The sequence below is a fragment of the Calliphora vicina genome, chromosome 5 (genome assembly GCF_958450345.1).
Source record: "Calliphora vicina chromosome 5, idCalVici1.1, whole genome shotgun sequence".
Taxonomy (NCBI): domain Eukaryota; kingdom Metazoa; phylum Arthropoda; class Insecta; order Diptera; family Calliphoridae; genus Calliphora; species Calliphora vicina.
In genome coordinates this window covers 59,671,632-59,743,720 of record NC_088784.1, presented here as the reverse complement: position 1 = coordinate 59,743,720, position 72,089 = coordinate 59,671,632, and the positions used below count along the sequence as shown (strand labels likewise).

Genomic DNA, 72,089 nt, shown 5'->3' with positions numbered 1-72,089 from the left:
AGATATATGCAAAATTTCACTATTTGGTGCAACTCGTTAACTTAACTTAATGAATATTACATTAAAAAAAAATTGGAAATTAACCCTGTATATGTATGTTAATTTGTTTCCTAAATTTCTTGTTCAAGTGGCCTGAGAGACGTTAATGGTCTGGCGAAATTTTAATAACTTTAACATTTTTTAACCAAATTTTGTCATTTATATCTCATTACAACGATAATTACGTACACATTTCGATTCTTTTCTGTAAATAATTGTAGATGTATTTATTTAGCAGCAAAATTTTTACAAAATCTGAAAAATTTGCATTTTTTCCGAATTTTGGCGATAATACAGTTTTTGGGTCATTTTGACCCAAAGGTGATACAGCGTTAATTTCCAACATTTTTTTTAATGTAATATTCATTAATATAAATAAGTCTACAGTTAACGAGTTTCACCTATTTACACCTTATAAATAGTAAAATTTTGCATATATCTAAACTTTGACCTCGATGCGCGCCCAGAAATCGTTGTCCGATTTGGCTCAAATTTTCAAAACTTAATTTTTAGGCCTAGTGTCACAATATTCCACCCGGAACTCTTCAAAATTTTAACAACAATTTTTTTCCATACAACTGATCATTACACAGGGCAACAAAATCGAACAAATTTTAGAAGCTTTTTAAACCACTACACAATTTTGATGTATTGTGGCTCCAGTAGTACAAATATGGTCCAAATTATAAATTCTATGGAGCGCTTTTTTTTCCAAAAAAATTTTAAATGAAATATTGAATTTTTTTAAACATTTCTTCACATAATTAATGATAACTCAAAAAGCGTTGAGCTGATATTATAAAAGTAAACTTAGAAATATTTAAATTTACATAATCTTTAATCCGTTTATATGTTGTGTTTTAATCGGCTCTGTAGTTTTAGAGTTATAATAACAAATTGAAGCAAAAATATATTTTTTACGTGAAAATAGCAAATTTTTTTGTTTTAAAAAACTCTTGAAAAATCGAAAACGGCAGAAATTGTTCAGGTTTATTACTTTATAGCAAAGCCACATATGTATAATAGCAACAAAATGAGATACCGATCATAAAAATCAATTGGTTCCTTTCGAATTCACAATTAAATGAATTCGCCCATTTTAACAAAATTGTATGTGCGTAAAGCGTGTACTTTGATTGGAAATAAAATCTCAACTTTTCTAAGTTTATTTCAATAACATCTGACTAAACCTTTTTGAGTTATTATTAATTATGTGGAGAAACATAGAGACTAGACATAGAGCGGAAACTCTGCTGTCAAAGACCTAACTCAGTTGTCAGAAACCTAAGTGGTGAGAATGTATTAGTAGAAAAAACTATGTGAAAACAAAAACAACACTCGTATGTGTGATTATTTTGACTAATTTTTTTGTTTGAGTTTTTTTCTAGTTTCCGCTCTATGTTTCTCTATGTGGAGAAATGTCTAACAAAATTTATAATTTTACTTAAAATTTTAAAAAAAAATCTATCCATTAGGTAGCCATGATGCATCAAATATAGTGGTTAGTCAAGCCTTTTTTGCTGTTGACCTTGATCGAATTACCACAATCGAGATCATGTAAATTTTATTATAATTTTATTATTTGAGATTTTGAAATACGATATTGAGCAGGAAATCCAATACACTTTTTTTAAACTTTCGTTATTGAAATTCTTTTTCGAATGCTCATTCGATCATGTGTGTGGTAATTCGGCCTCAATTCACTATAATTCAGATATTGTACGTAGAGAATTTGTTAATCAAATGAAAGCCTTTTCTAACTTATATGAATGTCCAATGTGATATTCCAAAATCTTGAATTTTATATACATTACAAGAGAGGCTTAGAATAATATAATTGGGAACATATATTAACCACTCCTTAATTCGCTGATAGAATCCAATTAAAAATTTGTTTAATCTACATCAAATTTGCAAATTCAGTTAATTCCTTTAGTAATCTGCTAAATACGTATTCAAATACAACAAAATTCTTACATTTGTACAGCATGACGTTTAAAAATATTCAACTTAAATTTTAGATGAATTTAAGCACAACAAATAGTAAATTCATTTGAAAGCTCACACACATTCAGTTTACTGTTGTACTTACAAATACATATACAATTTAAATAGTTATTACCCTGCTGTTTTAAAGGAGTTTTTGTCATTTCTCCAATGACATTTTTAAAATAGTATTGTAATTGTATCCTTACTTTATCAAACGACTGTTGTTACTAGTTACTTTTCTAATACAAAATATAATAATTTGAGATTAATGTAAAGTTTTTCATAACGAAAATAAATAAAAAACACAAGACAACTGAATTTAAAGTCATCTTTAACTTAGTAGTAAGCGATATTATATATACATTTCAGAAACCATAAATCGTAATAGCCTCCATCAACTTTAAATTATATTTTTAGAAATCAGAGTATTTCTCTCAAGTGCTGAATTCCTGTTCTAAAAATAAGAAACGTCGGGAAAAAACTGTAATAAAAATATGTCTTTTTATTAACACAAAAGAAGTTTAAGAAAACTCAAACAATAAAAAAAAAACTAAAAAGTTCTGTCTTTCAAAAGAAATGTAATACAATTAGAAATTAAACTGCAATTACTTTTAAATAAATAGCGAATACTAGTGCATCTTCGTGTTAAATTCGTCAGTCTAATGCTTTGCATGTAGTTCGATAAGTACTTGGTGGCTAATGAAATCGTTTATGCAATCCGTGCACTGCAGGAATTGATTGGAATTGTACAATTTGCATTTGTATATGTGCAAATGTATGTGGCTGAATTTTGTTTGTATTTGTGCGCATTACCATTAACTTCACACTGTGGACTTTATTATATTTATTTCTTTTATCTTTTATTTCACTTTAATAATTTCTTCTGCTTTAAATTTCTTTTGCTCGTTTCAACCAAAGAATGTTTTAAATTATATATTATTTTGAACTATAGACTACTTTTAAGAATAGATTGTGATGAATAATCTTTATAATTTTTTTTTAAATTTGTCGCAATAACACTGACATTTTAAGATTATTCATTATTATTGAAACGAGAAATAATGTATGAGTATCATAAATAATTTTTTCATCAAATTTAATCCTTTAGGAGAATTCAGAAATGTATATTTAAAATCAATTAAACGAAATGCTTTTCACACCCGAACACTGTGGTTCCAAATCAAAATCTAGGTGGACAAAATTATAAAAATCGGTATCTTCAGAATTTGGAAAAACGAAGTTTTTTCGGAAGCTCACAATCGGCTCTCCTCTAATACATTTGAGTTTTTCAATTGGACATTTCGTTTTCTCGACAAAAGTGCCAGAAATTTAAACAATTTCAATCATATTTTCGTTAATTTTTTTAAATATTTTACTGCTTTACTAAATTACATACACACAGTTACTAAAGTATACGTACGATTTACTTTTTGGGCCTTTTTTTAAAGGTCTATATATTTAAAAATACAAGGCCTGGCTCATTCATTCACTCACTCACTCATTCACTGACTCATCAGTCATGAGTGAGTGAGTGAATGAATGAGACAGGCCTTGTATTTTTAAATATATATTTTTTTAAAAAAAGTCCCAAAAAGTAAATCGTACGTAAAATTTAGTAACTGTGTGTATATCTCAATAGTTTTACCATATTGAAATTCATACTTCAAAATATAGATAAACATTGATATAGGCTTTTATTAAGTGTGTATCTTATATTTATAGACATCTCTATTTGCCTGTTATAGTCCTTTAAACTTTGGTCTCAAATATACTGATATTTTTTTTTCTAAGAATATTATATAGCTTGCCAAAAAAAAGACCGTCGAAGCCCATCCAACGACTATATACAGCATTTAAAGAAACTTCTGTGGAATGTCTTTGTAAAACAAGCACCCGCCGAAATACTTTTTTTTTATTTTTATGGAATGGAATTTTTAGAAATATTTTTTTTTATTATTGATTTTTATATATCAAGACCCTACTGTAACTTGAAATATAGTAAATACAGATCTTTTTAAAAATTTAGTTTCAGAAACACATGAAAACGTTACAGACCCTACTGTAACTTGAAAAAAGTTTATATTGACCTTTTAAACATTTTTGTTTTTGGAATCGGAGACAGCAATTCTATATAAAAAGAGCGCCAAATAATTGTGTCCACCTAGATTTTGTTTTGGAACCACAGTGCCGAAGTGGTAAAATTAGGACGGACTACATTTGTCTTAGACAGACAGAATTCTGAATTCTATTATATTGATGCACCAAGTACCATTATTATATTAATGCGTATACTTGTTACAATTATTACAAATTAATCATACGCATACATGATCAATTATAAAATTATATTATAACTACAGTATTCAAAAACCGAAAAAATAAACCGGTTTTCCGGGTTATTTCTGTTTTAAAAACAGCCTGGTTTCGAATATTTGATTGGATCTATGGTACATAAATGCCTATATCCATACAAAATTCAGCAAAAATAAATTCCATGTAAAAATAAATCAAAAAACTATATTTTTCTGGACCGGTCAATATTCGATAAAAGCTGCCATATGAAGTCCACTTCCTAAAATTACTTTAATGCCCTTAAAGACAATAGCCATTAAAATACATATATGAGAGTATCCATAATCGACTTTTCTTCATTAATTTTCTTATATTTGAATTAAATTAATAATGTCTACTCACTTATACATATAATTTTATAAGTGCGTATGAATAGCAAAAAAGTTATTCATTGCTGATCTCTGATACACACACAAATATTTTAAAATCAAAAACGTTTATGAATATTTCATATTTTATCAAAATTAAAAGAAAATTTCTATTTTAATGACCAGATTTTTTGACATGCGCCTGCTATACTTGGAATCAATCGTCAAAGAAATTTCAACGGCGGAAACAAGGAAATCCAGTTCCAGGTTTCCACCATTTATTTTCCACCTACGCACAGTGGCGCCCGTAGAACAAGTGAGGTTGCAAAAATCAAAAATTACATGTGCCCCTAAAAAATATTGAATAAACCTCTTTTACACTAAATTGTCCAGAAGATATAGCCCTTCAAAGTTGACTGATTTTCAGTTTTTTTTAAAAAACAGACCATTTTTAGGTAATTTGGTCCGCTTTTAGATACAATATATGTAACGGATCGTCATTATTTTTGATTTTGTTAATAGATATATTTATTAAGAATAGAATAAACAAAAATTGTTCTGTTTGCTTTGTATTTGTCCAGGTAAATCGATATTTACCAACTATGCATTTTTTCAATATTTCTCAACTTTGAAGGAAAATAAAAAAAAATATCAATTTCTATATTTGCCATATTTTCAAAATAAGTTCTTCGATTATTCCTTTACCTAATGCAAAAATTCCCAGCTGCCCGTCATTGCCCCATTTTTAGCTAGAGGTAAAATTTTGAAAAAAGACATGCTTCCAAAAATGACGTATGACCGTGAAAAAACCAACCAAAAATTTTTTTTACAAAAAAAATGTTAATCTTTTCTGGAATAACTTTAAATCATAAAAGCCTTTAAAAAGAAACATAAAAAATTTTAAAAAATATTTTATTTTACTTCCCATAAAATAGATTTTTTCACAAATTTCAACTTTGCTAACCCATAAAGGTATTTATAGACGGCAATACTGAGTATTAACACTTATCAAATTTAAAATATTATTAAAATCAGTCGGTATTTCAAAAAATCGTTTCGAAAAAACATTTATTGTTTACACGATAGTATTACAAAGAAAGAAATATAAATATTTCTTTGTTGGTTGATATTTTTCTGAAAATTTTATTTTTATTTTATATTTTCTTGACATTTTTATTTGCCTTATTTGTTTTTAAAAATACATACCCGATACATATTAAAATAAAAAGTTTTTGAATTTGTTTAGACGATGAAATTGTATTATGATACTTGAGTTTTTGACAAATATTAATACTCAGTATTGCCGTCTATAAATACCTTAAGTAGGCACCTGAAAAGCCTAGAACCATTTTCAAACACTCATTTCATAGGCTGATAAATTATCTATCATATGCTTTTTAATTTTTTTGATTATCTCATTTGGTTCAAAACTTATGATTTTTGCAACGAAAAAACTCAAATGGCACTACTGTGCGACGAATTATGTCGTATTAGTCAAAGTTCGTGGCCCAACATCATTCCAAGATTTGCGAACTATAAATGGTGAATTGTGTGATACGTAGAGAAGTGTGCCAACGCTTCCGATTGTTAGTAAATGATACTCATTGTGAATACACCCTCGGAGATCCTGTGCTTTCATCAAATACGAACATTGTTATCGATAATTATCTCAACATGCTTCCCATCCAAACCAACTGATTTGTGGAGCAAATACAAAGATGCCATATGTGATGAAACAAACGTTCCACTGTCGAATCGACAACAAAAATATGCGTACGATACTCTTATGAAAGGTGGTATTGGAAACATTTTTTCATCACGTTGAATTGGCAACTATACGTTTACAGAATGATATTGCACTTGCTTCAACAGGAATTTCGTTGTTGGAAGGCTATCGAACTGCTCATTATGCACTCAAATTGCCCTTAAATATTCAAATCAATGAAAATCCAACATGCAACATTTCCAAGAACAGTGCGATGGCCAAAGTGATTGTTTGGAATGAGTGTGTAAAATAATGGATAAAAAGTCTTTGGGGGCATTAGACAAAACGTTGCAAGATTTACGAAACATTCAAAGCCGGTTTTGTGGTGCCATAATTCTGTAAGTAGGTGATTTTCGGCAAAAAAAATGCCAGTGATTTCACGGTCAACGCCAGCCGATAAACTTAATGCATGTTTGAAGTCGTCCGCTTTGAGCAAACACGTCAAGAAACTCAAATTGACTGTTAACATGCTTGACGAGCTGTAGAACGATCAATCTAGAGAAGTATTTTCTAAACAATTGCTAGACATTGGTAACGGCAAAATCCCGGTTGAAAGTTCACCGAATCAAAATCCGAACTCATCCAAACATTGCACAAAATTACAATTGGTTGAGAATTGGACATGTCATTCGAATTTAAACGCTTGCAGTTTCCGGTACGGCTTGCATTCGCAATGACAATTAATCATAAATAATTGCAATGAACAAAATTATGATATCACAGCAAAGCAATTGAAAAAAGTATTTCTTTATTTTAATTGGTTACCTAAACATCGATTATTTAATCAAAATGTAAATAAAACACCATAAGATTCATTGCAGATATTTTAAAATCAAATGTAACTCAAACATTTAGATGTCCCCGATTGCAGTATTTTGTTCGAATCGTTTTCCTGTTAAAAATTCGATCCTAATTCCATTTTTGTATATTTTGTATACAATTTTAAATAAAATCAATTAAAAATACGGCATGAATAAGTTCTAAATACGTAAGTATGACTTTTTTACTCTATGACTGTTGAGTGTATTTCCAAAATTTGTATGTATATACTCTGAAGCCTTATAGTTAGCGAATTAAATAAACCGACGTCCGCATGTAATTTTAAATTATCATTCGAAAAACCCCAAATAAATAAAACAAGTCGAGATATAAAAGAAAAAGTATAAAAAAACTTTTCGCAATTTTTTGGTGAAAAATATAGCGTTCTAACTTATTTTGTAGTTTCGCCAGTTTTTAATTCCCGTGATTTCCGAATAAAAATACAGGGAATCGGGTAGTGAAAAATAGTAAAAATTCCCGGGACATTTGTCATTGTCACGCTTACGTGATGGTCTTACCAACTTCGTTTTCGAATAAGTATGAATCAATGAAATACAATTACTTGCAATGAGTAATTGAGCAATAAGACATTATAATTACATATTATTTTAATTGATTTTTTTCAATTACAAGTAATTGTAATTTGCAAAAATATACATTGCAATTACCTGTAATTGTTATTGAAATATACATATCAACAAGAATTAAATAATTGAGAAAAAGTAGTAATAATAAGACTCAAAAGTACTTATTAATTAATAAAAAGCAATAAATTCATGTACAATTCTATAATATTTATGAACATGTTCTTATACTGAATGAAAAAACACTGCACAACACCAAAACAAATTACAAGGTCCGACCAATAAATTTTGATAGAGGAGACAAAAAAAGACACGTGTATCGGCGTTTTGAAAGTTTACATCTGAATTTCATTTGAGGGAGGGTTAAAGTTTCTCAACTCTGGCACATTCTTATTGTAAATCCGCATAAGAAACCATGTGACTCATACATTTTAGGTATAAAATGTGTTCAGCAAGTTTATGTAAAATGTTACGGAGAACATTTTTGTAGAATAAGTTAACCCTCTAAATCCTCAAGGCATGGGTCTTTTTTGTCCTTCTTTTAAAAAAGAGCAAAAAACACCATTAAGAGGTTAAAATGTTCCGCAAAAATATTACTCGTGAAATTTTACTATAAGTCCCTGAATACACCAAAACGGAAAATTCAACCAGAAAGTCAGAAATAAGACATAACAAAAGAGAGCCTATGGTTAATTTTGCATTTATTAAGAATTTTATTTTAAAATACCCCACAAATTTAGCATGAAAAAAAATATTTCAAATTTAACCAAAATAAAATTTTACCTTCAATAGTAAATTGGGATAGGAAGTATTCATTAATTACATTTTTTTGAGCTCTATGGAATTCCTCTTCATTGTCATACAATGTCCAGCATATTTCAGCGATTCGGACCTTGTAATTTTGGAAAAAAATTTGATTTTGTTGTATAGTGTAATAAATATTATATTTATTAAAGAGTTTATTCTAATTATGAATTAATTTTTTCTGCATTTAATTTCGTAAAAATTCAATATTTTCTTTTACTATGAAACAGTTCATTGAAATTTGTTAGTCAGTAATTTTGGTTCATATAGACAGTTTTTTTCTCTCGTACAGCTGAAGTTAAAGTTGTTTTATGTCGAGTAATTTTTACGAAAAAAAAAGAATATCAATATTCTTTCCATAATACGCTTAAAAAGTACTCAAATTTAAATATATTTTTTTTGCAAATTTTTTTTATACAAATATTCAAAACTGGATTCTTAAATCCCCAGGAATTGTAAATATTTATTAGGAAAAGTACATTAGTTCAAATAATTCTAGAATGCATTTTTAAAGTCAGTACATGTTCAGTTTAACTTCTTAGGAATACTTCGATCACTAGTTCTCTCACCAGTGATTTGATTTGAATTGTCACGGTTTTAACTAGTTGCATTATTGTTTGGTCGGTTCAATTATTGAATTAACATAAGAAGACTTATATTTAGAAATAAAAACGCTTGATAATAGATTTTTGTATTCATTGAGGTAAAAAATTTCATTTTTATAAGATGATTCGTTTCCCAAATATTGACTCCGAAATTCTGGTGGATTCGTCCAACATTTTTATTTAATTTTGATATTTAAAAAATGGTATAATTAATATATATTAAAGTGTCCCTTACAATTAAATTTTTTCAAATGTTGAAACGGTACCCGCTGAAAACTTTCGTAATGACCTAAAATATCATCAAAAAAATTTTTGCTTGTTCTAAGAAGGGCAACCCGTGCCGACTTTCGATTTAGTTTTGAGGTGCATTTAAAAGGGGGAAAAATTAATTTTTTTTCAAATTTTTAAAATGTTTGCCATTAAATAATTACTTTTGCAATTTAATTTAAAAGAATCGAAATGTTTACATAATAAAATTTATTCTTACATAAAATATATCCATATTTAATTGTATATGAGTTTTTATCCTCATAGGATACAGTTAACCTATTCGAATTTTTAAAAATTTTGTTAAACAAATTTCAGAATTTTTTGATCATCACATCGAGAGTTATTGACAACATAATAGGGAATAAAAATGTAAAAAAAGTATGTCAATACCTCCTATAGTTTTTCCGTACCTGCGATATAATTTTTGGGATTTTCGAGAAAAACTAATTTTTTTGGCCATATTTTGGCGAATGAGCCAAAATATTATAGTTCAGGTAATTTAAAATATAGTCTGAAAGTTTTCCTACAATCGGAAAACGTTAACCCTTAAATCGTGAAGTTCAAAGGTAAAATTTTTCAATATTTGGAATTTCTAATGGAAAGATAGCGAAATAATATATATTTTTGGGCCGATTTTGATAAAACTTAAGAAAAATATAAAATGAACCTCTAATATACATACATATATTTGATTCAAATATTTTGAAATATACATAAATAAAACAGTTTTTAAACCAGCTCCACTCAGACTTTTCAGAACTAATAAGTGATATACAGAACTATTCTAGAGCCAATGTATCTTTAGTGCCAAAGAAATGGTGTTGTGTTCTAAAGAACGTGTTTTAGAAATAATTGCGACATCACACAGTGGGATATCTGAAAAAAAGTGGAAATAAATCTGTAACTTCTAAACGAATTGCCCGATTTTAATAAAATTTCCCGTGGCCATAGAGGAAGTGTTGATAAGTTTAAGTATTGGATTTGGGCTTATAACACCAAGGGGGTGCCACAGTGGGGCACCTCGGGTATATCAAAAATTAAAAATGATGTCAAATTTTTGTTTGCGATCCGATTTGAAAGATTTTTATATATATGGAATCTACTAGACGAGATCTACAAAAAACATTGCTTTAGCCATATATTATAGTTTACGAGTTATTCGCATTTGAAAAGTAAAATTTTATTTTATTTACCTACCTTGGTCTGGTTTTTTGCTAATAACGGATCCAATTCTTTCCCGATTTTCTTGAAAAAGTTTTTGAATTAACAAGGCATGTATTAATAATAGTATGAAAGAATTGTTTAAAAACATCTACTGAGTCAAAAGTTATGTGCATTCAAACTTAAAAAAAATAAAAAAGTCGTTTTTTCGTTTTATGTGCATTCAAACATAAAAAAAATAAAAAAGTACTTACATTAATTTTAAATTATACAGAAAATAAGAAAAAGATAAATAGTGTATTTATATTTTTCTGAAAGACAACATTTCGTGAAATATTATAGAAGCAAAATAATATCAAAATTTGTATTATTACGTGGTCCAGAGCCTTCCGATGTAGACCTATTTTTTATATAAATTTTAACTTTAGACAACACTTTCTCAAACCACAGCTGCTTTAAAAAAATTAAGACCTGTTTTGTATGTCCCAATATGTTCTTCAATATTGTGCAAAGGGATTTCATAGCCCCAAGCTTGGTGCCTTCAATAAATCAAAAAATCTAAAAAATCCCCATTTTGGGATTTTTGGAAAGTTTTTTGGGAATTGTGGGATTGTCATTAATAATTCACAAATATCTTTTTCACTTTTGGATTTGGATCTATATAAGTGTAAAATTTCATTAAAAACGATTCATAAACAAAACTTTTATTGAATTTTAAAAATTAAAATTTTCCAAAAAAATCAGCTATAATATTTTATTCCCATATTTTTGAAAAAAGTCTTCTATAATTATTTTAATTCTAAACAATTTTGTAAATTTTTGAAAAGAGGACATAATTTCCTACACGCTGATATATAATATGTTTATCTTTTCTTTTCCCGTAGTCTAATTAATGGATTTCAAATCAACAACAAACTGAAAATTTATAGAATCTTGCCGCATGCTGTTCTTCAACAATCCGAAATTGTTCGTATAACATTCGTTTTAGAACTAATTACACTGTAAGTACAATTTCAATTTTTGAAATGACACATCACAGATTTCTCAGACTTTTCCTTAAAATTTAAAAATGCAATAACTTCTGATTTTGAGCTGATATTTTAAAACGAACAAACATAAAGTTTGGGGCATTTATAGCCACCAGGAGCCGAACACGTTGGACACAACATGAATGTGAGCGAAACTTGTATAATTATAATTTAAATTATAAAAAAAATATCAAAAGGGAATCAAATTGGAGATTGGGCTTCAAACACACAATTAGAAACTGCGCTTTAAGCTACATTCCAATATAATTACTATAGAGGCATGTTCTCGTTGTGCCCATCACCGATGTAGCTGAGGCATTTCAAAAAATTTTCGTTTAATTAATGCCGTATAACATTAACATAATTAACCACCCATATTCAAAAATATTTGAAATAAAAAACATGAAATTTATATATTTTTTTTTTTGTTAAAGTTCATTTGGTTTCGTTTTATTTTGAAAACAACATTATTTTCTTTCTCTCCTTTTCTTTTCTCCTTTCATCCAATATGTTGAAATTGAGTTTCTTCAGTTATATTAAATATTATATTAAACTTATACAATAATATTTAGGCTAAATAACAAACATAAATTACAAAAATAATTCATAATTTTGTATTTACTTATGTATCGGTATACTTATTATACAAATTAAAAATTAATAATGAAAAACCTGAAAATCTCAAAAAAATAAAACATTTTTGTTTAATATTAAATTAATTGTAAACTAAATTCAATATGAATAATTAATTTGACTTAAAATATTTTAAATTTATAAACAATTTTATTTAAAAATAAAAAAAAACAATTGGATTAACGTATTAAATAAGGCAAAACGATGGTTTCAAAAATGAAATAAACGAAATGAAATGGAATTTTTTAATGCCTGCACTTTGGCTGCCAAACAGTACATGGCTAAAATAATATGTATGCTGGAGTTAAAATGTTTTGTATATTATTTATAATTTATTTTAGGGATGATTTTTTCTATCATATATATTTTTTTTAATTTAATTTTTTGCTTGTTGTTTTATTATACACAGTTTATATAAACTAAATTAAAACTAATTTTACAAGTTTTGTTGGTTTTTTTGTTTAATAATAATTTTATATCACAATAGAAAAAAGAATTTTTTAGATTTCTTTTTGGGATTTCAATTTGTTTTTGTATTTCATATAAATTACATACTTAGAATAAAATTAAAGTTATTGAAGAATTAAAATAAACTAAAAACATATTTAAAAATAATAATACACAGAGAAAAGTTCATTATGAATATTGAATGAGCCAAATAAATTGATTAGTTTTTTTTTAGAATCAAATATGTTTGTTTGTAGTAACAATTTTTGTAATAAGGCAATCAAATCAAATTATTCATTTCTAGTGTCCAAATTTTCTTTTCGTAGTGATTAACATAAACATTAACATTTAAACTAAGAATGAATGAAATTAAACTTTTATTTAATTTAATAAGTTTTATATTAGAAGATTGGTTTTCTTATTTTTTTTAAATATTTACAAAACCTTTTTTTTTTCTTAAGAATTTGCGAGTATTTCTTATTACATGTTTTTTTTAAATTAAAAATTGACTATAAATGATTTTAGATTTATAATTGTACATATGTATATGTAACTGAAATTTCAATTCAACAATTATTTTAACAACCAAAGTTTTTATCGAAAAAAGAATAACTGAACATACACAGTTAACGTTTAACAGTTTTCAAAATAAAATTTTATTTTTTCCAAGAAATTTTCAACTCAAACAACAACAAAAAATGCATTTTATTAAGTTTTAAGTTTGAAAATATACAAAAAAAAATTTACTTGTATTGTATATTATTGTACTTTATACACACGCATAAAATTAAACAGATGGAGAAACATACCCGTACAAGTCAGTATTAATTTATACAAAATTTATAAAAAAAAGTGGAAAAATATTGTATAAAAAGTTTAACAGAAACAAAAAAAAAAAGCAAAGAAAAAACAGGCTTTAAAGCAGGCATTTTATATGCAACTTACTGGCATTTTAAAAACGACCAGTCTGACGTCGTCGTCGGCCACTACTTACTCAGCCAGCGTTAATGTCTGTTATTTGGTCTGTTTGCCCAGTCGTCAGACAGATAGTCAGTTTGTTAGACAGACATTCTCGTACGTATGTTGTTGTTTTCTATTTTTTTTATCGATTGCCTTTTGGTCTTCGTCCCCCATCAATGCATTAAGCACAACAACAACGTCTACATAACTGCCTCTAATACAAACATATATTCACACACACACACTCATACACATGCATTATGTAAAATTTTACAGTGCAAGGCAAAAGTTTACTGTCAATATTTTTCAATTTTTAAAAAATTTTATAATGATTTTTAAATCGAACAAAACAATATTGGGAGGACGGACTGTATTTAGGATTATTGTGATACTATCTTGTGTAGTCGATCTCTTGAAATTTAAGTCTAATCGGATAATGTTAATTCGTGACTCATCGGCTCTAAATCATAGAAATCCGTTTACAAGGTGAAAAATCGGATGTATTTTATTTATTTACAAAATTGTTTTATTAACAATTTAATTTAGCATTGAGTTATAAAATTGTAATCTACATATATAAAATTATCTTTCTAAAATGATATAAAAGTCTGAAATAGGTTGATAATTGTTTGAGTCATAGAAAATAATAATTGGAGACGAGACACTCAGATTTTTCAAACAAAAATACAACAAATCATATGTCTGATACAACAACAACATACATTGACTAGCATGTATTTTGTTGTTGCAAGAGTTGGGTTTTTGACAACAGACTTAGGGTTTTGACAAATACGTCTCGTATCTATTACTACGTTTATACGTAGCCTTCTCGCAAATAAAAATTATTTGCAATTAACTAACTCACTGTTTATAAGTCGGAAAATTTATGTTTTTATGTGATGCCGGATGGTAAACTTTAATAAATTGGTAGTAATGTTTTTTTTGCAAAAATGATAGAATCTAAAATTCATATTTGTCTCGCAATCCAATTAATGCAAAAACACAATGAAATATTTAAAAAAAGTCTTAATAAACTAAAAATGTTAAAACATATGGCAATGCTTAAAATCTTATTTGCAAATAGTGTCGTTAATCAGGAATTGTTTTCGTGAGTTAGCTATTCGCAAATAAAAAATTAATTCACTGTTTATGCGCCAAATTTTTCTAAATGCATATTTTTATTTGTGAATAAGCCGTGCGTATAAACGTAGTATATGTTACCCTATGGTTATGTTTAAAGACATTTTCGATTACAACACCATTTCCAATTGTATTTCAGAATTGTCCAATTATATTTCAGAATTTTCTAATTGAATTTCAGAATATTCCAACTATATTTCAGAATTGTCCATTTATATTTCAGATATTTTTAATTGCATTTCAGAATTTTCCAATTGTATTTCAGAAATTTCCATTTCATTCAGAATTTTTAATTTATATTTAAAAAGTTTCCAATTGTATTTCAGAAATTTCCATTTGTATTTCAGAAAATTCTAATAGCAATACCAATAGAAATTTCTGAAATACAAATAGAAATTTCTGAAAAACAATTGGAAAATTCTGAAATAGAATTGGAAATTTCTGAAACGCAATTAAAAATATCTGAAATATAAATGGACAATTCTGAAATATAGTTGGATTGTTCAGAAATTCAATTAGAAAATTCTGAAATATAATTGGAAATTTCAGAAATTCAATTGGAATTTTCTGAAATATAATTAGAAATGTTGTAGAAAATATCAGTGGTAAATTTCACCTTGCTAGATTTATGCATTTAATTGTTATCGGGAACAAAAAATGTATAATGGTAAGTCTGAACAAAGTTTTTCATATATTTTGTTCCAAAAGTTTTTAACGATTTCAAATATTTTGTTAATTTTTGGACACCAAAACTATTTGTGCCAAATTTTGTGGTCTCCTCGTTTAACCTTATCAATACCAATTATTTCTAATCAACAAAGAATATTAAGGAAATAAATCCGCCCACTATATCTTACACACAGGCGGACGGACGGACATATCTAGCTCGTCATAGAATTTGATAATGACTTTTGTAAGTCTGCGACCATTATTTCAAAGATCGTTAGCTTATGAAAATTCATACAAAACACTGGAATAAGAAAAAATAACCATTTTGCGTAAACAAAGTTTACAATTAAGTTGGTTAAGCAAATATTTGATGATCTCGACTACAGATATCAAAAGCATTTGTTGCTTTTGCTTTTTGAGAGCAACATTATTTATAACACAAGGCAACAAAATCGAAAAAAATTTAAAGGCTTTTTAAAATACTACAAAATTTTGATGAATTGGGGTTCCAGTAGTAAAATTATGGTTCAGATTTTAAATTCTGTGGAGAGCTTTTTTTAAAAAAAAAAATCTTTAAGTAAAATTATAAATTTTTTTAGACGTTTCTCCACATAATTAATTAATGATAACTCAAAAAGGTTTAGTCAGATATTATTACAATAAACTTAGAAAATTTGAGATTTACATAAACATTACATTAAGCCGATTATATATTGCGTTCCAATTGGCTCAGTAGTTTCGGAGTTATAATAACAAATTGAAGCAAAAAATATATTTTTTATGTGAAAATAGTAAATTTTTTTGTTTTAAAAAAATCATGAAAAATCCAAAATGGCAGAAATTGTTCAGAATTATTACTTTGTCGCAAAGCCATATGTAATAGGAACAAAATGAGATATCTTTATATATATAATTCTTCTGTACGTGTGTTAGTAACTAAACTCCTCCTTAACGGCTGGGCCGATTTCGATGAAATTTGTTGTGTGTGTTTGAGTGGGTCCCTGGATGGTTTAGATTCACAATTGGAACCTATATGGGAACCATGGGCATGGCACCTCCCATACAAAGTAACAATTTATTAATGCATATGTGGAGTACTATTATAGTGGGAGTCTTCAAACTTTGTGTGCAGAACAACGTTTGCTAGTCGATTATAAAAATCAATGGTTTCTTTTCGAATTTATCCACAATTAAGTTAATTCGCTCATTTTTAAAAAAAAATTAGGTTTTTTGTTTGATATACATAAAATTGAGTAGTTAAGGTTCTTCTTTTGATTAATTGTATTTTGGAAACATTTTCCCTATGTTATGTACAAATTTTCACATCGAAATTCATTTCATCTCACTCCGAAACTACGCAATATATAAACGAATTAATGGTTATGTAAATTTAAATTTTCTAAGTATATTTTAATAATACCGAACTAACCCATTTTGAGTTATTATTAATTATGTGGAGAAACGTCTAACAAAATTTATAATTTTACTTAAAATTTTAAAAAAAACATCTCTCCACAGAATTGAAAAATTTTACCATTTTTGTACTTAGCCATGATGCATCAAATCTATACAGTGGTTATTCAAGCCTTTTTTAGCTGTTGACCTGTGTAATAGAGACTATAAATTAAATAACATAATAAACAGATAAAATCGCAAATATCTTCTAAAGTAAAACTATGCTACACCACAAATATGCAGGGGTAGTCATATCGCAATTATGTTTTATTAGAGTTCAGAGAGTTAGGAAATACTTATAATTTGTTTCGATCACTTCGTTTAGTACTTTCATTACACTGTACAACACAAAAAAATTACAAGATCAGACCAATAAATTTTAATAGAGGATACAAAAAAAAGACACGTTTATCGGTGTTATGAAAGTTTACATCTGAATTTGATTTGAGGGGGGGGTTAAAGTTTTCCAACTCTGGCACATTCTTATTGTTAATCGGCATAATAAACCATGTGATCCTACTTTTTCGCCAAAAAATACAGTTTTATCCGTCTTCAACATTCACTGTAATGTATTAAACAAAAAAAAAAACAGTTTTTTTCCACTACTAAACATTTTTAAATTTTGAGTTGACTTTCGTTAGAGGAACCAGTGCGATTATTTTACCTTCCAAAATCGGTTGGAAAATGTCTGTGTTACGGTCGTTTAGTTTCCAAAAACGCAATTTTTTTTAAACAAATTTTCATTATCTTCAAGCTCTGAGTTGATCAAGATCAAGTAAAATATTTTTTTCTCATTTTAGTGAAAGTAGCTTTCCAATGGACTTCAACAAAACACAATTGGAACATGAGAACCCCTGCATATATATTTTTTTTGGTTCACTTTTGTAACACTGTGTAATTATTCGATCTCAAATATTTTGATATTTTATCATAGAAACTGAATTCATGTTAAAACATTTTTCAATATTACGATAGTGATTATAAAAAATCGACTTCGAATATACAGCCTTCGGACCTGACAGTAGGGTTTTGATTCAGGCGTCCTTGATTCACAAAACTTTCCAAATTTAAATCGAAGATAAAAAATGATTCAAAATATGTGGGAGTTCTCAAAACTAACGGATTCTAAAGAAGCTAAAATAAAATCGATCGGAATTGAAACCATTGCACATTTTATCTATATCTACATATGTATCTAAATATATCTCGTAACTTTAATAACACACTGTATATATGAGTGGGGTGTGCGAGTGTCGTGTCTCAGTAACGTATAATGAGTACCAGTTCTCCAGCGAAAAGCTAAAAGTAAAAAAGTATACAATATATTTTGTATATAGTATAAAAAAACGTTACACTCGCTTACAGTCCTCGGGTATTGCTTGAATTTTCTATAGTCAAATACTACATACTAACTAACTGACTGACTGGCTGAATGGATGGTCTGGTCTGGCTTACACTGTCTGTCTGACTGTCTATAATGTTGGTCTGTTTGTCTAACTGACAGTAAGCCAATGTGACTAAATGGTTGTATGTCTTGCGAGTTGCTTGCATTTCAGCTTAAATGTATGTATGGATGGATGTATGTATGTATGTTGTACTCGTATCTATGTGTGTTCATATATCTAGATATATGTATCTTTTGTATGTGTATCTTTTTTTATATAATTTTATATATATATTTTTTTTGTTTGTTTCTCGTCTTGTGTTCTTCGCATGTTTCCCAGTAACTGTTTTCTGTTTTGCTTTTTACGTATATTCTTTGTTATTGCTTGATTTTTTATTTTTTGTATTTAGTTTTACTTTTTAAGCACGATGTGAGTTGCTGTTTTTTTTTTAATTTTTTTTATGCCAAACGAAAGCTATGAAGTTTCTGTTTAATTTAAAACAACAGAAATTTATACATACTCGTATCTCGTATAAAATGTTGTACTTTTGTGGATGTGTGTCTTTGTCTTTATTTTTGTTTGATCTTTCCCCTTCCTAATCCTCGTCTTTGTTACGAGTTCCCTGCTTTGCAACATTTTATGTTCATGGTGGACACAAATGACAGAAGGAAGTTGAAGTTCTATTTTGTAGTAACAGGTTATATGGTGGATCTTAAATTTGTCCAAAAAAAATCAAATTTTCGTATTTTTATGTAAAAATTAAAGAATTTTCAGGGGGATACATACATAGATATATTTTTGGAACTAAATTTTATATCATTTGAACTTCTATGCATAGGGTAACATAGAGACGAGACGGAATATTATTTGTTGTATTTTTGTTTGACAAATCGGAGTGTCTCGTCTCTATGTATAATTCTCTATGTCTATATGGTTAAGTTGTGTTTAGAGAAACAATTTTAATTGTTTAACAGAATATTCAAGAAGTAAGAAAGTACTTTAGGCCAAGGCCTACCAAAATCTTTTGCAACCACTTTTGATAAACTACTCGTAATTGTGGCTAATTCAGACTATTTAAAGAAAAATTTTCGCAATAAATTGTTTTTATAGAATCGCTCACTTGCTGCAAAGTCAAAAATTTAATTTTTTTAGAAGACGCATTTTCAGTTTTTAAATACATATTTCAAACTGATTCAAAAATATTCAATGTGCAATTGATGTGAATAATTCGAATAATATAACGTTTTAACACATTAATATTAAGGTGGTCCTCAAATTGGACTACATATTTTCTATTTTAGTGATGCAGTTTTCCTTTATGAGAGTGTAATTGTTATTTGAAAAATATTTCAATTAATTTCAATAACTGTGGAAATTACACAGGGCAACAAAATCGAAAAAATTTTATAGGCTTTTTAAACCACTACACAATTTCGATGTATTGTGGTTCCAGTAGTACAAATATGGTCCAAATTTTAAATTCTATGGAGATTTTTTAAAAAAAAAAATGTTAAGTTAAATTGTGCAATTGCAAAAAATAAGTTTTTTACGTGAATATAGCAGAAATTGTTCAGGTTTGTTGCTTTATAGTAAAGCCACATATAATAGCAACAAAATGCAATATCGATCATAAAAATCGAATAATTCTTTTCGAATTTATTCACAATTAAGTGAATTAGCTCATTTTCACAAAATTTTAATTTTTTTGTTTGATATACATAAAATTAAGTAGTTAGTGTTCTTGTTTCGATTGATTGAATTTTGAAAACATTTTCCCCATGCTATGTACAAATTTTCATATATATATTTCGTTTCAATCGGCTCAGTAGTTTCGGAGTTATAATAACAAATTGAAGCAAAAATGTATATTTTTTATGTGAAAATATCAAATTTGTTTGTTTTAAAAAAATCATGAAAAATCGAAAACGGAATAAATTGTTCAGATTAAATACTTTATCGCAAAACCACATATAATAGCAACAAAATGCAATATCGATCATAAAACTCGATTGATTCATTTCGAATTTATTCTCAATTAAGTGAATTCGCTCATTTTCATAAAATGGTATGTGCTTACAAGCATATAGACGAGACACTCCGATTTGTCAAACAAAAATACAACAAATCATGTGTCGCATACAACAAAAAAAAAAAATACATGCTAGTCAATGTATTTTGTTGTTGTATCAAACATATTATTTGTTGTATTTTTGTTTGACAAATCGGAGTGTCTCGTCTCTATGTATAATTCTCTATGCTTACAAGCTTGTACTTTGCGTAACAATTGTATATGTATTTGGGTTTTGTATCTAAACATCTAATGTTTTATTATCAGACTTGGGAATTTGAAAAATATATGTTTTAAAATTATCTTGAATAGTACAATGAAGGAGAATCCATCCAAAAACCACAGAAAATTACAATTTTAAGTTGTTTCATTTATATGCATAGTTTTCAGCATTGGCTTTTTGATTGGAGATACTTCCGAATTTTTAATATTGGAAAAACATTTACACACATAATTTCCCATTACTTTTAAACTATGGAATGCAAATAGTTCTAAAGTAAATTTTGGGGGTGCAAACTTTAAAGCTATATATCTCAGAAATCAATTCAGTGGGTCCAACTGCAAAGTAAATTAAAAAATACTGTGTATATTATAAACCTCAGGACCGATTGAAATTAAGTGCATATGAAAATGATTGTGTGTGATTCAAGCTTTCAGAAAGTTGACCCTGTATCCATCCTATTCAATGGCAAAAAAAAGAAAAAAAACTAATTATAAGTCCTGTCACAGAATTCCATTCCGATCGAAAGTGCAATTAATACAGTATTTCGCTTCTTCAGAAAAAGTAAAACGACAATTTCTTTCGGAATGAAGCCATTTTCAGATTTCACAGTGGAATTGATATTTCATTGTGAATTATGTTTTATGTTTTTCTGAAATTTTTATTCAAATTCTGTACCAAAAACTTCACTTTTTTTTTAATATAAAAAACGCTGTCAAATTAAAATCAGAAATATAGGATTGTTAAATATTTTTGGAATTAATTACACGGAATCTGAAGAACCTAAAACGAAATCGATCGGAATAAAAACAACGGAATTGCAACCATTCCGAACAAAATGTGTGACAGGCCTGTATATTCAATTTGTCTAATTTTTATTTTTTTAACTCTACTATGTTGAAAGTTCTATTTGCAGTTTAAGAGAAACTGAAAAAGTAATGCAATAAATTAATAGAAAAGATTTTAACTTAGTACTGCCAGCAGAATTTTTCTTTGCCTATTTGACTAGTGTATATTGCTATCTGTGGATGTTAAACACTTTTAAAGCAATTGTACTTTTACAATCAAAGTGTTCAGCTGTGGCACCCTTTGACTCACCTTGTATTTAAACAGGGTGGCTAAATGTGGTGTATGCAAATATTATTGATCGTTGTTTAAAAGATACATATTATTTCCTGTTTACTTTGTAAGCAGCTCACCTCGCTGTATATTTGAAAACAAAATTATTATGAAATTATGATTAATATCTTTAAAACTAAACCCGTGTTCAGCTTGAAATTTTCCAGGAGTAAACAAGAGAGTTTGCCACAACATTTTTCGTGAACTTTAAATCCCAAGATATCTATATCTCTTCGAAATTTTCCTTAAAAATTTCGAAGAGTCGAACCAAAACAAAAAAAAAAACAAAACAGAATATTTATTTTTTATATTGACATTTTACATGTTGCCATGACTGTTGTTTTTATTTTTTTTTTACATTTTTCTCTTTTCTTACATTGTAAAGTAGTAGATGTAGTTGTTGTTGTTATTTCATTACATTTCTTTCGTTTTTTTTTTCTCATGCAGTTGTTGTCGTTGTTGTTTGTGCTTCTATTCATTCGTTTCAGGGTCTGTTTGCTTTCCGTTCGAAGCAGCAACAACAAAAAGGCAAAAATACAACAACAAAACAAAAAACATAGTAGAAGTTGTAATAATAAGGTAAGGTTGCACGCACGCATGCAAGTACGAGTTGTTGTTGTTGTTGTTGTATTCAGTTGTCAGGTTTGTTTCACTCGATTGTGGAAAGTCAGTTGCGCTCTATACGTGTGTGTGTATGTATGTGTGTGTCTGAGAGTGTGTATGTTTGCATGCATCAGAGTGTGTGTTTCGTAAGCAACACAAAAATGCTAATGCCCTCAAAAAAAAAATGGAAAAAATTTAAAAAAAGCGAACAACGAAATAAAAACTTGTATTGTTTCGTATACGGATTGTAATATTTTGCTGTTGTTGTTTTTAAAATATTTTTTTTTCATATGTGAGTGTGTTAGTTCTACACCACTGTATGTGTGTAACTTTTTTAAGATTTTTATAAATTTTTTTTTTTTTTTGGCTAGAATGATAATTTACGTCCATAATTTGTGTAGCTTATTTTTTTTTTATAAAAAATACCACAAGAAATCCTGAATCCATTGCAAGTCTTCCTTCTTTCTTCAGGGAGTTGTTGTTGTTGTATGTGTGAGTGTGTGTTTGTGTGTTGCTGGGCGAAGGATAATAGTTTAGCACAAGTTGAAAGCGACTGACCAACCGACCGACCGACCGACCACCATCTGTAGTTCTAGGATTGTGTTGAGTACACTGGACTCTTGTGTTGAAGATGTTCTGCTTGCCAGTAAGCATCGTCTATAGTGTTGTCCCTATGGTACATTGGCGCTAAGGATGATGATGTTGATGATGATGCAGCAACTGCAGGTGCTGCTGATGAGTTGTTTGTTGGTATTGTGTTGGCATTCTTCATCTCTTGTTTACGATCGTCACCCCTAGGCCGAAATTTATCCTTAACAATGGCTTGAAGTAGTTTGTCTTCCTGCCTCTGCTCTGGTGTGTTGTTTCGGTAATGCCTTTTAGCACATCATCTTACGAGCCATAAGCCGAGATTAAGTTTAACTAGTTTCGGTAGCTTCATGATGACATCAATGCCCTTGGAAGACAACTGTGTGCAGCCGTATAAATCGATCGTCTTAAGGTTGGCCAACTCCTCGGCCAAGGTTTGCAGACCCTTGTCGGTGATACGGGAACATTGGCCGATATTCAGATGCTCCAGATCGGGCAAGGCCTTGGCTATTTTGAGCATACCCTGATCGGTGATTTGGCACTGATTAAGTGAGAGAGAGCGCAGGCGATAGAGTCCTTGAGCAATGTGGGTTAGTGCCTGATCGCTGATTTTGTCACAGAAACTGACATCGAGCGAGGTAATGCCACTGCCGCCTTCGGTGAGGTAGGCCATGCCAATGTCGGATATGTTGTCGCAGGAACGTAAATTGAGTTGCTCTAACTTGGGCATGCGAGCCAAATGCTTTAAGCCGCTGTCGGTAATGGACACGCAGAAACTCAAGTTGATGGACTTTAGTGACGTTAAACCTTGTGCTATGTGACCCAAAGCTTCATCGCTCAGACGTTGACAATCTTGCAGACCCAAATACTCGAGCTCGAGATTGCCCTCGGCGGTGGCTTTGTTGAGGCCAGCCAAATGACCAATGCCCTGATCACTTATATGCCAGCAGGAACGTAAATTGAGGTTTTTCAGTTTCTTGAGACCCCACGCTATCAGTAGCAGACCAGTGTTGGTGATGTTACAGCAACCTCCCAACTCTAGAGTCTCTAGGTTCTTGAGATGTTGGGCTATGCGGCCGAGACTAGTATCGGTAATTTGCTTGCATAGGGAGAGATCGAGTACTTTGAGATTTGGTAGATCCACTGAGAAAGCATGACCCAAATTGACATCGGCTACATTAAAGCAACCACTGAGATTTAAGGAGGTTAAAGCGGGTACACCCACAACTAGATCCTTCAGTGACCTTCTCAACGACAAGATCTGCACCTTTTTAATGCCACGCTTAACTAGACAGTTGAATAGACTAGGGCTGGAACGTTTTAAATGTAGTTTAGCTTCGACACCCTTCCAAATACTCTTCGAATAGGCCACATCACGCCAGGTGCCACACACTTGAGCTGCACGTCCCAAATCCTTGACGGACAGTTTGTCGAAAATCATCTCTAAAACTTCGGGAAAGAGATTGGTAATGTGTAGACCCTCGGCGGGTGGGGGGCTGTCGGGCGAAGCAGGTCTTTGTTGCAGATGATGATGGTGATGATGATGTTGCGCATGTGCTGCTGCCGCTGCCGCCGCAGCTGCTGCTGCAGCTGCATGTTGAAGATACAACGCGGGTGGTAGTGTTTGCAGCTGGGGGCGATGATGCAGTGCATAGGGGGTAAAACGTAGCAGATGATGAGCACTGCGTGTGAGGCCGGGTAATTCAGTCTGTTGATAGAGATGGTCTTCCATACTCCAAGCTGCTGCTGCCAACTGTGTGGCTGTGTGTATACTACTACCTCCACCACCGCCGCCACCATGGTAGTTGGTCAGAGCTGCGGCTGTTTGAAGTGACAAAGTAGTTTGATGATGGAAGGGTAGTATTTCGGTATTAGTGGCCATATTCAATATTATTTTTAAACTTTAGTGTTTTTTATTTTGTTTTTCTTCGGAGGAGATTCACTTAATCGGAACGCTTTAAAGCGTTTTTATTCTTTGTAAATTTTATTTAATATTCTTTATTCAATTGTTTAGTAACACGTTTACTGAGTAGTTTTCTGTATGTTATGGAATATTTATTTTTACACACTTGTAAATTTCTTTATTTTATTTGCAATTAATATGACACTTGGTTAATTTATTATAATTCTCATAATATTTTTTGTTTGGTAAATTTTCTTTTGTTTAAGAATATTTTTTTATTACAAATATTTTACAATTCAAAATAGCAATATAGAAACTTTAGTTGAATATTTTTGCCGTCTGTTTACAATATTTGTATCAGAATTATTATTTTGTATTTATCGGTTTGTGTTTTAGAATAGGACCGCGCACAATACCGCACTGTATAACAACGTATCACAAACTAAACTCCCTGGTCGAATGTTTGAGTTTATAACTATAACTACAAAATACGACTTTGGCCAATGCTCACTCACACACACATCTGTAGCTCCACACACATACTGCAGCAGGTAAAGAGTGCAAAGCAGAGGAACCCAACAAAAAAGAGAATATTTCTTTTAATCTCTGCACAATTCAGCCATTTCCCAGAATACAATCTAAGAGATACCAGGTACTTGCTGTTTTTTCTCTATACACTCTACAATTTTGTATCTGTGTGAGCGAATGTCGCTGTAGTGGTTCATTTAGGTAGAAAGAAAATAATAAATAAACTGAAATTCTTAAGATTGTGAGACTGTATGCGTGAGTAGTATCTATGAGACTTTGTTGATTATATCTTTAAAGCAGTGGTAAATGTGTGTATTTTTGTGTGGCCCAAGTTACTACTCGTCCGTATACAACACAATACAAAATATTCTTCTATTCTATGCTTCTTAAAGAAATTTCATTTAAAAACGAAGAAACCTATAGTTTTTTTTATTTTTATTTTTCAAAACTCTAACTAATATTTATGTAGATACTTTTTTGAATTTAGTTTAAAAAAAAACAAGTAGTACTTGCATTTAAAAGTACAGTATAGATTTTAAACTAATTTAAACTACATATTTGTATGTTAAATTCTAGTTGCCACTTTTGAATAATATCTGCATGTATTTTGGCATTCAAATCAAGAAGTATTTTCAAGTGGATCTTAGAAATCTAGTTTGACTGTCAAAATCTAACACTTTGTTTTAAAATTAAAAACCAAAGAAGAAGATCCTGCATAAGAAGATCTTTTGAATATATGTATGATAAAGAATACAAATTTTAAAGATTTAAAACAAAATTTTTCGCGTTTTCTAGGTTTCTGCTCTTCTTTTAAATTGGCATAGAGTAAAAGCAATATAGAAACTGTTTAAGCTGTTCCTAAATCAGTAATATTTTTTGTTATTTGTTTATTAACGATTTTTTCTTTATTCACTTTACGACTCATTTAGTTTAAAGAGTTTTTTCTAGCATATGTAATTTTATAAAAGTTGATATATTTGTATATCAACAGCAGTACTTTTGATAAGATATTTGTACATACATCTTATCATATATAATGAGTTGTTATCAATATCTGAGTTAAATTTGTTTTACAAAATCATTAGGAAAATTCTTACACAGCACAAAGTTTGATAGGTGATAGGAAACTTTATTTAAAACTTTTTTGAGGAAAGAGTTTTGAACATCGAATATTTCTTAAGTGGGGATTTTGTATATGGCTGTTCCGAATCTTATTAACTTTTTTTCTACTATAAAAGAAAAACTCAGTAATATAAATTTTTAAAGGAAACCGTTTTTGTGATCCTAATTTCATGTAATAATCGGCAAATATCTGCGGAATTTTAGCACATGTAGAGTAGGGTGGAACTTATTTTGCACTTTTGCGATTTTTGATGCTCCCAAGATCGATGAAGCCCGACTATATGATACCCTACATCAATCTATTTAGTAACCAATCGCCATAAAATTAGGTGGCATGACTTCTGTAAATATGAAACCTATTTGTGTTGAATTTTATTTCTTTATTTTTATGAAATCTATACTCATTAAAATGATTTTCGAAAGTGGGAATTATATGGGAGCTATGACTTATTATGGACATTACTTTTGTATATATACAAATTATTTTTGTTGAATTTTATTGGAATATCAACATTTTTAAGAGATTTATGCTAGTTAAAGTGATTTTCGGAAGTGGACCATATGGCAGCTACGACTAAGATAGATAAGAAGATAGGGCGATCGTATGGGGCCTGGGAGAAATAATGAACCGATTCTAATCAAATTCAATAGGCTTTGTCCTTGGGGCAAAATATCGAATTATCTTTGAAATTGCGACCTGTAGTTTGATTACAAGGTTTACATTGACAGAAGGACAGACGGACGGTCGAATTCCACTAAGCGACCAAGGGTCTTCAAGGAAAACATCTCAGCTTCTGTTTGAGCTAAAAAAAGGGTTCATTTTGGAAAAAAAGTCAAAAAAATTTTTGATTTTGCAAAAATTGTATGTATGTTTTGAGTTACAAAACATTTATTTTGATAGATATCGAACCTGCATTCCACTAAGCGACCAAATAGGTCTTCAAGGAAAATATCTAAGCTTTATTTTAAGAAAAAAATACCCATTTTGAAAAAAGTCAAAAAAGTTTTTGATTTCGGAAAAAAATATTAAAAAAATTTTATTTTTTTTTTAATATTTTTTTCGAAAGATTGAAGAAAGAGCTATCTAAACTATTTGGGACACATTTTGCTAAGAACAATAGGTAATAAAAAAACACATGCTTGGCCAAAATGTAAAATGTCAACCCTCTAACTCAGAGAGTTCTCGACCGATCTTGCTAAAAAATGGTGTCTGAATTACAATCCAATAGAACTAACCTTGGTGCAAATTTCATCGAAGTAATCGATTTAAGAAGTTGGTTCACTTGACATGAAATGCCACATATATTTAATTACAAATTGTTTCTTTTGAAATTATAGTTTTCTAGGACTTTATTAACTCTTTTATAAATGGAGTCAAAATCTTTCAAAATAGCAAAGTTACACCTATACACTAAAAATTATTAAAAATTTAAGTTAGATGAAATTTAGTTTGTTAAGCACAATTTTTATTTTCTATTGAACGATAATTAATTTACATTTTTTAAAACCATTTCGCATATTAAACTACGAATTTTTATGCCAAAATAATTATTAAAACTTTTTTAGAACATCAAACATTGCAGTACGAAAGAAATCGTGCATTAATGTGATATTTAGCAAAAATCAATATAAAAAGTTTTGGAATTTTATTTGGTCATAATAAAATTTAATTTATATATACTCAAAATTGCTTTAAACTATATTATTTTCATAAAATATGTATTTACTTCAACAGTTTGCAAAAATGTATCATAACAAATAAAATTGATTTATTTAAAATTTTTAATATTTTATAGTTCAGAGGTCTAAAATTGCTGGACAATTTTTACCCAAGATAAAAATAATTATTATTAAGTATGTATATCCTCATTTCATTAGAATTGAAATCATATTTTTGATTTTTTTAAATTTTGTTTAAAAAAAATTTGAATTTTTTTTGGTATCAAGCTCAGAACAAACATATTTTCAGAATACAGAATTTTTTAGATAAAACCCAACATTTTGGGAGCTCTTAGATTTAATCGAACATAAATCAATTATTTCATTAAACAGATACAGACTGGTTATAACCCTAAAATCAAATTTTTACTACATACATACTTTTACAGGCGTGAACATAATTTTGAAAGACGTGGAAATTTTATGAGGTCTCAGACCATAAATAAATCGGTTGGGTTGTCGATCAATTTTAATAAACACCTCCTCCAAATGGCAGGTACTGTGATATTTTAAAATATTTTTTTTTTCTAAACTAAAAATTTTTCGAAATTCAACTGAATTAAAAAAATGTTCGAACTGTCCCTAAATAAAACGTTCGTAACTGAATTGTGTTTGTATGCGTGTAGATCCTTATAGTCAATATACTCGTAAATTAACCTTAACATAAATACATGTACATATGTGTATGTATGTATGAATTTAGCTGGATGTGTGTGCATGTGAACAAGCCTGTTTGTTTAAACTTAAACGGTACCCTGGCAAAGTCTGTGATCTTTTAGTAGAGACTTAAAAATTCTGAGAATTCTTAAAAAATAAAACTGAAAATAAAATACAAAAACAACAACTACAATAAAAAAAACCAGAGAAAAGATGTAGAACTACACAAAAATCTAAAAACAACAACACAAAAGGACCGACACTAGGGTTTATGTACATAAATATGTATAATTGTATGTATAGTAGTATATATATGTATGTATGTGGACACACAAATATGTATATGGATGTATGCATTAAAGTCCGTGTATAATAAAATAAAAATATAACAACAACTAAAGCAGTATGTAACATTAGACTGGTCCTTAAAAATGTGTTTATGTTGTACATGCATGTTAAGCCAAAAGTTAGGACGATCATATATCAGGGAATACTAGCCATACGATCCATGTGAATTATGTCTACCCACACCCTTTCTTGACAGACAAGTCTCTGTATAGATAACGGACAAGTTACCTTTATAGGGGGTGCTTCATTCGAGATGGCTTTTACATACTCCGACATAAAGAAGACTGTAGAGTAAGTTAGGGTAATATGGTATAGGCGGGTAATGTGGTATGTAAACCTAACAATTGTAGTAGAACACCAGCTGAGAACTGTTCTAATCGAATTAAGATTAAAAAAACCACAACCTGATCTTACTCTACATTGGTTTTCCGCTTTAATGTCGTGAGTCATCAACATAGCGGAAACTTTATTGGTCTTCTCAGACTAAATGTATTTTTAATTAGAGTTTCCAAAAAACCGAAGAATTTCAAAACCGGTTTTAAAAAATTGAAAACAGATCGGGTTCGGTTTTATTTCGGTTTTGTGATATTTTATAAAGTATTAAGTTTTATAGAAACAAAATCAGTTAATAATATAAGAAATGCAATACAAATTTAAAACCTAAACTTGACGGATTTTGAAAAAGAAAATTGGTACTTTTTCTTCTAATGGTACTTTTTATTATATTAAATTATTTATACATATATATGTATATATACATAATAGTTGGCTGATATGCTTCTGAGTAAAGAAATAATCAAGGATAGATGGCTAATATTGAGGTAACAAAAACTATTAGTATTTTTATACCCTTCGCCATAAGTGGCAAGGGTATATATTAGTTTGTCATTCCGTTTGTAATTTCTACATTTTTCATTTGCGACCCCACAAAGTATATATATTCTGGATCGTTATAGATAGCGAAGTCGATATAGTCATGACCGTCTGTATGTTGAAATCCGTAGCCCCCAAATAACTTACATACATGATTCATACATCAGTATATCGGTAATTCTACCGGCTCAGTTGCTATTTAAAATTGACAAAATCGTCCCAAAAATGGCTGAGATATAAGGAAAAAACCGGGACAGCCTAGATTTTTTATCTATTTATGGATTACTAAGTCAGTAATATAGATAATATGGATATCCAATGATAGATATGTCAAAGTCCATTGCAACGATGTATATAAGGCTATAGTAAGTTGGACCTACAATGGGTCAAAATCGGGAAAAATATTTTTTAACCCGAATTTTTATTTCATAAAAAAAAAAATATGGAAAAATCTTTTTAAATAAAATTAAAAAAAAATTTGAATAAAAAAAATTTTAAAAATAAAAAATATTTTTAAGTATAATTTGGTGAAGAGTATATAACATTTGGCACAGCCGAATATAGCTCTCTTACTTTTTTCATTCTCCGAATGGTATTTTTTGAAATTTCTGTAATAATTCACAAAGTGAGACTTAATAGTACTATTTCTTTTATCTAATTGGGGTGGCGAAGTGCACCGGGTCAGCTACTAATCCATACTTTTATCGGATATTTGAAAATAACTGTCTTTGGTACATAAATGTTGCATTCTTTTTTTAATTAAATAAATAAATAGTCATTTGAAGGAAATACACGTGTGATAAATATTTTTAAATGAGTTTGTGTCATTCTTTATTAACAGGTTTCATTGCCTAGCCTGCAAAAGGTAGCCTGCCACTTCAACTGCAGCAATTATTGTAATGCAATTTAAAAAAATTTAAAGAAATCTTTACATCGCTTATTTTTAGAGAAATTGGATGTTGTTTTTCATTTCGAAATTTTGAATATTTTTACTGAAAATAGATTAAAAGTAAAAACCGAAGAATAATTGTCGGTTTCGGTTTTAGGCCTTGAAAAACCGCGGTTTCGGTTAAACCCGAACACGAAACTCTACATTGAATACATGTTCGACATCGAGGCTAATATGGACTCTGCTGATTTGTTGGGACTCTCACAATATCGGCTACGCGTTCTGGTAGATGTGTAAAAGGACACGGTTTGTGGGGTGCGCATTAAATGTACTTTTTAATGACATGAAGTTGTCATGATAAGGACAAGCAGGAGTCGGTGGTATATCTAAACTGCCTTTGAAAATATTTTAATTCTGCTTTACTGTACATTAGATTTCTGTCCAAATGCGTCAAAAATTAGTGATGGCCATTCAAATAGTTTTGCAATTGTCCAAAAAAAAAAATACAAATTAATTTCATTGCAGCAGTCTAATGTTAAATTTACCATCTGAATATTTATTTCAACATTCAAACATGCATGGAGAGAAAAAAACACCAATGTTGACGAGGATGTGAAATAATTTAAAGTCTCTTATTTTCTCTTCGTTTTCTTTTGTTTGTACTTTTGGGGGTATGTACAGTAAAGTAAACATATATATAGATATAAAGAGTATGTGTATAACTACCATACATTTATTCTTACATTTGAAACGAATACAAGGAATTTGAACAGGCTGAAGGAATTTACACATACACTAACACTCAGATACACACATACATTATGTTGATTGTATGTGTGTATACAAAATAAATGCATGAATGTCTGTGCGTAAGTTAGAAGGTTTGCACTTTAAAGTCAGAGGTCCATTGTCGATCGTGTGGTAAATGACACCGCCGATAGTTTGGCAATAAATATACACATGACGGCAGAATGTGTCAAATTTAATGAGAAGATACTCGATTTAAATTCATATAAAATTATATACTAAAGACCATATGGACTTTTTAAAATTGAAAGTATATTTGTATCTGTTTTTTCAATCGATTCTCTCTATTAGTAAATCTCCACTACAGCAATCTTGTACCTAAAGGTCACAATCATTTGTTATTATCAGCATAACCTTGATGTTGCACGGTAAGATAATTAATACATACTAGAATTGTCATTCGAATAATCGAGGATTCGAATGAATAAAATTGTACAGTTTAGAATACAAAATAATTCGATTAATAACACAGTGCAACACGAAAAAATATAACCATATATGGACACCACTGCGTGATAAAATACCAAACAAAAAAGAACCATGTCTTCCAGTTTTGCATAAAGTCATGCACTTTTTGTTATGGTCCCCGAAAGATTTGGGGCCTCGGTGTCATTTTACGATTTTTTTACATATTTTCCCCTGTTCAGGTCCATAGGTAGCAAACCGTTCAAAATTCAAGGAAACAATCAACTACAAAAATGTACCTAATATCTCAATTAACTACTTTCGAGAACATATGAAACCATAAACTATTAAATAATTATAAACTAAAGCATACTTTTAGGATTTAAATTATTAAGCTTTAAATTATTTTTTAAAGTTTTTTACGATTTTGATCTTAATGATTTTTTTTTTATTTTTTATATTCACAATTTTTGTTCTTTAAGACGGGGGCTACAACTTTGCCTCAGAGAGTAAATCAAAATTCCGAACTGTTTGCAAATATGAGCCTGAAAAAATTATCACTTTTTTGCAAAAATGACACCGAGGCCCTTAATCTTTGGAGCCCATAATAAAAGTGCCTGACTTTGGGCAAAACTGGAAGAAATGGGTCTTTTTGTTTTGGTCTTTTATCATGTACTAGTCTCCGTATATGGTATATTTCCATGACTTAAAAAATTACACACAGTGTAATAAAATACTCGAATACATTTTTTCAGCAAAACTGTGGTAATAAATTCATAATGTCAATCATAAATGGAAATTTTCTTTGAAACGGATTTATTGTTTAAATTTTGGATTAAGACCGCAAGATTAAAATTGTAATCTTAGTAAGCTCGGGCAAAATGTTGACTTCGTTAGAGCACCTTATTCACAAATTTTTATTTATTTAAACAAATCCGAGGAAAAATTGTATGTAGTTCTTGTTTGGCGTTGCGACCAATGATTTTTGTTTGAAATTGTCACCTTTGGAACAAGCTCTATAACTAATACGCCTTCTTAAGAACGGTTCTAGACGTAGTTAACTTTCCTGGTTCAAAATTGAAACAATTGGAACTAGTTCCGAGATGTACATAGTTAAAGAAACTTTATTGTTTCTTTCATTTTATTACAAAAAAAAACTATTAACGACTTATATATCATTAAAAAAAGCTTATGGAAAAAGATTCGATGTATCTTTTTTATGTTAACACAAATGCATTAGATATATAATTTTTATTGTATATTTTCGATACTAAACAACAAAATGTTATACACATTACAGAAGGGACAGATAAGAAGAGATTTTTGGAAATTCGAACGTTTAGGGGGTAAAAACGGGTAAATTCGGTAACCTTATGTCTTCAAAACTAATAAAGATACAAAAAAACTTAAAATTGCATGTTACTCCATTTAAAAAATAAGCTGACAGGTGTTTCGTGCTTTTTCGAAATTCGAATCTTTTAGAGGAGAAAACGGGTTAAAACTGTATTTTGGCACCCTATGTATCATTTAAACCAATAAATATAGAAACAAATTTTAAATCGTATTCTTTACTTATCAAAAAATAAAAATATAAGTTTGGTACTTTTTGGAAATTCGAACCCTTAAGGGATACAAATTGTGTTTTTTTTGGTACTTTTTCATAAAATATGTTTTTCTATAATTTGACATAGACATACGAACATTTTACGATACAGAAATTTATTTATATATGGGAATAAAAAAGGTACCAAAAAGGAGATAAAATCGGGAAAATACATTTAATTTGAAATTACACAGTGCAACAGTGAAAAAAACACAATCATGACAGTATAGATTCGACTCTACTACCAAAGGGTAGTACAACCCTATACTCAGTTTGCCCATTTTGGTGACCGATTTTTTTTTATGGGCCCCCAAAGTTTCTGAAAATCAGTGGGGCCTCTAAAAAAGGTGTCATCAGGTTTTGGTTAACAGCTAATTCAGACTTAGTGCTACGGCTTAACTTTATATGGCAATAATATAGCTAAGAGTCCGCCAAATAAATTTTGTTAAAATTTGTTTCGAAAAAATAGCTTTTTCGTGCACTTTTGTTGAAAAAATATAGGAAGAAAATTTTTTTTTTTTACTTTTTTTAGAATAACTTCCAGGGACTCCTAATTTTTCAATAACAATATCCCGCAAAGTTGTAGCTACGGTAAATTTGAATAACTCTCGTGAACATATCAATGCAATCCGAACATACCTAGGTATTCTAAATAGCTGTCAAAAATCACTTTGTAGCTTAAAATTTGTAGTTTTTTACTAATTTTTGACTCTAAAACAATAATTTTTTGTTAAAAATGTATGTTCGAGTGTATACTTCTCTATTGTGCTGGAATAACGAAGAATGGGCAAATCATTATCGGTATGATCCGGGCGCATAACTTTATCCAATCTTGATCATGCAAGACCGGCTTGATGCAAGATATGAAAAAACTTTAAAATTTTTGAAAGTGGGCAAGGTTTGTGGAACTTCTGAAGTGTAAATATAAGCTTTTTATATAAGTTTTTGATATCGGTGGAAACCTTATGACTTAAAGATTGACATTTTAGTGAAATGAATAATTTTGTGACGTCATTTACCTTAAAAACTAATAATATTTTAAAATGGTGATTTTCCATCAAGAAAAATAAAAACTTTGAATTAATGTAAAATTTGAACAGTTACAGACATCACAATAAAATTTGGAAGTAATATAGACCTAAATATTCGTAAGTCAATGGCATCACTAATGTTGCCATTCTTTGTTTTTAAACACCGAAATTCCTGAAACGGCGAAAATTTGTTCCAAAAACTAAGTTTTTTTTAGAAAATAGCCCACTTTGACGTTATTTACAGCATGATAGTAAAAACGTTCTGTATGTATATAAACAACATATGGGGCTATACAAATGTGATGAGCTTTTGAGGGTCGGTGTTTTGCGTTTTTAGAATTTTTTACTCAAACCTAATTTTTTTTTTTCAAAATTGCCCAAGTTTGGATAGGGCTGGGGGGTACAATGTCCGCTTCAGTTAGTCAAATTTTACCTTATATGTTTTTGCATTAAGTTCTCTTACCAGATCATAAAAAAATTTATATAGTCCCGAAGAAAATTAGTTTTTTATAAAAGAAAAAATATGGGGACTTTTTTGGGAAAAAACTTAAAAAACACACGCATACAAAGTTGAAATATATAAAAAGATGCTTCAACTTTGGATGCTTGTAACTTTTTATAGGGACGAAATAATTGTTATCAGATTTGTTTTATTTTCTTTAGAATTTTATCGCAAATATACGTCATATATAAAAAAACAAATTTCGACCTTTCGTAGGCCCATCAAATTTAAAATACGAAAAAAAGATCGGGCAAAATTTAAAAAAATATTAAACCCAAATATCTCTTGAACTAAAAGAGATAACTACAGATAAAATCATATTTTTTGTAGACCTTCTCAAGGTCTATCTATATTTGAAATTGCAGCTCATTCGGATCATAAATGACTTTTTGGCAATTTTTTTATAAATGTGTGACATTGAAGGTCCACCCACTGATCCCCATTCCGAACACCTCAGCCGAGTAAATAATACAGCACAACATAGAAGTGTGGACTTGATAATACTATTTTTACAAAAAAATCTTTGTTTTAGCGTCAAAAAATAGGAAAAACGAAAATTGTTAAGGTACAAAGTGATCTTTATGTGCTATGTAGAGTGACTAGACACATTCAGAATGCATTGATATGTTCACAAGAGTTATTCAAATTTACCGTATCTACAACTTTGCGAGATATTGTTATTGAAAAATTAGGAGTCCCTGGAAGTTATTCTAAAAAAAGTAAAAAAAAAAAATTTTCTTCCTATATTTTTTCAACAAAAGTGCACGAAAAAGCTATTTTTTGGAAACAAATTTTAACAAAATTTATTTGGCGGACTCTTAGCTATATTATTGCCATATAAAGTTAAGCCGTAGCACAAAGTCTGAATTAGCTGTTAACCAAAACCTGATGACACCTTTTTTAGAGGCCCCACTGATTTTCAGAAACTTTGGGGGCCCATAAAAAAAAATCGGTCACCAAAATGGGCAAACTGAGTATAGGGTTGTACTACCCTTTGTTAGTAGAGTCGAACCTATACTGTCATGATCTTGTGTTTTTCCAAAAGTCTCCATTTGTTGCATAGTGTTATTAAGCCAATTTTGATAATTTTTTTAACATTGGTTTCTGGATTCATACATAAATTAACTAACAGGGTGTTATTTGGAACTCGAGTGCCAAGGTGTATATTGGGCCAAATCCGGGTAAACAGTTTGGTACTTTTTTTAAAACATATTTTTTCTGGGGCATATTAACACAAATTTTAATCTTTTGAGACATGTCTATAGCATAAACAATTTTGGCAAAATGGAATATTTTTAAATTTCAAACTTGAGGGGTTTTCAAGGAGGAAAATGGAAATTGCTACTTTTCTCCTAATGGTACTTTTTTAATATTTTAAATTATTTCACTTATCGACATTAAAGTTAGCTATTATGTATCTGAGTGAAGTTAGTGTTAGGAAGAGGTGATAATATTTAGGTACCAAAATCTGAGAACTAAACTATAGGTACATTTTATTCTAATAGTACTTTTTGAATTTTCTATAACAATGGACTTAGAAACATGAAATTAAGCATATATGGTCCTAAGTGAGTGAGAATTCTAGGGGGAGACTTTTTGGTACTTTTTCTTTATTCGAATGGTACTTTTTGTAATTTCTTCACCAATTAACCTAGAAACATGAAATAAAGCTTACATGGGTCCAATGGGTGGGAATCCACAGGTGGCTGATTTTTGGTACTTTTTGAATTTTCTGTAATAATGGACATAGAAATATGAAATAAAGCGTTTATGGTGAGTGAAAATTCAAGGGCATACTTCATGGCACATTTTCTTTATTCTCTTCGGAACTTTTTTGAATTTTCTATAATAATGGACCTAGAGTTTCCAAAAAACCGAAGACTTTCAAAACCGCGGTTTCGGTTTTAAAAAATTGAAAACCGATCGGTTTCGGTTTTGTGATAATTTATTAAACATAAAGTGTTTTAGAAACAAATTAGTTGGTAATATAGGAAATGCTATACAAATTTAAAGTTCAAACTTGACGGGTTAATGTTTAGCGAATGCGAATTCAAAAGTGATAATCAGTGGTACTATTTCTTTATTGCAATTTTATAATAATAAACCTAAAAATTTAATATTAGGCACACATGATTCTGATAGGTAACTTTCTTTAGCATTTTCTATAATAATGGACACAGAAATATGCAATTAGACATTTACAATTTGATTCACAAGGGAAGACTTAATAGTACTATTTCCTTCTTCTAATTGGGGTGGCGAAGCCACTTTTGATACAAATTGTTTAAGAATTACAATGATTCTAAATAGTAGAGGACGATCAGTTTACTTAAAAACTTTTTCAGAATCAATTGCACATAATGAGACTATTAAAAATTAAAATTAAATTACACATAATTCTAGAAGTTTAGGCTAAATATTACTAATGATTCATTAAAAACTTAGTGATGATTTTAGCAAACGTTAAATTGACTGATAGCCTTATAAGGACTTTAAGATACTTTGGAAGCTAAATTCTAAAAACTACCGTTTTAAAATAATAATACTAACTTTTACTTGTTATTCGTTTAAATAATAGTGGAATAATAAAAACAAAAATATAATATAATAAATCATTACAAACTGTGTTAATACAAGTGTGTGCATTAATTAAAAGAGAGTGACTATTTAAATTGTTGTGTAAAATTAAATAAATAAAGAGTTGTTACAAATTGTAAACTATTCGCAATTAATGTAATACGGTTTATTTAAAGGAATTAAACCATCGTTTTTAAAAGGTGAAAACGCAACAATATGTTTGATGAAGAAACACACATAGGTTTCTCAAGGGTTTTCCAGCTTTCAAAATTAAATTATCCTTATTTGTTAAATAAAATGTCAAACAAATAATATTCTGAAAGCCAATTAAAAAAATATCATGTCAAAAACTGTTTGTGCTTTCAACAAGCAAACAAACCGACTGACATGGTTGCATTAGGGCCCAAAATTTATATACATAAGTTATGGTGTCGACAAACAATATTCGATTTGTCGACCCAATAACTTTTCCCCATTACTTTTCAAGCAAAACTCTTGAAAAACATGCCTGTGATAATTTCTACAATATCAATGAATCTTTGATAAAAATGCGGCTATTCGACGCTTTAAACTGCTCCAGCTTCGTACTCTGCCTCTTAGATTTATTTTACGCACACAGATGTAATAGCATCTAGAATCACAACAATTTCCTTTCAATATCATCTATTCTATTTTATTATTTGAGGAACAAAAATGCCTTAAATGAAATTCTACCTGTTTGTCTAAATAAATTCCTTAGCAACCATCCATCCATCCTTATACTTTTATGTGCTGTGCCCTTTTTAAGGGATTTATTTTTCCGATAGTCTATCCTTAAAACTAACCCTCTGAAATGAAAATACAATAGATTCTATTTTAATCCCTGGTCCTTTTTAAGTCTAGCATGAATCTGTCCATGTGTGTGTTAGTGTGATTATGAACGATCATGTCGTTTCGTTGCATGACCCTTGTCGTTAAGAGGAAGAAACAAATCTTTAGAAATCTACCTGCCACAAACAGGTTTTTCCTGATTCCACAGATTTTTGAAATTTTCTGTTGTTATAGATTCCAAATAAAAACGAGAAGAGAAAAATAAAAATAAAAATAAAAGAAGATCGTAATCATTTCACAGAAGAATTATAATCGATGGCGTTGTTGTATAACAGCGACAACTTGCAACAACAAAAATACAAAATGCAACCCGTACAAAATACTGCGTGTTAGTAAATGTGTTCGTTTATGTGAAGCCAATGATTTGCGCTGATAATGGATGCGTATGAAAAAGATCATGAAGATATCATGAGCAAAGTTTCTTCCATTTAGTTTATATATATTTTTTTCGTGACGTTATTGTTGTTTTTGCTGTATTTGCTGTTACCATGAAATATTAACGCACAGAAAGGTGCAACAGTAGACACTTGGCTTCATATTGCACACACAATTGCTATCGATCAGTATGTATTTGAAATTAGTGGGCGAAATTTTAACATGAAATGCCAACGCAATAAATTTTTATACAATTTTATCTATTTTGATTTTGTTTATTTTTGTATTGCACGAGATGACACACTTTGTTGTCAATTGAAACTGCTTCGAATATATTTGAGATTACAATACATAGTTTTGTTAGGAATGTATAGATTTAAAACGAATCTTGTGTGAACTTGAAGATAAACTATGTAATAATTTTAATACACTTTCAGACACTTTCGTTCAACTAATTGGCGCTGTTAAATTGTCTACCAGTCAGATTTAATTGACGAATATTTCGAGATTACACATAAAATTATATGTACTAATACAGTGTTCCAGATGAAGCTTTTTAGCTTAATGCTAGTGTAGTAGTTTAGCTACATAATGTGTCCATTGTGTAACTATTTTTCTATTTTAAACTTTAATATAGAATAATACAGGCGGGGATCCAACTCAACCATTTGGGGGGTTGGATAAAATAAATTAAAATTTATTTTACATTTTTCTTTTTTTCCTTTCGATTTAATTTTTTCACACTCCTCCTGTAGCCGCGCCTGCCATAATATAATTTTGAATCAAATATATTTTGAAATTTATGATGAACTTTTTGGTTAAATTCTTGTGATTATTAAACAATTTACATTTTAGTAAAGATTTAAAGAAAATTAATATTAAGGGTACTCATTTAAACGCTTAAGTTTCCCATTTGTGCAAATGGGCAAATTTGCGCGACATGTTTCATGAACCCACCTTTTCAATTTTGTGCAAGTTTATACAGAAAATTTATATTTGTCAAATAAAAATACATAAATTCAACAAAAGCTTTAATAATTTTTTTTCAAATTGTATAAATTTTAATTTTAAAATGTTGAATGAAAGTTAAATCTTTGGAACAAACGGTGGTATACATAGTTTGGAGGACTTTGTTTATGTTCTAGCTGTTGGTTAATGTTTTCATACACAATGTCATTTAATACAATCATTCTGTTCCAAAGTTACACAATTTTCACATGCACAAAATTTTTATATTTTATTTGATTTTTATTTCTTATAAATAAAAGTAAACAAAAGCAGCTGATTCATCAAATGCACAATAAATTCAAGTTTGCGAGTCTAAATTGTCGCCCAAACTTTTCGGAGTTGTGCAAACGAATTTCCATACATTTTTTGACATTTCATTTGCGAGAGTGTAAAAATGCACAGATTGCACAGTTTGCGAGGCTTTTAAGCGCTTACATGAGGACCCTTATTATTTATTTTAAATGTAGGTCGCACCATACGAAGAATGATAGTGAAGGCAATTAAGGAATACTTACTGCATCGAGAAACACATATTTAACAAGTAACATTATTTTATTCGCCTGTGATGAATCTTATATACTCACCATCAATATAATACAGAAAAATACCAAACATTTATGATCCACATACAAGTATATTTGTGGAAAATTTCATCCTTCCCTCTAGGCCTTCAACAGACAGACGGACATATCTAGATCGTCTTAGAATTTTATTGGGATCAAGCATATATATTCTGTAGTGGGGCTATGATCGGATTGTCAATTATTCGTGATCGATTTATTTATAAAATGTTCTAGATTATTCGAATGAATAAAGAGTAAAAAATATTATTCGAATAATATAATATAACCAGAAAACGTTTAATAACACTGTCCAACAGCTGGTTTGAATTTTTTTTACAGTGGGTCAAAGTTTTAATTTTTTGATAGAAGTAAAAAAAATGTTGTAAGTTAATGTCTGAGAGAATTATTATTGTCAGAGTTATATTGTGAAATTATATAGGGATCATTTTTGTTGAAGATCTTAACCACCTATCTCCTATCTTTAGCGGTCAATTTGACCCTTTCTACGAAAATGTTTGCCGTAAAATTTCAGTGGGGGTCACCAAAGATACAAAAGTTATAAATAAAGCTCTTTACGCAAAATTACTCGGGTCACATTTTAAAAAAAAAATCGGCAAAAATCCAAGTATGATCCGAATGAGCTAAAATTTAAAATATAAATAGTCTTTAAGTCTAAAATAAATAGTCTGGCGTGTAATTTTGCTAATTAAGCGTATATAGCTTTATTTACAACTTTAGTATCATTGGAATTTTCCGTCTAAAATTTTCGTATTTTTTAATAATTAAATGTCCTTTTTGAAAGGACTGTTTTTTATTTTCTCGAAAAAAGATTCTAATTGACCCCTAAGGAGAGGAGATAGAGGGTTAAGGTCTTCCACAAACATTATCCCCACAATATAACTCTGACAACAATAATTATCTCAGACATTAACTTACAACATTTTTTTCACTTAGTTAAAATTTGACCCAATGTAAAAAAATTCAGACCAGCTGGACTATAAGTTTATTCCACAAAAATGTTCTACTCAACATGTCCTTTCAGAATTATAGGGTCGCTACTCTAAAATTATTGCAGATACATTAAAATTGTTTAGGTTGTCCCAACATCTTCTCTAGATTGTTATTTTTATTGAATCATACAAATGGTTTATGGCGAAATTTTCCATGACAATTTTGAATAAAGTAACAGTCACTGCTTGACCAGCCACTTTTTCTAAGAAGTCATTTCCAATGATAGCTCCAGCCCAAAATCCGTTACGAACAGTGACAAGTTGTAGATGCAAAAATGAGGTATTTTTAACGATTAACAATGACATCGAGGTATAAATGTGCTTAGTCACTAATAATGCCATATTTTTACTAACTGTAAAGCTTGTTATTGGCAACATTTTAAAGCGCAAATGACAAATTCAAATCTTGGGTGAATTTTTGGGACAGCTTCATATAATATTGAGATTTATTAATTTAGAAAAAAAAAACAAAATATATTGATGACAAGTAAAAGTGCTATATTCGGCTGTGTCGAATCTGTATATCCACCTTCAGTATGTATTTTGTCTGATATAGGGGTTATATGGGGTGTAGGGTCAGTTATGGATCGATTCTCAAAAAAGTAGTTAGAAATATTTAGGTTCATATAAAATTTGTTTATGTACAATTTCATCATGTTCAAGTGATTTTCTAGGGACAAATGTTAATTTTCAATTTACTATACAGTATAATTTCCCGCATAATCAACATATTTATGACTGCTCAAACAATATCATCAACCGATATTTCCCTGTTTCAATACCAAATCTTATAAACAGACAGTGGGGCAGAATCTAATTTTTTTTGGATATAAATCTGGAATTTCTAAACGGCTGATCCGATAGGAATAAAATTTGACTTGGGTGTAGCTAAGGAGAATTCGAGTTTAAGTTATTAAAATGGGACCTACATATGCTTTTTTTGTTTTTTTTTCATCCGATTTAAACGATTTTTTTTTTTAAAAGCGCTCGGTCTAGGTCTTAAAAAAACATGCTAGCGTGTGCTATTTATCTCTTATAATTTCCGAGTTATAGGCATTTTAAATTTTAAAATTTTGCCAATAAAGGGCGTACTTTTGGACCGAATGGAGTTGATAGTTAGACAACTAAATTACTAATAATAAAAAAAGATTTCTGAGCAATATCAATTATCAATGCAAAATTAAACGATTTTCAATTTTAAATTTCAAAAAATAGTATATATATTTTTGCTGTTTTTTGGGCGAAAAGGTGACTTAGCTCTTTTTTTATTAAAAAAAAACTTTCTTTAAGAACATATAATAATTTTATGTTTTTCTGTATAAATTTGATTTAAATTTTAATTTTTTTTTTCAAAAAAGTCACAAAAGAGAAAATTTAAATTTTTGTAATGAATAATCATAAATACAGGAACAAAATATTTTAACCTGTTAGGTGTTTCGGAAAAATATAATTTTCGCTGTAACTTTAAATTTAAAGAATAAGTTAATATGTAATATGTATTCCTATTAGTATAAATTTGTAAAAAATACCATTTTTGGGATTTTCGCTCCAATTTTTAGGAATTGCGGGATTCACTTTGACACTTTCACCTGGAGCATATGTAGGTCCCACTTTAATAACTTAAACTCGAATACTCATTGGCTACGCCCACGTCGATTCTGCCCCACTGTGCGATATTAATTAATCCCTATTCTTTACATAATTAACTCATTATTGCATCATTCAAATTTTATTTAATTCAAATTCATGAAAAAATATTTTAATAATATCTTATATCAATTCAAATTTTTTACAAAAAGTCTTGAAAAATTATAGTCAATTAATTTTGAAAATGATTAAAAACAAAACAAAAACTAATTGAATGTGGATAAAATGTGTTCATTAAATTTGGATTAGATATCAATTCATAAAAATATTTTAATTCTGAATTAAGATTTGAATGAATTAATCTCAAATTTAATTAATTAATTCGAAACTTTGCTTAAAGATCTTGATTTGAAAGGCATTAAATAAAATTGTTTTTTTTTTAATTTCAAAACTTTTTTATTAATTTATAATTTTATTAGTATTTAATTAACAATAATAAAATTATTACATATTAAGTGAAACAATAACAAAATATATTAAATATAAAGGATTGAATGATTGAAGGAATTCGGTACAACATCTAAGATGACTTCTTGGTTTGGCGATTTATATTGATTGATTTTCTATAGTTCATATCGACAAACATTAAATTGTAAAATTAAATATTTTTTATATTAATTTTCTGCAATTCTGTTTTTTTCTATTTATAACTTTTATTTCATTTATTTTTTTGTTAATTAAACTTGTTACAGATAAAATTTTTTTTGGAAAATATTAATTAAAAAGTCACCCAAAAATCCTGACTAAGTACATATGTACTATGTTTTAAATAAAAATCTTTTCATTTGATTAAATTTATGTATATATGTAGAATAAATACTTTTAGAAAAACGTCAAATGTTATACTTATACACGGGTTGTTTTAGAAACGTTCATACAATTTAGTAAATTTGAGATTAAAAATCTACATGGTGTGAAAAATGTACACAAGCATTAGAAAAATTTCCCGACCATTTACTTATTTAGATGATAAAATCCCTTCATGTTTTCTCTTCCCTCATTTACGAATTCTTTTGTTTTAGCAGACGATTTGCAATTCTTTGCATTGGCAACTCAATTAAAATCAACATTAAAAATGCTGACATTATGGACAAAACGATGACGGTGAAGAAATCGGCTCCCGAACCGACTTCGGTAAAGTTGGTGGGTTCGTTGCGTAAACCAAACATGGCCACAACAACAACGGGAGCCAGCATATAAATGCTGAAACAAAATTTATTCAGAAATAAAAACGGTCGCGCACTCAGCAACACATTGAGACAGCCACCGCGACCACAAGCGCACATGATGATGACACCACCGATGCAAAGTGCGAAAAGCAATTTACCCATGGACATAATTGTCGCCACCACCCAAGTGGGCGTAGAACGCCAGTAGCTCATAAAATTCGTTGTCACATAGAGGACAATGCAAAAAAGCCAAAATGCTTTACGACCAAATGTGCGAACATGTTCATCTCTACGTTCATGCTGATTTTCCCTATGATGATGAGGATGCTGCTGGTGTTGTGGATGATGATGAGTCTCTGCTGTTACACTGACATGTTGTTCGGCTAGATGTTCTGTTTGTTGCAGTTGTTCTTTTTGCTGTTGTTGAGGTTGATGTTGCTGTTGACGTTGCTGTTGGCGTTGTTGCATTGTGTGCATTAACCAACCCATTGTTGCACCACCCAAATATGGAGGTATGCGAACCCACGGCTTGACATACAACTGATTGAGTGTACTGTAGATGACATCGATTCTGTCAAAGTAAATGTTAAATGGAAATGTTGGTTAGAAAGGTTTCCCCAGATTGATGGTTTATTTGTTTGTTTGCTTGTTTTGTTGGTTGTGGGATGGATGATGGTTTGATGGTGAGCTCTTTAGTTTGGTTTTACTTTAAAGTTACTTTAAACTAAACCTTAAACTAAACTATTCAAAGAATTTTAAAGTTTATTCTACTTACTATTGTAGCACATATATATGTATGTATATTATTATTGCAACAATTTGTTGCTTTTCAAATAGCATCATTTGCAAACTGGTTGTGACTACTTACTCAAATGTTATTCCACTGCCAAAATTACACATCCAACCGATGACCACAAATCCCAGTGCTAATGTGACAAATACTATTTTGGCTGCAATTGGCTTTTTAACATGCACAAACAACAATCCAGTGAATATAATAAAATATTGCATTTCACATGCTAAATACCAGGTCCATGAGCAACAAATATCATTCATATTGAGCAAATTGTGTATGTAAAGCAGATTATACCACCAGTTGCTATAAAGAAATTTACAAACAAAAATTAAATCAGTACAAACTATACGAATGTAAGTACTGTCGAAATAATTTAATAAAGGGCGCATGTTATATTTAGTTATTAATACACTGGATGGAAGGGAGCTGACACAGAACTTTCCACGGGTTTGGAATAGGAACAGGTTCTAGTTCTAATTCGTCATGACAATGTTTATTCTCCTAAAACCAATCGTCCTAAACACACACGAACAAGACGGTGTGTGGACGGTGGACGATGAAGATATCTAAATACCCATTATAGCACGAGATCTGGCCCCGGTAGCGATAAAAATAATGTCATCAGCAAATATTAATAAAATGTCATTCTCATATAGTTAAGGTACGTCAGACATAACGAGAACTTGTCCAAGGATCAAGCCATGGTACCTCAAAAACTGTCCACCATTACCAAATCACATATCCATCAGCATGTAAACTTTCCCATCCTAACAGACCGTATTAATGGCCCGGCATGGAAAGTAGAGTGGTCAGTTCAAAATGGTTTCCAGTTTTTAAAATGGAGAGTAGTCCCAATGCTACAATGTCTGTATTCTGTAGAGCAAAGTCGGAAGTCATCCCAATCCTTTCATTATATCATACCAAATGGATCACACCGATGGACTTACAAGAAGCAACTTACAAGCAGATTCACCTTCATTGAGTTATTAGAGATTGTACTTTATATTTAGCAGCTCAGTCCGCAATATATTAAATCTTACTGGGCTGTCCCATCTAAATTCGCCATATTCTCTTCGTTTGTTCAATAAAGTGGGAATTGCAGGTACCGCTAACTCCCGTACCTTAAGTATAGACTGATTATATTCAGAATGATCATGTTAATATGATCAATTCAGAGATTTTATATTCAAATTTCTCAGAGATTTTATATTCAAATTTCTAAACTACTTCGTAATTTGAACATTGTCATATCTCGTAGAATATTCTTGCGTTATACAATAACCAGCTTTGTGGTCCGCTTCAAATACCCAAGACCGCCCGCATTAATCCTCATAGAACCCTTAGTTTGTATATAAATAAAATCCAGACACCATCACCAGCAAATCCACCAATTAAAAAAAAAATCAGTTTGCTTTTATCCTCTTGACAGTTAATCAAATGTATTAAGGAGACACTTGAATTTTTTATTTAAACGAAAATATCTAAATTAACCTACCTAGACAGACCTTAATAAAATAAAACTGCTTATATTTTTAGAATTAGTTTAACAAAGTTTAAAAAAGTTGGGAATTGTTGCTTTCAAATTATGTAAAACAGAAGAGAATTATAAATCTTGGAAAAATAGTCTTGCATTATAAAATGTCCCAAAACAAGAAAATCTTTTACTGAATTTTTCTCCACATAATAGTAGGGTAAATTTTAATAGCCGATGCACAGTGGCTTAGAAACTTTTTTTAAATAATTCGGTATCTCATGAACTATTTGAGATATTGTTACGAATTACATGATTGGAGCTGAGGTGTTTTCGAGGTGATTTCATTGCGCTATTGTGGGCCAATATGAGACCCGCAAATTTTTTAAAATCCAAATCCAAAAATCCATTTTTGTACCGAATGAGCTGAAACTTAAAATATAAATATTCCTTGAGAAGTTCTATAAAAAATATGCTTACATGTTTAGGTTATCTCTAATAATTGAAGAGATATTTAGGCTCATTGATTTATTTTTTTTTAATTTTGATCGATATTTTTACGGTTTTTTTGATATGGCGTTATTTACCGTGTGATAGTAAAAAAACTTTGTAGGTATTTAAGAAACATATAGGGTTATACAAATATGGAACTTTTTCGAGGATCGGTGCTTTGCCTTTTTAGAATTTTTTTACTCAAACCCAAATTTTTTTTAAAATTGGCCAAGTTTGGATAGTCCTGGTGCGGACTATGTTCCCTTAAGGGAGCCAAATTTTACTTTACACGCTTTTGCACTAAGTTCTCTTGCCGGATCATATAAAAATTGTATATAGTCCCGATCAAAAATATTTTCTACAAATGAAATAATATATGGTCTTTTTGGAAAAAACGTAAAAAATATGCGATTAACTTTTTATATGGACGAGATAACTGTTATAACCAGGGAAACCGAAAATATGCTCTAAAAAAAACGTTTTAAGCGCTTTAAATATGCAGTAAAAACTTTAAAATATGCTCTTAAAATTAAAAAAATATGCGCTTAAAAAAACAAACTTTTACATAATTTTTAACCAAAAAAAATTTACTTAAATTTTCAAATAAAAATCGTTGTCTATTGGATCTGAAAACATTTTAAATTTAAAAGACAATATTTCTTTAACACTTAGAACGGTTAAGTTTGAATTAGAACTAAAATTTGATATTTAGATGGCGCTATTATTAAAATAGTGCTTATTTTTATTAAAACAAGTAAGAGAGCTATATTCGGCTGTGCCGAATCTTATATACCCTTGACCAAATTATACTTCAAAATAAAAAATGTAAATATTTTTAGGTGAACAAAATTTTTTTTTAGGTGAACAAAATTTTTTTTCAGTTTTTTTAATTTTTGGAAAAAAAAATTTCGAACTGTTTTTTTTATTTTTTTTTTAAATTTAAAAAAAAAAATTTTGTTTTTTAAATTTTTTTTTTTGGTGAAAAGCCATCTATTTTTAAATTTTGAATTTTAAACAAAGGAGGTAAAAACCTGTAACACAACAGCGAAAAATAAGTAAGACCAAACTTGTTTTTGATAAAGTCAAAATATGCTATTAAACAGTAAAATATGCTCTAAAAACTCAAAAATATGACATAAATATGCTCTTAAAACAAATATATGCAAAAATATGAATTTAAGGGTAAAATATGCAAAAATATGCACTAACAAATCGATGCCAAAATTCTTAAATAGTTATGAAACGTGTAAATATCTTATCCATGTGCTCATTCGACTCACCAGAAAAAACATGCATTTGCATATTTTGGTTTCCCTGGTTATAACATTTAGAATTTTATCGCCAATATAGCTGATATTTTAAAAATTAATTTGGTCCGTAGACCCACAATATCTAAAAAAAATCATAAAAAGATCGAGCAAAATTAAAAAAAACAAGTAAGAGAGCTATATTCGGCTGTGCCGAATCTTATATACCCTTCACCAAATTATACTTCAAATTAAAAATTCTAAATATTTTTAGGTAAACAAAATTTATTTTTTTTTAATTTTGTGGAAAAAAAATTTTTAATTGTTTTTTAAAATTATTTTTTTTAATTTTTTAAATTTTAAAATTTTTTTTTTGTTTTTTCAATTTTTTTTTAATATTAAAAAAAAACTTATTGTGAAAAAAAATTCGTGTTAAATTTTTTTTCACGATTTTGACCCTTTGTAGGTCCAACTTACTATGGTATTATATACGTCGTTGAAATATCTATCATTAGATAACCATATTGTCTATATTAATGACTTAGTAATCCAGATATATATAAAAAATAGGTAAAAAATCGAAGTTGTCCCGGTCTTTATTATTTTAAATAGCAACCGAGCCGTTAGAATTCCAGAGATATTGATGTATGAATCGTGTATGTAAGTTATTTGGGGGCTTCGAAAAGTTGATTTCAACAGACGGACATGGCTTAATCGACTCAGACATCTATAAGGATCTAGAATATATATACTTTATATATACTTTATAGGGTCGGAAAATAAATATCGTTTAACCCTCCGTTAGTCGCAACTGATCTGGTTGATACAAGTAAACATTTTTATTGTAAATTTGTTTAAATTCCCTATATTTTAAGCTATTTTTTTATGATAAAAATATATATTTACTGCAATTTTATTTTTAGTACTCTTTTAAATACTTTGAATTTATTATTGTTTTTTTTGCAAAATCTAATTTTTTTTTCCAAAATGGTGCCTTTTTTAAAATTTTTTTTTTTTGCTCAAAAGAAAGCTTGGGTCTATTCCTTTAAGATCTAGTGGGATGCGAGTGGGATATATGTATAGCAAAATAAATGTTTTGTCACCTTATTTGTAATTTGTGTGAACTTAACTTAACCATTTAAGTCAGATCGAAATTACCTTAACCGAAGAAACATCAGATAAATAACAAAAAAACGCAAAATAACATTACCGAAATAATTCAAATTAGCGTTACCGTTATCTTTTTACCGTTTCGAATCGGTAGCCAACTTTGGTTCTTCTTCATTTTGTTTACCATTTATATAAATTATTTTTTAAACGAAATTTTCTGAAATATTAATAATATCTTAAATTTTATCCAATAATTTTGATCGTAGACCTATTCTAAAATCCATTGTTTAATCGAATACTGTTAATATGAGCTCTTTTAATTCATTAAGATGTAATCAAAATCAATATTAATAAAATAAATTTGTCATTATTAAACCGTCATGAATATATTAAGAGAATATTGCTTATTGTTCTTTAATTTATCACAAAAATGTTTTACATACATCGTAGATTACATGAAAAATTAGATATTTAAATGCAACAAAAGATTCAATTACATTGATTACATGTAATTTACATGCCACTCGTATAACTGGATAAATACATAGAAACGATGAATGAATACTACTTACGACTTGCAATAGAAACCGCTATTTTCGCTTAAACGAAAGGGTGAATACATATTAAGGAAATCCAAAATCATTGTACTCAATAGCATTGTAATAATCATTACAGGAGTTAAACTGTAATAAAGAAACAAAGCAATTAATTACGTAACTAAATATCTACATGTATGTATGTTTTATTTATTTAATTTTTAAATCAAATTCTCACACAACTTACCGCATGTAACGTTGCAACAAAGAACGTATAAAAAGTTTTAAATTTCCCCACCATGACAGCCCACGTATTTGTTGTAACAATTTGGCATTCGATAAGAAATTATTAACTAAAAGAAAAGAACTAGAAAGTAAATGTTATGATTATTTTCCTTTTGTAAAATCAAGTCCATTTTATTGTTTATAGCTTTTTTTTGCTGTAAAACCTCATTATAAAGAAAATATCCACATAGAAACAGGCCTGTAGAATTGGTTGCAAAGTAAATGCCTCCAGTCTGGCAAAGATGAATGGTGTATTCGAAATGGCAAATAGGGAATAGTAGTAGACATGAAATACCGTTATCCACAAACAGACTATGGTGCGCAGACCCGCCATGACAGTTAAAAATCTCGAATTCGTATTTGAATTCTCCAAACTCATAACGGTCTTGTAGTTGAGAGAGAAACGAAAGCACATCAAAAGCTCTTCACATAAAGAGCTTTGTCTCAACTCATATCGATGTGGTACTTCGTGGTCGATGATACTGTTTGTGGTGGGTACACCATTTGTTGGTGAATTGGGATTGAGGTGGCTTTTAATGTGCGACGTATGCTGGAGCTTTAATTTATTTTTCGAATTGTAAACAACTTCGGCGAATATTCCCAACAGAGTGGTTGTTATGAGTACCATACTGGAAAAAATTAGTAAAAGCTTTTAATAAATAGTGTCGCCAATCAACAAGGGGTTTTTAAACAGCACAGTGGTAACATGTTACCTTTGGTTAAAAGATAATTATTTTTTGGAAAAAACTCAACGTGACGAAAAACGAACATTTATTGTAACATTAAACTTGTCAATAGTAAATAGTAGGGTATTCAATTAATCGGGTTTCTGATTTAATCGGTTAATCGAGCAAATAATTAATCGAGGTTTAGATTTATTCGGTTAATAATCGGTTAATTTAAAATTATTATAATTTCTATTTTCATTTTAAATTGAAAATACAACAACGAATTTTGTGTACAAAAACATAAAAAACAGCAAATAAGGTATTTGAGATCATTTTTGTAAACAATCGCCTATTTGCTGCAACAACGTCATAACTCAAAATCCGTGTTTTATGAACTGAGTAATACAAAATATGCGCTGTTCTATAATCTTTCATATAGTTTCATCTGTTTTCAAAAAAGTGAATTTTTTTTGTGTGAGAGTGTTTTTTGTTGTAAACATCAAAATTAAAATTCATGTTTTCTCGTATATTTGATAAGTAAAAATTTGGGTTAAATACAGATTAGAAAGATATTAACATCTACAATTTATATTTCTGAAATCACATGATTTGTTGAAAATTTATTTAAGAAATAGTAAAATGTCCTAAAATATTCAAAGATATTTTTCTCGAAACGACTTTTTTTGAATTATGACGTTGTTGCAGCAAATGAGCGATGTGTGAGTTGTTTAGGGTTTTTGTGAGATCTTCTGAAAAAATCTTTTATAAAAAGAATATAATTTAAACGATTTTTTCTTTAGATTTAATAAAAGTTTTCTTGGAAAAAAACTCTCTCGCTGATTGTTTATGTTGGAGAAATCAAAAGCATAATAAAGAAAATTCCTTTTTGATTGTTTTAGATTTTGATTAATTTAATAGTTTCGTTTAGTTATGATAAAACAATCATTTCAAAAAAAGTTTCGTCTATACATGGAAATACAAAGTTTCAAATAGATGTAAATTAAATATGTCAATTATTATACATACTCACTAATCATGTTTATTGGATGTTCAAAAATATCTAATTTTAATTTGAAATTTGTATTTGAATTGAAACGGAAAAATAAATACAAAAAAAAAGAATTTCGGTTAATCGGTTAATCGACACAAATTAATCGGTTTATTTGTTATTTGAAAATCGGCAATTTCAAATTATTCGAACAGTTAACCGTCAAAAATTAAGACGCAGATTTTGAGCTTAAAATGCCTTTTCATCGTGCATGTTTAAAAAAACTAATTTTTTTTATAAGATGTGTGGGTTTTTGTAAATATTTTTAAGGATTCAAAAAACATCAGTTGTATTAATTTTTGATGCAGAATCGACTGTTGAAATCATATTTGCTATATATTCAACAGTTTTTGCTTTGCAGAAAATGTGCTCAAAATGTGTGTCTTTAGGTGCACACAAAAAAAGGACGCCATTATTTTTATTTACGCAAAAACCTTCAGAAAAATTATGATACCCGCAAATCAAATTTTTGAAATTAACTCTAATGTACATACTTTATTGTTATTTCTTCTTATATAATGTACTTATGCAAGTATTCTATGCTTTTTAGTGCCTAAAAAAATTAATTGCTAAATAAATAAATTATATTCAATTGTAAAGACATAATTATGTACGTTTCTTTGTTTTAATTTTCGGGATTTTAGATTCTTTATCAAATCCCGAACCCCGGGATTTTCAAAAACCAGTCCCGATTAACATCTCTAGTTGGCCCTTAATAAACGAACGTTGGATTTTTGCCAGTCTCACAACCCAGTTTGGTGAATATTTAAAAAAAAATCATCCTGAAAAATGTTAGGTAAATCGGTAGAGGTTAAGACGTGCCTGCCGCAAGCCCTTTGAAGTTTTGAGATGCATTTACAAGGGGGAAAAATGCAATTTTATCAGTTTTTGTAAAAATTTTGCAATTAAAAAATTACTTTTGCAATTTAATTTAAAAGAATAGAAATGTGTACGTAATTGTCGTTCTAATGAGACATTTGGTCAAACTATTTTAAAGTTATTAAAAATTCCCCTGGCCATTAACGTGTCTCAGGCCAATAGAAGAAGAAATGTAGGAACAAAATTTACATATTTTGAGAAATATTAAAATAGAAGCTCACTTTTACATAAAATATTTCCACATTTACTAGTATATGAGTTTCTGTCTTCTTAGGATACCGTTAATCTATTCGAAGGTATGACCAAAAAAATAATAAAAAAATTTAACGGCAGTTCCAAAACTCCATTTTCACATTTTTAAAAATTTTGTTTAACAGATTTCTTGATCATCTCATTGGGATTTATTGAGAATATAATGGGGAATAAAATTATGAAAATTTCTCTAAGGAACGGAAAAACTATAGTAGATATTGTCATATTTGTATTCCCTATTATATTCTCAATAAATTCCAATGAGATGATCAAAAAATTCTGAAATTGTTTAACAAAATTTTAAAAAATTGGAGTTTTGAAACTGCCATTAAAAAAATTAAATCTTTTTGGTCATACCTGCGAATAGGTTAACGGTATCCTACGAACACAAAACTCATATATAATTAAATACTGATATATTTTAAGTAAAAATAGGCTTTTATTTTAAAATTTATCAAAATATGTTAATTTTGTTCCTACATTTCATGTTCCAATGGCCTGGGGAATTTTTAAGAACTTTAAAATTTTTCGACCAATTTCTGTTTTTTATGTCCCAGTAGAACGACAATTACGTACACATTTCTATTCTTTTAAATTAAATTGCAAAAGTAATTTTTTAATGGCAAAATTTTAACAAAAACTGAAAAAAAATTAAATTTTTTCCCTTGTAAATGCATCTCAAAACTTCAGAGGGCTTGCCCCAACCGATTTACCTAAAAATTTTTCAGTATGATTTTTTCACCAATGTACACCAAATTGGGGGGTGAGACTGACATAAATTCAACTTTCATTTATTAAGGGCCACCCTAATGTACATAGGATATTATGACTTATATTTATATATGTCCTATTATATTTAAAAAGGTCAAATATTCCACTGTGCATACACATTATAAAAAATACTCACAAAATTAAAACACTTCCAGTTTCAGTTAAATATTTCCAACTGAAATGGGGAGCTTTTACATCTAAAGCTTTCATTTTTAACTTAAAATTCCGTTGCATTTGAAAATATTGATGTTGAAAGTAGAAATCGGTATAGGAACTTATTTTTGAGATGCTGCAACTTTTTGGCAAACACAAACCCAAATGAATAAGATTCTGAAATTGAAACAATTTAATTAGTTTATTGAAATTTTTAAAATAGAATTATAATTCACCTCGTATGGTAATTTTATGTCTATATAATATGGTGTGGTAAAATTTAAATACACAACAATGAATTGCACGGGAAACGGACTGGTGGCATTGAAAATTGGAGGACGTGAATGTGATAAGCTAATGGTGAAAGGCTGATTAAGATCATTGCATAAATCAGGTGTACCAAACCAGAAATAATTTCCCCAGGTAAATGTTTTGGGAGCTGAACCAAATGAGTCCAAAACTATAGAAATGAAATAAAAATATCATATAGGATTAATATTTATTATTTTTCAAAATTGTATTTTAAACAATTTTAAATTTAAGGAACATATTTAAATATGTTACACATAAAAAAGTATAATTTTTTAACGCTAATAAAAATGCATTAACTGAATGTAGTTTATTCAAAAAGAGGTAAAGAATGTTTGTGGTTACATTTTAAGAGAAATTGAAATTCCAAATACATAATAGTAAGCTATTTCCATTTGAATATGTATTAGGGTATTCAATTAATCGGGTTTCTGGTTTAATCGGTTAATCGAGCAAATAATTAATCGAGGTTTAGATTTATTCGGTTAATAATCGGTTAATTTAAAATTATTCGATTAACCGAATAATTTCTATTTTAATTTTAAATTGAAAATACAACAACGAATTTTGTGTACAAAAACATAAAAAACGGCAAATAAGGTATTTGAGATCATTTTTGTACACATATCGCCTATTTGCTGCAACAACGTCATAACTCAAAATCCGTGTTTTGTGAACTGAGTAATACAAAATATGCACTATTCTATAATCTTTCATTTAGTTTTATCAGTTTTCAAAAAAGTCAATTATTTTTGGTGTGAGAGTGTATATTTGATAAGTAAAAATTTAGGATAAATACTGATTAGAAAGATATTAACCAGGGACCGTAACAATTATGACATTTATAATAAAAATCACAACATAATTGTTATTTTCTGAGTTTTATTTTTTTTGTCAGAAATAATTCTTATTTTTTATTTTTATTTTTTTTTTTGTCAGGAATATTTGTCAGACTTTGAGTTTTATTTTTTTTTTGTCAGGAATAATTGTTATTTTTGATTTTTATTTTTTTTGACAGAAATAATTGTTATTTTTTGATTTTTATTTTTTTTGTCAGATATATTTGTCAGACTTTGATTTTTATTTTTATACCCTTCACCACGAGTAGCAAGGGTATATATAAGTTTGTCATTCCGTTTGTAATTTCTACATTTTTCATTTGCGACCCCACAAAGTATATATATTTTGGATCGTTATAGATAGCGAAGTCGATATCGCCATGTCCGTCTGCCCGTCTATTCGGCTGTATGTTGAAATCAACTTTCCGTAGCCCCCAAATAACTTACAAACATGATTGATACATCAATATATCAGGAATTCTTCCGGCTCGGTTGCCATTTAAAATCGTTTAGATTTAATAAAACTTTTCTTGGAAAAAAACTCTCTCGCTGATTGTATATGTTTCAGAAATCAAAAGCATGATAAAGAATATTCCTTTTTGGATTGTTTTAGATTTTGATTAATTTAATAGTTTCGTTTAGTTATGTTAAAAGACTCATTTCAAAAAATGTAAATACAAACAAAGTTTCAAAGACATGTAAATTAAATATGTCAGTTGTTATACATACATACTCACTAATCATGTTTATTGGATGTTCAAAAAATATCTAATTTTAATATGAAATTTGTATTTGAATTGAAAGACAAAAGTAAATACAAAACAAATTTTTAAAAGTGCAATAAAAAGGGAATTTCGGCAATTTTAAATTATTCGAACAGTTAACCGTTAAAAATTAATCGGTTAACCGATTAACGGTTAATCGATTGAATACCCTAATATGTATTTGCATTGTTTTTCTTTTACATTTTTGTAATTATTGCAAAAGATATATATATTTCCGATTAATACCATTTTTTTAAACTTTAAAATTATAAAGTAAAACAAAATCAGAAAAAATTTATATTTTTGAATATTTCGGATTTTTGATAAAAATTAAATTTCATGGAAACTTAAATGACAATGGAGGATTAAGGGATAAATTGTATTGAGTTATGTAAAAAATAGTTAAAATAATATATTTTTATAAGCAACAAAATACAATGCGTTAAAAATTTCACATGTGACCAATTTCTAACTACATCCACAATGTTAGTGTGTTTTTTCTTATTCGTATTTTATTGGAAATGCTTTATTTTTTAAAATTCTAATAAGCAATCCTTTAGAAATATGGTGATTTATTATGATACTTTTGTCAGTAATTCGAATAAGAAAATTTCCAATATGATTTATATATACAATATTTATACAGAACTTTTTACGTATTGAATGGTAACACTGTGCACGAAATTGACACTTTTTTTCTGTCAAAAAGGGCACAATGTGGGTTAAACTAATTCGGCTACGCAGAATTCAGTGGTGCTAACCGCTTTTTAGGTTTGCTCGTATTTTCGAGATATACCGTTATGGAGGAGGTTGCACAATATACATCCGCGTAACTCAAAAAACGGTTTAGTTTCTTGATTAAACTGAAAAAACCTAAATTCCGCAATAAAATTATATTTAAGTAAGGCAGTCCAAGGCAGTCCTCTATAGGTCAAAGTATCACTTTTTCCGTGCGAAATTAATAACTATTAAAGTACTGTTTGTTACCAAATTTGGACCATATGTAGAAATACTTATATTTTCAACAAATTTAAGAAAAAATTAACCCTTTGTGGACCATTAACCCATCAGGAGTAAAATAAAGTACATTCATTGCTTTTGATTAGAAAAAATTTATTTCATATTAGTTTACAGTCAAATTTGTTGAATAGGTAATTCATTTTGTAAACACATTTGATTCAAAATGTTAATTGAAGTATCAGATAAATCTTCGCACAGTGATATAGAAAATAAAAGGGGGAAATAAATCTGTAATTTCTAAATCCTTAGTCCGATTTGAATGAAATTTGACATGCGCAATGAAGAAGTGTTGTACCGCATGGGCTCACCAGGGGTGCGGCCAGCGGTCCCCATAGTAGGACACCTCGGCTGTCTGTGTTTTCTATCATCTGCTTCGAATGTATTAATACCTTGTGTACTGTGGATGTCATTGGTAACCAAAGATACAAATCTGAAAGCATATATCACCATTAAGCCATATAGTGTTTTCATTTCGAAAATTATCTTCCTTTCTTCCGCATTTTTGACATTTTACTTTTAAGTAATTGTAGACAAAAAGGCGGACTTTTTCATCCAACAATTTCTTACAACCCTTAGGAATAACAGGACCACTAATTTTCTTCACAATATATTTAATAATAGCATCATACTTTGAGTCTTTTGGGCTTCCTTTTAGCCAAATTTCAAAAAGTTAATTTTTTATAGCACAGTAACCTAGAAAAAATTAAATTACCCAAAAGTGCAAAAATGCTCAGTATGAAATAAAGTGAAATGAATTCACAACATTTAAATATATTTATTTCTTTTTATTTCAAGTAATCAAAAGAAATTACTTTAAGGTTATGTTTAAAAATTGTAATTTTTTATATAAAGGGAAATAGTTTCCAAATATTTAGGAAAGAAAAACGCCTCGTTGTTTTCCATTTAAAACATTATTTGAATTATTCACACACTTTCCACAATTAACGGTTAAAAGTTACAATATTATATTGATACTATTCACAAACTTTTAAAAATGTATCGAAACTTTGACTTTGAAGGCGTATTTTGTATTTTACCAAACCAATTGCGAATTTGATTGCATTAGAGTTTTAGTAACAGGTTGACAACAAAAAATAATGAATAATGACAACTTCGAAATTTGAATTTCTCACGGAAAAAGTGAACTATAGTGCAGTCGTTTTAGAAATATAAATTTTTTTAGAAAAATTTCGAAATTTTTGGTTTTTAAAATGGCATTAAAAATTTTAAAATACATATAGAAAACGAAGTTCCAAATAAAACATGTATAGGCAAAAAATAAAATATTCGCAACAACATCAAGCAACTGAATGAAATAGAGTAGCGAGCATAAAAAATGCAACGCTATTCAATATGATTTTCAACAGCATTTGCTCTAAAAGGTATCCAAATGTCGACATCTGCTGTTTTTATATTCTTATTGAACATAGGCAATTATTGTATGACATTTTGTCCAATATTTTTTTACGTAAGGATAATTATAAAATTTTTAAAAAAAACAGTGGTAAAATTGTGCAAGCAAAAACAAATGCAACTCTACGGAAATTTACTTAATTTTTAAAATTTTGAAAAAAAAAATAATTATTAAAAATTGCTAAAAACTATAATACTGTTACAATACAGTAATTTACTGTTAATACTAATAAATTCAAGGATATGAAATCTACAAAGGATAACAGAATTAACGAATGATGCATTTTCTGTTCAATATGGTGAATTTTTCGAAAACCAAGAAAAATTTTAAATTTTTTATTTATTTCTTTTCCAATTATGAAAAGGAAATCAGATTATTACTGATCTGTGTAGAGTAAGTTCGGGTAATGTGGTATAGGCGGGTAATGTGGTATAGCTGCTTTTCTCTAAAACTAAGAGCATAGGAGTAGCGCTACCAAGCTTAAGAGTTTTATGGTCTCAGAAAATTAACATTGGATGAGTGGACTTCATTTTTGCAGGACATGGAATTAGTCAGTTGTAAAAAAATCAACACTATGTGGTAGACTTTTTTTGTGATCTGTTAAAAATTACTTTTTTTTCTAAAATCACGTGTTTTAAACTTCATTAATTTAATTTTGAAGTCAAATGGGAATATTTGATGAACATATGTAACAATGTAGTGTATATGTTTAATTATACCCTACACCACCATAGTGGGGAGGGTATAATGCGTTTGTGCAGATGTTTGTAACGCCCAAAAATATTAGTATAACACTCACCTAAAAGTATACCGATCGACTTAGAATCACTTTCTGAGTCGACTCGATCGATTAAACGATGTCCGTCCGTCCGTCTGGTCGGCTGGCTGACTGTCCATGTAAACCTTTTTTGGCTCAAGGACCAAAAAATCAGTCCATTATTTCACCTAGCCCCCATACAAATGTCCTCCCGAAATTGGTCTTTATCGGTCATAAATGTTTAATTTATATATGTGTCTCCACAAATTCAGCGCCAAATAAGTTTTATATACACAAAACTCATGTCACCAAATTTTGTTACGATCGGTCCATAATTAGTCATAGCTCCCATATACCCCCGCTTCCGAAAATCACTTTAATGTGCATAAATCGCTTAAAAATGTATACACACAAAATTCAACATAGTTAACTTTAATATAGACACAAAACACACGACCTGATTTCATGGTGATCGGTCCATAATTGGTCATAGCCCCCATATAAGGCCCACTTCCGAAAATCACTCAAAAATATAAATTATTGAAATATATTTATCATATGGTCAGGCTTGACCGATCATACTTTCTTACTTGTTTTATAATAATTTCAATAAACCACGTGGTCGGCTAATGTGGTATAGCTAAAGAATTTCAAGCAAATAATATGCCAAAGAAATGTGAAGTATGAAAATGGGCAGCGGAAGATTTGAAGAACGCTATCTGAACTATTAGAAACAACAAATGGACATTTTTTTCGCATCAGTCATTCAATGTCTCCTACGAAGAGAATAATGTATTGAGGAGCTTCTGGTAAGCTTGGTCAGCCGCCAACTGTAACCGCAACCATGGAAGCTGATTTAAATAAACCGCAACTCATTTACAAATTAAAATACTATGCATCGGTTCTGTGGTTTAGTATACAATATTAACAGAACATGGTATACCACATTACCCGCCAATTTTTTCAATGGCTTGTTTATGGGCTTTTTCTCTTTTTTTTTTTCCAAATTTCTCTAAAACTTGAACTTAAACGACTTTTTTTCTTTCATGGATGTAAACCTAACACTTGTAGTAGAACACCAGCTGATAACTGTTCTAATCGAATTAAGATTTTAAAAATTATAGTCAAATAAAAAATAGGTATACACATTACCCGAACTTACTCTACTATTTTGGTTCAATATATGTAAGCTATGACCTATTATGATCCTAACTATTTGAGGGCTATTTTTGTAGAATTTCATATAAACAACGCTATTAAGAAGAGTGGACCTTATATGGACCAATATTTAAAAAATCTTGCAGTACGATTCTTGGATACAAATAACTGATCGGTGTAAAATTTAGTTTCAGTAAAATTTTTTTTTGGATATTTGTGCAGGTTAATGGGTTTTCCTGAAGTGGTTCTTATATGGAGGCTATGACCAATTATGAGCCTATCATCATAAAATTTGGTACATCGATTTTTGTATACATATATTGAATAAATTTGTTTCGAATTTAAACCTGATAAGAAATTTATGAGGATTTTAGTGATTTTCGGCAGTGGACCTTATATGGGAGCTATGGTTAAATATGGACCGATATTCACAAAATCCAGAAGTATGATTACTGGATACAAATTACTGATCTGTGCGTAATTTCATTTTGATATCATCGACATGCTTCAAATATTTTTTAAGGTTAATAATTTTTTCGGAAATGGGCCTTATAGGGGAGCTATGACCAATTATCGGCCAATCTGCATAAAATTTGGTACAGTGATTTCTATGTATATGAGTATTATTTTTGTCGAATTTTAGCATGATAAAGATACTTATGAGAGATTTATGAGTACTTAACTGATTTTCGGAAGTGGGCCTTATATAGGAGCTATGGTCAAATATGGACTGATATTCACAAAATTCTGTAGTATGATTTCTAAATATAAATTATGTATCCGTATAAAAGTTTGTTTTGATATTGATATTTTATGTAGTTTAATGTGTTTTTCGGAAGTGGTCCTTATATGGGAGCTATAACCAATGATCGGCCGATCTTCATAGAATTAGGTGCAGCGATTTTGGTATATATGGGGACTATTTATGACGAATTTCAACTTAATAGCGATATTTATAAGACATTTATGCTTATTTAAGTGATTTTCGGAAATGAATTTTGTATGTGGGCTATGGTCAAATATGGGCCGATCCACAAAAAAATTGGTGTTGCGATTTTTTTAAGCACGATACTTATTTTTCCTGAATTCTGTGTGGATACTGCAATTTTGTAGGCATTTACAGACCATATAACCATATTTCGGGAAGAAATTTGTATGGGGGCTAGGAGAAATCATGCACCGATTCTTATAATTTTCGCCAGAGTTAGTCCTTTTAACATACGAATAGAGTGTGTACAATTTTATGGTATTACATGCAATATATTTGCACAAATAACAAAAACTATGTTAAAATTATCATGTTTTTTTTAGGTTGTCTCACATTTTGATTCATAACTCTGGTTCCACTGAACCGATTTTGCTGATTTTCAATACCAAACTGCTTAAGAGAACAATAAACATTTGTTTTTGCAAGTCTACCAATTTTGTTTGCCTATTTTGGACGTGAGCGTGTTTTACATAGACAAGACAGACGGACGGACATGGCTTAATCGACTTAGAATTTCATAAGGATCAATAATATTTATATACTTTGTTGGGTCTCAGATAAATATTTCTCAGTGTTACACACGGAATGACAAACTTATATATACCCTCATTCAACACTTATGGTGGTGGAGGGTATAAAAATATAAAGCATCGTTTCTTCCAAATATAGAGGAATATACAGTAAAGAAGATCGGTCTAGTGGTTTAGCCTCCTATACGGTACAAACAAACAAATATTTTTTTAAATTTTTTTTTCCTTTATTGAATCTTTCTTTTGAAAAATTTACAATAAGTATTAACTTGAAATACCGAAAAGCTAAGAATGTATGAATAGCATCAGCTTAAGAGTCAGTTAATTAAGCGTTGGATTTTATTTGAAAAATACTGCAAAATAAACTAAGATATATTTATTAAAATGAATAACAACTTTTGCATAAAAGTTTACAAAAATTTAGATGTACTTTCTTATTCATGTGTATTATAAAACATGCGACATAAAATCTAAACAAAATATTTCTAAAATTCTATTTTGCTTTAAATTAAACTGGATTCTCAACGGTGACACAGTAGTACACTAAAACATTTTGCTGTAGTCAATTGAAGAGAGTGCTGTGTGAATAATTGTCAAGTGAACTTTTTTTTACCTTTACCTTGTATGTTGCACATTTAATTTAAATTTTAAAATAAATTTTTACAAAATATTTACGTAGTAGTTTTTCCTTTTTTAGTATTTTTGTTTAAACATACACTTTTATATGAGTTTTCATTATATGCTGCATTTTTGTGTAATATAAATTTTATATTATATTTTGTTTTAATATTAAATTTTTCACAAATTTTGTATGAATTTTAAGAAATATTTCAAGTGAATGTCCCTAATTCATGTAAGAAACAGTATAAATCTGTTTGTTTACACTTGATCATGAAAATATGAATGTAAGACATTTCTTATTCAAGCGAAACACAAAAAATAAAAACGAAATTCATACAAAACAACACTCAGCCTCACACACACCTTTTAATCCCCAAACTTCATGTTTTGCCATTGCATTCAACATTATTTCAAGTTCTTGGCCACATTTAGTACGATTTTCATGAAAAGCTCCCAAACTGGCTATGCCAACTAGGAAATTATGCTCAACCAGTTGTTGAACCCCGGCCATCGCCTCCGTTCGTAAAACACTTTCTTTGTCATGTTGCAAGTCTGGTGGCGGCGGTGACATCGTCACTGCTGAAGCATTTATTACAAAAACGCATAAAATGCTTAGTGCCACCACAGCTACTACTCGTGCAACGCGATTTATTCCGTACCACATTTCCGATTGCAACACATTAACGGTTGTTGCCAACTTCAAGCACAAACACCAACTGAATGCCAACCAGCCAGCGAACAAACCGTTGTCTATGAAAATGTTTTGCAAAATGAAAAATAGTTTTTCCAATAGAGTATCGGTTGGAATGTGAAATTAGAGTAGCGAAAGGGTTTCGAAAGCTTGCTGCTTGCTGTAGTTGATTTTTATCCAGCAAACATACAAATACAAAACAACTTGGAGCTGCATTAAATGCAGCTTAGCGCGAAACTATTAGCGGTAATAGACGTGGTTAGCTGTCGATGCCGATGGTGTTGCTTAGAGTCGAACTTATATAATAATAATATTAATATGTCCGATTATATTTATATAGTTGTTACTCATACTGATATCTGTAGAGTGTCCATTGGAAATATGAAATCTTGCACCACATTTAACTTGTGGACTTTAAAAATACTTGTTCGCACGAACTTTTACATACATAAATATGTACAATATCATAAAATCGATCAAATAATCATTTGTTTTTTATTATTGACATTAGTGTGGCTGTAAATATTCTTTAAATAAACATTGACAAGTAATGAAAAGTTAAAAGAGAGTATTGAAAACTGAAAAGTCGAACATAAAATGCACTTCTTTACACGAATTTTGAAATATATTTTCAAAGCTCCTTAATATCAGTAAGTTTTCCAGGTGTTGAAAAATACATAAAAGGTTGCTTATGAAATGTAAATTTTCACAAACGATCGACTGAAAATGATCTACGATTAATTAATCTTGTAATCGATCTGGTATTATAATTTTATATCCTTCACCATGAGTGGTAAGAGTATATATACGTTTTTCATTCCATTTGTATAATTTTCATTTTACGACACCATAAATTATATAATACTAGCTGACCGGTCATGACCGTCACGGCTTCGCTCGGAAGCAATTAATAAATTTTCACTTCGTATGGGAGGTGCAATGCCCATTATTCCTATATATGTCAATTGTGAATCTAATTCATCCAGGGACCCACTCAAACACACACAAACAATTTCATCGAAATCTTCCCAGCCGTTAAGGAGGAGTTCAGTTAATAACCAACGTACAGAAGAATTATGGCATTAGCGGTATAATGTACAATCTGACTTTACAGTATTATCAGCTGGGCTATTCTGAAGATTCCCTGAAAATTTCATCAAAATCGGTCCAGCCATTTTTTGTATATAGATGGCATTAGCGGTGTAATATAAAAATTTGATTTTGCCACGCCCCTCCGCCCACAGACCGAAAATCAAAAATCTAACTGTACAGTGCTAGTCTATTCTGTCGTTTTTGAGTTCATTCGAAACATACATATATAGAGATAGAAAAATCTAAATGCCATATCTCTAGAACAACTGCACTGTGGTAGAAATCAACAATTTAGTGGCGCAAAATAAAAAAAAAAACTTTCGCATATTTGATTTATTGTTACGTAGTTTCAATCTATAGTTGTTGCTGTATATTTAACATTTATTAATAACTTCAGTGGTTTGATATTGACAACTATTTAAATGTAAACAAATTTTCAGAAACTTTTTTATGAAGAATTGTTTTCAAAGTTGTTATTAAGCAGGATAGTTAGTACAAGGTTTTCTTTAAGTTTTATTTTTACTTTTTTTTATGTAGATGGAATATGAGGCTTGGTAAATCAGAAAAATAAAAGTATATTTTCCGCTATTTGTGATAACCAATGGCCATATTCTTATGGAATTTTTTTTTTACTTTTTGAATTTTCGGAAGGTTGCCAGTTACTAATGCTGTTTACCAATATCAAGGCTATATTATAGACTACATATGGTGAAAAATTTAGCTGCGAAAAAGTGCGAGGTGGATTTATATAATTTTTTTTTAGAAATTATTATCGTTGGGACGATGTAAAATCTCGTACTAAATTTGTTCCTTATTTTTTTTTGAGATTGTATATAAGAAGTGTTATTGGTAATTACATTATATAAAAATTAAATTTATGTAATTCTAACTACTTACAAGTTGCTGAAAACAAATGCCCATATACCAAATTTGACATAAAATTATGAGTCCTTTTAAATATGGTAGTGCTTTATTTAGATTAAAAATATAACATTTGCAAAGCGTTTTATGTCAATATTAATATATTTGTTTTAACGCTGTGTTATATCCACATTGTCCAGAACTTCATCTGCAAGCTATAAAAAGTGGAAGCGTTATCAAAAGATGTTAGGCAACTTTTGTTGGATCCATTACTTCCTAGTTATTCATCGGACTCTGAAGACGACTAATTTAAATAAATTTTAAAAATCTCATAATAAAAATTCACAAAATTGTAACAAGTGTTAGTTAGCTTAATTACTCTTTATTTCATTGTTTAATTATAACTAAATTATTTATAATAATTAAATAAAATCATTTCATAACTAATAATTTTTATTCGTTTTTAAAAATAAACTTATTAATAAAACTAAAAAAAGTTTAATTTTATATGAATATTTCGATCTATGCTGGCAATAGGGTAAATGTCCAAACTCTATAGATTTAAATAGTTACTTGCTATAAATAAAATTACTTATAAAATTTAAATTTTTTGAAAGATATATTAAAATAATTTCTTACAATTGAAAATAGTATAGAATTTCTTCCGAGGCAGTGAAGTTTAGCTCATTCTACTGAAGTAGCAGTTCCCATTTTGCCGTTCACAGTGGGTTTTCTCCCACTGTGAACTGTGCCGAATTCGTGCAAACTTCACATAAACCATCTACAGACGTACCCTGAAATTTTGGTTGAAATCGGTCTACCCATCTCCTCAGTTAATGGTGACATAAAAGTGTACACTTCATTTTATATATATGGGGCATTTCATGACAAGTGAACCAACTTTTGAAATCGATGTCTTCCGATCGGTATGAAATTTGCACATTTGACATTTTGGCCAAGAAGGTGTTTTTCTTATCCATGTAACTTATTACCATTGTTCTTAGCCAAATGTGTCCAAAATAGTTTAGATAGCTCTTTCTTCAATCTTCCGAAAAAAAATATAAAAAAAATAAAAAAATTTTAATATTTTTTTTCCAAAATTAAAAACTTTTCTGCATTTTTTTAAATGGGCCCTTTTTTTCTTAAAATAAAGCTTAGATATTTTTAGACCTATTTGGTCGCTTAGTGGGATGCGAGTGGGATATCTATCAAAATAAAAATTTTGTAACTCAAGAAATACAATTTTTTTTTTGGTCAAAATAAAGCTTAGGTCCATTCCTTTAAGATAATTTTGGTCCCTTAGTGGGATGCGAGTGGGATATCTATCAAAATAAATGTTTTAACACAACAATTGTATGTCTTGAGTTACAAAATATTTATTTTGATAGATATCCCACTAAGCGACCAAATAGGTCTTCAAGGAAAATATCTAAGCTTTATTTTAAGAAAAAAAGGGCGCATTTTAAAAGTCAACAATTTAAGAAAAAAATGTAAAAGTCAAAAAAGTTTTTGATTTCGGAAAAAAATATTAAAATTTTTTTTTTTTATATTTTTTTTGAAATATTGAAGAAAGAGCTATCTAAGCTATTTGGGACACATTTTGCTAAGAACAATAGGTAATAAGATACATACATGGATAAGAAAAAACACCTGCTTGGCCCCATCTAACTCAGAGAGTTCTCGACCGATCTTGTTGAAAAATTGTGTCTGAGTTACTATCCAATAGAACTAACCAAATTTCATCCCAATCGGAAGACATCGATTTCAAAAGTTGGTTCACTTGACATGAAATATATAATGTCTGTCTGTTGTAATTAGGGTTTTTATCCCGGGAATTCCCAGGACAAATTTTCCGGGAATTTTGCCAATTTTTCACTTCCCGATTCCCGGGATTTTTAGTCGGGATTACAACACTAATTTTGCTATAATATTCATAATTCACATATTTCGGTAATAGCCGAGTACCCGGGAATGTAGAGAAACATTTTCCCGTTTCCCGGGAATCAAAAAAGGTTGGGAAACCCTAGTTGTAATTAACTTTCCGAAGGAATCCCTATCTTAATAAATGGAATGTATCTAAAGAAGTTATGAAAACTGTTTATTCCATTTCACGATTGAGAAAACTGTGGCAGTGATTGTTGAAAGGAAGTGCTGGTCTGCTTGCATTCCTACTGATTGCCCAGTGACTCGTTAATACTGCTATTAGCCTCGAAATGTACTTCTAGCATCCTTTCAAGTGCTGAATACTGCGTTCCTCGCTGTATGCAAGCCACAATTTTCTGTAAGTGTTAACATTTTGAAGGCCAAACGCATGTCTATACGTTCTGGGTCACCAAAATCCAGAGGCAAATATTTTTATCACACTACAGATGTAAATTGCCATTAAGTAAAGATTAGGGTATTCAATTAATCGGGTTTCTGGTTTAATCGGTTAATCGAGCAAATAATTAATCGAGGTTTAGATTTAATCGGTTAATAATCGGTTAATTTAAAATTATTCCATTAACCGAATAATTTCTATTTTCATTTCAAATTGAAAATACAGCAACGAATTTTGTATACAAAAACATAAAAAATGGCAAATAAGGTATTTGAGATCATTTTTGTAAACATATCGCCTATTTGCTGCAACAACATCAGTACTCAAAATCCGTGTTTATTGAACTGAGTAATACAAAATATGCGCTGTTCTATAATCTTTCATATAGTTTTATCAGTTTTCAAAAAAATAAATTATTTTTTGTGTGAGGGTGTTTTTTTGTTGTAAACATTGTAAAAATTCATGTTTTCTCGTATATTTGATAAGTAAAAATTTGGGTTAAAAACAGGTTAGAAAGATATTAAAATCTCCTATTTAAATTTCTGAAATCGCAAGACTTGTTGAAAATTTATTTAAGAAATAGTAAAATGTCATAAAATATTCAATGATGTTTTTCTCGAAACGACTTTTTTGAATTATGACGTTGTTGCAGCAAATGAGCGACGTGTGAGTTTTTTATAGTTTTAGTGAGATCTTCTGAAATAATCTTTTATAAAAAGAATATAATTTAAACGATTTTTTTCATTAGATTTAATAAAACTTTTCTTGGAAAAAACTTTCTCGCTGATTGTATATTTTGGAGAAATCAAGAATATTCCTTTTTGGATTGTTTTAGATATTGATTAATTTAATAGTTTCGTTCAGTTATGATAAAAGACTCATTTCAAAAAAAAAGTTTCGTCTATACATGTAAATACAAAGTTTCAAATATATGTAAATTAAATATGTCAGTTGTTATACATACTCACTAAACATGTTTATTGGATGTTCAAAAAAAATATCTAATTTTAATTTGAAATTTGTATTTGAATTGAAATGGAAAAATAAATACAAAAAAAAAATTAAAGTGCAAAAAAAGGAATTTCGGTTAATCGGTTAATCGACACAAATTAATCGGTTTATTTGTTATTTGAAAATCGGCAATTTCAAATTATTCGAACAGTTAACCGTCCAAAATTAATCGGTTAACCGATTAACGGTTAATCGATTGAATACCCTAGTAAAGATCTATTGGAATTAGCTGCAAAATAGCGTTCTGAGCATATGAAAGACTTGTGCGTATCAAATGTGTAATACCAATGTAAGTAGATGACTGAATTCTGTACCAACATAACTCCTTTTTGTTGCAGTCTACCAAACTAGAAATCGATAAGTCAGTATTGGACGTATTATAGCAGAATACACCGACTTAACAGCTAAGGGCCCCTATTTGCACCAAACATTTTGCATCAGGTCTGACGAGAAATCGTAGCCATGTTACTCTGTGTAGTACGTTAAATTTTCCCGATATCTTCGAGTCAAGAATAATATCTAGATATTTCGCATTGTTGGATAGGGACAGACCACAGTCCCGTAGCCGTGGTAGTGTGAAACTTGGTATCTTCGTAATTGTAGTAAACATAACCAGCTTTCTTGAGATTATAGCTTAGCTTGGATTTGCACCCAATCCGCTTTATGCGGCTCAGTTGCATTTCCTGAGTATTGTTAATTACATCCAAACACATGCCAGGTATCAAAAATTACCTATCTAATTGTATTATACCCGAGGTGTCCTAATTTGAGAACCCTTAGTCGCGCCACTGGTGGGCCCATGAGATCCAAGTTAAAGACTTAAACTCGACAACACTTCCTCTTTGTGCATGTGAAATTTCATTCAAATCAGACTTACTGTTTAGAAGTTACATATTTATTTCCCTCTATTTTTTTCTATACCACAGCACATTGGGGCAGAATCGAAATTTGTTGGAAATAAAGCTGTCATTTCAAAACGGCTAGTCCGATCGGAATAAAATTGTAAAATGTTGCTGTTTTTTGGGCGAAAAGGTGACTTAACTCCATGATACAATAATTGTAGAAGGTAGAATCACTAGGGAGAGTTTTCAATATTTAGCCCGATAACGTCAAACTTTGATTTTGATTTTTTCAATATTTTCTTTTGTTTGACGTTACAAGAATTGTTTAATTGAGAATTTATTTTCTACTGGGTGTACCTTATGTTGTTGTATCATGACTTAACTCTTTTTTATTCTTATTTTAATTTCTTTAACAACATATAACAATTTTATGTTTTTTTGTAAGGAATCTTAGTATAAAAAATATGTTCTATTTTTCGAATATGTCGGCCTTACTCCCTTCGAAAATTGACCTATTAATTTTTGGTCTTACAAAAAAATTTCAAGTCAATATCTCAATTAGATTCAAAAATACGCCACGTTTAAAACTCAGTCCTTCAAAAAAAATTTCCCTTTTTCAAAGTTTTTTAAATTTGTAATTCTTAATAAGAAAGTGCAAAAAAAGTTGTCAAAAGATCAAAGGGTATCCCGCAATTGCTAAAAAATAGAATGAAAATCCCGCAAATAGTATCTTTTAAAATTTTGCTCATAGGGTCCACATTTCCTTCGGGTTTGGGAAAATACTTTGGGGATAAATAGGGAACACATCAGGGTTTCCAAACTGCTCTCCATTTTCTGATCCCAGTTTTGGGATTTTAGCAAATGTGTCACAAATTTATTTTTTTTAATAAAGTAAGAGTTAAGTCACATTTTCGCCCAAAAAACAGCAAAAATCTACTATTTTTTTAATATTTAAATTGAAAATCGATTTTTTTATAAAAAAGCTCACCAAGGTATGTCAAAATTATAAAATTTCAATTTTGAAATGCCTATACCTTGCAAATTATAAGAGATAAATAGCACACAAATCATTGAAATCGGATGGAAAATAAAAATGACGATGGTAAATCCATTGCACTATGCAGCATCCGTGGAGTATGGAGTTATTTTGTGTCCAAAGAGTGACCTCCTATGAAGCGATTTACCATAAGCCACGTCCTTGTAGTCTGGAAAATGGGTATCAAGTAGGATGTCTTGAAATTCCTACCAAGATACAAACGATACATTTTCGCAGATCATATATTCTTATATCCCTAAAAATTAAAAAGGTTTGATATATAATTATTGAATAATGACAAAACCGAATCCCACGTAAATATACCAGCAATTTACTGTACAGATCTTATTCACTTTACTGTACATCTTCACTTCACTTTGCAGACATGTGTAATTTAAACAATCAATAATCTGAACTAAATTTATATACTCGCTAAACAATTTGTAATTAACGAAATACGTTTATTAAGATTCATAAAACAAATTGCCAGTACCATTAACATTTGATGACAAAATACATTTAAACCAACTCAAAACTGAAACAATTTACATTGAAGAGGTGCGGTTAAGTGAACTAAAATGTTAAAGATCGTTTTAATTTTGTGTATGTATCATTATTATTTACTTTTTTATTATTCTTCGTAATCAATGAACAATCTGACCACAATATTTAACAAGTGCCCTCACTGTCTACGATCATTATACACAGATATACGTACAGATAGACCTACATTTAGCAACGTTTAGTTCATATTTTTAATAACTTAAATTGTTATTAAATGAAATTTACAGAATCGCGTCAATGAACTGAGTAAAAAACCCTCCATCATCCTTGAAGAAGGTCTAAATATTTAATGTAGTGGGAAAAAAGGTTTCATTTCCTTAGTTTGCGGTAAAAAGACAAAAGCAAACTTAAAAATTTCTTCCTGTTTATTGTGGTTGTTGTGTTAATTTATTATGTTTTTTAATGAATTATTGACATCAGTCGCAAGCTACTCTTCATAATGTTGGGTTGGTCATGGCTGGGAATTTTTGTTTCGCACGTAGCAAGATCATTTTGGAAGAGGCCGATTAAAATGTCTGTTTGTATTTTAGTACTTCAGGAAGAAATTAAATATATTTATTTTTATTATCATTAAATATTACAATTTTTATTGTGATGGAGCTGTTAATTCCGATAAAACTTTATTGCATTTTTAACACTCTGTTAGAAACGTAAGTAGTTATTTATTAGTACTATTATTATATTAATGATTATTGCAAATATGTACACTAGAGTGACAATCAGTTGTATGGAAAAAAAATTTTGTTAAAATTTTGAAGAGTGCCGGGTGAAATATTGTGACACTAGGCCTAAAAGTTAAATGCTGAAAATTTGAGCCAAATCGGATAACGATTTCAACGATTTAAAATGTTTGGTTTGATACTTAAATAAGCTTAACACAATGAATGCCGGATTTCAGACATCTAATCGGTTTTAGGTACAGACAAGTCGAAGAACAAATTGCCCAT

General features: G+C 29.4%; 2 protein-coding genes across 2 annotated transcripts; both read right to left on the bottom strand.

Annotated features, from left to right (window-relative positions):
* Positions 1–22,117: 22,117 nt before the first annotated feature.
* Positions 22,118–24,971, bottom strand: Ppa (Partner of paired). The gene has a single exon (XM_065514504.1). The coding sequence runs from the start codon at positions 24,891–24,893 to the stop codon at positions 23,310–23,312; it is 1,584 nt and encodes a 527-aa protein (XP_065370576.1). The 5' UTR covers positions 24,894–24,971; the 3' UTR covers positions 22,118–23,309.
* Positions 24,972–44,449: 19,478 nt separating this feature from the next.
* LOC135961284 (nose resistant to fluoxetine protein 6-like) lies at positions 44,450–63,331 on the bottom strand. The gene is made up of 9 exons (XM_065512780.1): positions 63,089–63,331; positions 54,562–54,785; positions 54,309–54,502; positions 50,719–51,183; positions 50,517–50,636; positions 50,306–50,416; positions 45,486–45,716; positions 45,019–45,188; positions 44,450–44,895 (listed from the first exon to the last, which is right to left on the bottom strand). Exons 1-9 carry the CDS (start codon positions 63,294–63,296, stop codon positions 44,450–44,452), a joined length of 2,169 nt encoding a protein of 722 aa, XP_065368852.1. The 5' UTR covers positions 63,297–63,331.
* Positions 63,332–72,089: the final 8,758 nt, after the last annotated feature.

Excerpts from the sequence above, each read along its gene's own strand:
- Ppa (XM_065514504.1), bottom strand. The coding sequence starts at position 24,893 with ATGGCCACTAATACCGAAATACTACCCTTCCATCATCAAACTACTTTG.
- LOC135961284 (XM_065512780.1), bottom strand. The coding sequence starts at position 63,296 with ATGTCACCGCCGCCACCAGACTTGCAACATGACAAAGAAAGTGTTTTA. Across the intron at positions 50,637-50,718 it reads GATATTTTCTTTATAATGAG|TTCTTTTCTTTTAGTTAATA; the intron begins GTTTTACAGCAA and ends TTTACTTTCTAG. Across the intron at positions 44,896-45,018 it reads ACAGCAAAAAGAACAACTGC|TTCGCACATTTGGTCGTAAA; the intron begins AACAAACAGAAC and ends GAGATGAACATG.